Source organism: Sminthopsis crassicaudata, chromosome 2, assembly GCF_048593235.1.
Source record: "Sminthopsis crassicaudata isolate SCR6 chromosome 2, ASM4859323v1, whole genome shotgun sequence".
Lineage (NCBI taxonomy): Eukaryota > Metazoa > Chordata > Mammalia > Dasyuromorphia > Dasyuridae > Sminthopsis > Sminthopsis crassicaudata.
In genome coordinates, this window is record NC_133618.1 from 109,809,783 (window position 1) to 109,881,871 (window position 72,089).

The 72,089-nt window shown below is 38.2% G+C and overlaps 1 long non-coding RNA gene across 1 annotated transcript; it reads right to left on the reverse strand.

The window, feature by feature from the left end:
- Window positions 1-20,249: 20,249 nt before the first annotated feature.
- Window positions 20,250-58,671, reverse strand: LOC141553248 (uncharacterized). The gene is made up of 3 exons (XR_012485346.1): window positions 58,617-58,671; window positions 20,960-21,172; window positions 20,250-20,467 (listed from the first exon to the last, which is right to left on the reverse strand). It is a non-coding gene; the product is annotated as an uncharacterized LOC141553248 (long non-coding RNA).
- Window positions 58,672-72,089: the final 13,418 nt, after the last annotated feature.

Consider the following 72,089-nt stretch of genomic DNA (forward strand, 5'->3'; position numbering starts at 1 on the left):
CTAGGGTTACAAACACTTGTACAAAGGTACAAGTCTTTGCCTTCAGGAAATCAGCGATTTAATGGGAAATGTATTACATAAAGGAGAGATGAAAATAGGATTTCAGGTATGTGGTGGGTATAATACAGAATGACTAAAACGTAACAGAAGGACCTAGTTCCAAGCAATGTAAGAGTTAAGTGTTCCTTCCTGCTCAGACCTGGGGGAGATCCAGGAACTGGAAAGGAAGGATTGGGGGGAGAGAGGAGGAGAGCAGGAAGTGAGAGACACATAAATCATATGCTATTTCCCTCTATATCTTGCTAATAGAATCACTTTAAAATGGAAGGAAAGTTAGACAAAATATTTTGAAGATCTCTAACTGCAGTATCTACTCCTACTGACTGAATTTGCTTCATCTGGAAGTACCTGTTTAGTATGCAATTTCTCATTGGTGTGTTTCTTTAAGAATGCAGAGTCAGTCACTAGCAGAAAAAAGACATTCATGGAGCAAACTCCATAGAGCTTGTCTCGAAACATCCTCCTGACTCATTCACATCAGAGGAATCCTTTTAGATACCGTTTTGCTGCTCCCCACAGTTACTCTCATCAAAAAAAGTATTTCTCCAACACCCACCTGTGCATCCCATTCAACTGAGCACAGGACAAAACAAGCAAACAAAGAACTTACAACTTGAAAAGCCCACACTCTAAAAATCTGATCTTCCCCACCAAGTCCTAAATATATCCTGATCCTACTTGCAAGCAGGTGCAAGAGAGGGCTGAAGACACCAGCACCATCACTGAATCCCAAATCTGTGTGAAATCTCTTCCACATGCACCCAGGACAAATTACACTTAATCTCTCCAAGATACTGGATTGTATTAGGAACTCCAAAAGGGTAAAGATCAAAATCAGGAAATTCTTCTGTCTCAGGTTAGAATCTCTTCTATTGAAATTACAGATCCTTCTGTAATTTTGTGATATCAGTGGCACTAGAAACCACAAGTGGTAATATAAACATGCTAAAAAAAATGCTAAGAAGCATTTGAATCCAGATTTCTAGAGATGAGCCAAAGTTAGAATTATCTATAGTTCCATTGAAGTCTTCTTATTAAATTTTCAATCTTCAAAGAAGAGTGGAAGGGGAAAGGATGCAGAAAGTATACCTATGAATCTTTATAGAAGGGAGATAGGTCCAAAGAAGACCACTTGGTAACAATTGGGAAGGAGAAAAGCAAGCTTTCTTATTGTTTGCTCTAAGACCAATGCACTGTGGGGTAGCCCCTCTGAAAACTCAGGAAACACAGATAGATTTATTGCTGGCATTATTGTGTGAATCAAGTGCCCACTAATGCATCTTTCCTGTAAATAGAAAAATAGTGAATGCTGTGAAGGGGAGAGTTCCCCAAAGAGAATTGCAAAAGCTCATCGACTCATTTACATTTTTTGGCGAGAGGGGTTGGGGGCGCCACACTATAGGGGACCTAACTCTCAGGAAGAGAACCTGTGCAAGATTTTGCTGAAAATTCAGCTCTGTGGCCACCCAATTAGGGAGGGCAGATCCCTTGGTGCATTTTTAATCCTGTGGTGTTTGTTTTAGAGTGAGGGGTCCCTGAGAGCAAAGATAGGAAGGGAGGCCCTTTTTATTTATTATATTACAATTACAGTCTACAGCTCCTACCAACTGGAGCCCATGAGGCACAGCATTTAAGAACATGCAGAGAACGGCAGGAAATCTACTTAAGAATCAAATTGCAAAAGCATTGAAAGACTTTTGCTGAATGGGAAGGGTAAAAAGATTGAGTTGCCCATTGCTGCACACACACACACACACACACACACACACACACACACACACACACACACACACACAATTATTGGCAAACTAATTTGAATGATCCCCTGTTACCTAATGAATGTTGTAGAGAAAAGCTGAGTGATGTAATGGCAAGAAGAGATGGGACTAGAAATTAGAAGACCCTGGCTTCTAGTTGCAGATTTGGATATGACAGTAGGGAAAAGAAGCACTTTTCCAAGACTTTGCTTCCTTCTGCAGCTGGTACTGTGTTGGATTTAGAATTGGGAGGGTCTTTAAATCCCATTTTCTTCAGCCACTTAGTAGCTGTGTGATCATCAGAAAATCAACTAATCTCTCTGAGGTTACAGAGAGGTTTTCTCATCCATAAAATAAGAATTACTGCCCAAGAGTCTTAAATGAGAAAATGACTGAAAAATGCTCAGCAAACTCTAAAAGTGATCTATCAGTCCTACCTCTGTGACTCTGGACCAAGTCAATCATCTTATTACCTCAGTTTCCTCATCAATAAAGCCAGCATCAACCGCAAAGGTTTATTGTGAGGATCAAATGAAATAATATATGTAAGGCATTTTGTATATTTTAAAGCAATATATAGTGTATATATATGTGTGTGCATTTAGACATAAATATGTGTGCATATGTGTTTGTATATATACATGCATACACATGTATACAGGTATACTTATGTAGGTATACAATTGTATATATAAACATGTATGTGTATGTGTATGGGGATGTGTATTATATGAGGATGTGTATTGTGTTCATGACTCTTCATGACTTCATGAAAACTCCATGGAATTTTCTTTTTTTTTTCTTTTTGCTGAGGCAATTGGGGTTAAGTGACTTGCCCAGGGTCACACAGCTGGGAAGTGTTAAATGTCTGAGATCAAATTTGAATTCAGATCCTCTTGACTTCAGGGCTGGTGTTCCATGCACTGCACCATCTAGCTGCCCCTCTTTTTTTATTATTATTAAAGCTTTTTATTTTCAAAACATATGCACAGATAATTCTTCAACATTGACCCTTGCATAGTTTTTGTGTTCCAAATTTTCCCCTCCTTCAGGGAAATTTCACCTCCTCACTTAGATGGCAAGTAATCCATTATATATTATACATGTTAAAATATATGTTAAATCCAATATATATATAAACATATTTGTACAATTCTCTTGCTGCACAAGAAAAATCAAATCAAAAAGGAAAGAAAATGAATAAGAAAACAAAATGCAAGCAAAAAGCAACAAAAAGAGAGAAAATGTTATGTTATGACGCACAATCAGTTCCCACAGTCCTCTCTCTCTGGGTACAGATGTCTCTTTTCATCCTGAGATCATTGAAACTGACCTCAATCACCTCATTGTTGGAAAGAGCCACATCCATCAGAATATATCCTCATATAGTATTGTTGAAGTGTATAATGATCTCCTGGTTCTTTTCCTTTCACTTAGCATCAGTTCTTGTAAGTCTCTCATGGAATTTTCTTAGCAAAGATACTGGAATGTCTGTCATTTCCTACTCCAGTATTAAAACAGATAATTGATCTTAAGTCACACAACTAGGAAGTATCTGAGGCTGGATTTGAATTCATGTTTTCCTGACTCCAAGTCAAGCATTCAATTCGCTGTACCACTTAGCTGCCCCCATATAGATATAGATATACAAGCTATTATTAGATCAGCTATTATTACATTTCCACTCACAGGTACTAATTCTAACAAGCCAAGTCTCTGTAGACTTGCAACAGAATTGAGTCATGGGGCTTTTTCTAATAGCTGCTTTCTCCCTTAGGTGTAATCCCAAAGGACAGGGAACCCTGGTGACCACTGAGAACTCTGGCATGGATGAACCTTATTTGCTTGAAGTGGAGAGCTACTCAGCAGTAGTATCTAAGGGCCTAGAACCATAGATAGGTTTAACTTAGCTTCCTTCATTGAACTTGTCCCATCTTAGCTTTGCATCCATTCCCCAGGAGATTGGTTCTTCTTGTTTCCTCTCTCTTTACCATTTGGAGATTAGGAATTTGAAGCAGGAATCCTAATCCATTTACATCGTGGAAATAACACTAACTGTGTTGTCAAGATCCTAGATTTCATTTCTCAGATCTGTCATTGATTATTGGGCTTTCTGGACCCCAATTTACTCACATGTAAAATGAGAAAAAAAATTTTAAAAAGTGACTCAGATACTTTCCAACTCAAAACATGTTACTCCTCCACATGAAGAGACAAGGCACAGAATGCCAGAAGATATCTGGCTTCATTTGCTGCCTGTGAATCCTATTGTGTAATCGTGGGCAAGTCACTTAACCTTTGGGCAACTAACTCCCAACTAGCTGATGAAATCATTGATCCTGGTATCGTGGAAAGAAAACAGTTGGGAATGAGAGTATTTGAGTCACCTCCTTTTGCTTTTGCCTCCTTTTTGTATCATCAGCACTTAACACAGTGCCTGGTATATAGGAGGTATTTAAGAAATGCCAATGGAGCGACTGATTTTCTTAACTTCATACTTGTATGACCTTGGGTCTTAGTTTTTCCTACTCTGTAATTTTAAGGGGGAGCATTGACTAGATGATCCTTATAACTTAAGCAATCATCCCCCACCTTCTTACAATGGCAACCACCTAAACGTTGCCCCTTGGTCTTGTCTTTGCACCCATGCCTACTAAGTACTTTCCCTGGTTTTATCCACTGGTCCCCCTAGCACTCAAGCATGTGAAGGTGTTGTTGCTTCACTCTGCTGGCTCTTTCTGGGGAAGCCAGCCTTTGCATGTGAGACTAAAAGTGTCTGGTACAAACTAGATGGGGAGTGGAAGGGTATATTTTCATCTCTAGGCAGGAGGATTTACATGTCCAACTCCCCAAGCACTGAGTCAAGAGGATACTCAGGGGAATTTGCAAGGGATGTTAGCAAAAGCAAGACAAAGGCACAGTTGTAGGAGTCTCAGACACAAGCATACAGAAACAAAGATCAGTTATCCATTGACTATACCTTTTTTTTTTTTTAAACTGGTTTTGCAAAAGAGATAAGAGCAAATGATTTTTCAATTGCTGACTTAATTTTCCTGTATTTTCCAGCTTCACCAAAGGGGACCTTTTTTTGCATTCTTTGCCCTGTTGTCTGCTTTTCCAGGAGATTTTTTTTTTCATTTTAACTCTCTATGCCAATGTTCTCCATGCCTGACCAGTTCCAGATGAGACCCTGTTTTTAGCAGAATGAAACATTTGAAAAAAAAAAAAAAAAACTTTAATGAACCGAACATGTTAATTTGAAAAGTCTCCTCTGTGGAAAGAGTGAGACTTGGAGAGAGAAGGAAATGACACACCGTTTGCAGACTGGCAGGAGGCTGGTTTCTCTCAAGCTTTTGAAACAGAGGAGATGGAGAATGGACTGAAAGTCAGATTTGAAATCCAGAATGGACTCTCTACCCAGATGCCTGAGTGAAAACAGAAATTCTGGGTTTCCCCAATTTTTTTCCCTTTTATATTAGAAGAGGAGATACATCTGGGCCCTCCTTACTCCCTACCTCTCCTCCCCTTCCCCATCAGCATATCAGCAGCCCATCAGTTCCCGGGGCAACTTACACACACTATGTCAAATTCCAGGGAACAACTCCAATTTCTTGAGCACTTTTGGAGGCTTACCGAGATCACTTCTCCCCACTACCACTTAGTAATACCCAGGGAAAGGGCAATGGTGCAGACCACCACTTGAAGTGCTTTGGGGGACCACACCATGCCACGCCACACGTGGAGCCTGGGCAGGGAGGAAACAGACCAGCAAGCCAGGCTATGCTGAGGGGCCAGAGCCAGTTCTGTTGCAATGGCAAACACCATTCTGGGGACTGCTCCATCTTTACCCCTCTGCCTCCTCAGCCTTAACCCCTTGATGAAGACCCTCTCATCTGCCGTACCCCCCCCACTCCACCTCCACCCCCTTACTCCCACCAAAAAAAAAAAAAAAAGAGAAAAAAGTCTCTTCTAACTGAAAGCAAATCCCAGCCAAGTTCTCCTCGTATGTTGGGCCCAGAGCCAGGAAATGTGTAAATTTTCGTGAGCTCTGGCTATTTTGCCAGAAGTCTGCAATGTGTCTGGACACGAACTGTCGTTCCCTTTTGTGGGGCCAGGCCTGGGCAACCAGGAAGTTCTGAAGGGAGGCCCAGGGATAGAGGCCAGCCTGGGAGGCTGCCCAGCAGGGAGGGACAAGGGTCTTTGGATGATTTTTTTTTTTTTTTCTCTAAACAGATCCTGTAACTTGTTGGCCTCTAAAAGAAAAAAAAAAAAATATGTCAGGGGCAGGGGAGGAGAGAGACTTTTTAATCTTTCAAAGACCAAAGGTTTTAATCATTTGCTGATAACTTGGTCCTGACCTCCCCCCCCACTCCCCCACACCATCCCCAGCCCCAATTCTCCCATCCCCGCCTTTTCTCTCCCTCCTCCCCTTCACTTCCCCAGCCATCATGTTGGAAATTAAATCAGCATGTTGTTTGGAGCACATGCACACACACGCATGCCTCCCAAGCTCATAACCCATGGTATTTATTTCTGGGAGACTTGGCTGGGCTGGAGAAGAGAGAAGGGGAGTCTTGAACACTTGGGTGTTTTTGTTTTTGTTTTGTTTTTAAAGAATGAATAAAGAAAGGGAAGTCTATCCAATAGAAAGAAAAATCATTAGTCAGTATGCCAGGCCTTCCAGGCTGATGTGATTTTCAAGTCCTTGCATTCTTGGTAGAAGTACTATGTATTGGGAGTTTATTTTGTTTTTAATAATTACTGATATCTTTTGGTTTTATATCATCTTCCTTTCCGAATCCATCCCTCCATCCCATCCAACAAATTACCTTCTAAACAAAAGTTGAAAAATGGGAGGACAATGCAATTCAATAAAACCAATGAATGTATCAATTATATCTAAAGATATATAATATTTCACATCCATTGTCATCTACCTCTGCAAAGAAGGGAGAGGTACGTTTTCTTAATTTTTCTCTAAGATCAAACTTAGCCATTATATAATTACACAGGAATCTGTTTCTAGTTTGTGTTTTGTTTGTTTAACAACAACAAAAAATCCCAAAAAGAAAAAGAAAAAACATTCCCACTGAGACAGCTGACTGTGGAGTCAGGAAGTCCTGCATTCAAATCCCATCTCAGACATCTACTAGTTCTGCGAACATAGGCAAGACATTTAATCTCCATCTGCCTCAGTATCCTCAACTGCAAAATGGGGGAAATAATAGTATCTACCTTGCGGAGTTGATATGAGAATCAAATGAAAAAATATTTGTAAAAAAAAGCAGTTAAAACAGTACCTGGCATACAGTAATTATTATACAAATGCTTTTCCCTTTTCCCCACTGGTAAGGATGCTGCTGCTCAGTTGGGGAGCCTTGTCTGAAATACTAAAAATTTTGAAACTCCACAATACTGTAACCCTGGGTAAATTTTACTGCTTAGTAAAAAGACTTGTGGTCCCTCTCTTAATTCTGTAGTTTTCATTTCATTCCTCATTGAATTGAGCAATAAACTTTAATGTGGAGGTTGCAATTATTTGGGGGCCATGTGTGACTCTCTTAACAAGCTTGTAAGCCTATGCACAAAAGCAAAGCCAAAGAGAAGGGCATGTTGTCCAAGTGGTGAAAAAAATGTGACTTCTCTTACACCCATCAGTCCTTAACCCATCCCTATCAAAGCCCAAGAATACCAGACAGACATGTTTAACTATGTTCATGAGCTGAACTTATCAAAAGACTTTGTAAGGTTTTATTGTTTGGGTTTTTTTTTTTTAATTAAGGCTGAAATACAAAGGTGTAAAGAGTAGAGTGATAGAAGGTGATGAAGGAAAACAAGTGAAGGGAAAAAGAGTCAAATGACCAAAAGATAAAGGAAGAATGGAGGTAATAACGAGGGAAAGAAGGAAGGAAAGAAAAAAGAGGGGGAAGGAAGGGAGGAAATGAGGAATGAAGAAAGGAAGGAAAGAAGGAAGGGAGGAAGGGAGGGGAGGAGGGAGGGAATAATAGAGAAAAGGAGGGAAAGAGGAAAGAAGGAAAAGAAGGAAAGAAAGAAAGACAGGAAGGAAGGAAGGAAGGAAGGAAGGAAGGAAGGAAGGAAGGAAGGAAGGAAGGAAGGAAGGAAGGAAGGAAGGAAGGAAGGAAGGAAGGAAGGAAGGAAGGAAGGAAGGAAGGAAGGAAGGAAGGGAGGGAGGGAGGGAAGGAGGGAGGGAGGGAGGGAGGGAGGGAGGGAGGGAAGAAGGAAGGAGGCAGGGAGAGGGAAAGGAAATGCCTACTCTTCAGGAATTTATAGTCAAATAAGAGTTATTTAAGGTAGGGAGTTCAGGATGGGCAGATAGAGAGATAGTCAATGGCTAGATGGGATATGAAACTGAATCATGATCTAATATATATCATCAAAGGTAAATAAAATGAGCCAAGTAGGCTAGCTTTCACAGGCTCTGTTACCAATCAGCTGAATTAGGACCTAAGGAGTTCCAAAGATGAGTGAATTAATTTCCTCAGTTCTGGAGAATGCATTCAGGAAGACCATGGCATAGAGGTCTAGGTCTTAGATCTAGGATGAAGGATCCTGTTTAGTTAGGGACAAATAGGTTAGTTAATGACAACAGGAAGATAATGAAATGACCTTGGTTTGTACTCAATTATCCTAGCCACCACTTTAAATAATAGATTATTTTCTAGGACCTAATCTGTTAAAATAACTATTGAATTGTCCTAATTTGTAATTTCCAGAAATGTAACTGGGAATTTTTTTTTTGCACCTTGGGCAAATATAAACTACTTCCCTTCACTCCTCAGCAAAACCTGCCCAGCCATCAATGTCTTTCCTGAAGACATGCTTCAATTTTTCCATTTGGAGTTAAAGTCACAGATGTATAGTCTTAGTCCTCACTGATGATTTCATCTGGTGCCAGGACCTCCCAGTATAGAAACTGGCTTTACCGATGAAGATAGCTAATACATCTATAGTTTATATTCTTAAGAGCATAAGTCTAAGTATATATTAAGACTATTAAAATACACAAATTAACTACAAAGGACATATGAACGAAGATGGCATCTGTATCCAGATAAAGAACAGATAGCTGTATAAAATGGTTTAAAAAAAAATATATATATATATACACACACATATATATGTGTATATATATATATATGTATGTATATATACATACACATATACTCATTTGTTCTAATGGTAACCATTTTAGGGGAGAAGAGAAGGGAAGGGGAAAAAAGTTTCTTGATAACTTTATATATATATGTGTGTGTGTATATGTGTGGATATGGATATATATACATATTTAAAAGGAATAGCAAATTATACATTACTAGATTTGCAGTTTCACATATAATAATTTTTTTCTACTCATATTATGGAAATATTTGTTTTATTAAATTATGAATAAAATAAAGAAAAAAAGTTTTAAAAGTTGTTCAGGGGCTAAATGACTTGCCATTAGTCACATGGCTAATATCTTTTACAGGTAGTACTTGAACTTGTCTTCATGACCTCAGGGCTATTCCTCTATGCTGTCTCTCATGCACCCAATAGTTCTGGTCCTGAAAAAGGAAAAGAAATCTGAATTTATATAAATTAATTCATTATCAGTGCACTGAGGAGGTAGTGATTTAAATAATCCAGTAGTAAAAACCTTTCATAAAGTGAATAATAAAAATTTTATAGTAAGTTCATATTGCCATTGAATATATTGAATTTTTTTAAAGTGAGGAACACATAGAATAGAGGTTTGGTTTGGTTTATTTGTTTGTTGTTCATCTTTACTAGGGAAATTCCTGACAGCCACTTACCTTCTAGCTAAGACGAACAGAAATAAACTAAGAGAGGCTTTAGAGGAAAGGGGAAAGAAAAAAAGGTAGAAAATAGAGAAGAGAAAAGAAGAAGGGGGAAGAGTAAGAGGGAAGGAAGAGATGAGTAAGTAATGAATGAATGAATAAAAAAGTACAAAAGTCTTTAAGAAAGATTATGAGATTATGAGAAAAGACCCTAAGATTTAACTGCAAAGAATTAACTGCAAATAATCAATAATGAAGAATAGATAATAGTGCCCGATAGATCTATGACCAAAGTAATAAAGCGAGAAAATATTAATTCAGAATTGCATAAAGATAAAGGAACAGGATGAGGAAGTAGGAGACAGGGGATACTATTGTGAGTTGAATTAAAAACCTAAGAAGTTAATCAAATGTGGTTACATATGCTCACTGGGAAAAGGGGAAGGTAAAAGATGGCTGACTTTCTAAGTCTTTTAGAGAAAAAAAATTCTACCTTGCTCTACAGTAAATCATTCTGCATTATAACTATGCAACTGTGACATTGCTAATATATTATGGTCTAGGTCAGGGGCATCAAGGTGGCAAACCTGGCAAATGTAGAGTAGAAACAGATTAAAATATAACTGGAAAAGGTTTACCAAAATTAAAAAATATATATAACACAACATATATAATGTTAATACATGGTTTTCTCAGTCAATCTGCAGCTGCAGACATCCATTTCTATTTAAGTTTTATATAACTGACCAGATCATTTGAATGTTTTAAATTTTCACCAATTACAATCTATACCAATCTTTGAGAATTTCTCTGACTAAAATATTCATGATTTTATAACACTAAAATTCCCTCTTTCCTGACAAAGTCATTGAGAACTCAGGATCATCTTCATGCCTTTATGACATACTTTCAAGATTTTTTTAAAGACAGTTCTGAGATAAAGATGAATTTGAAAAGAACCTATCAGAAACTAATTCAGTTTTTCATGATTAGATCAATGATAATAGCTCATATTGATAGAGCTCTTTATAACAATGAAGTAGTGTTATTACTACTCATATTTTACAGATAAGAAAAACAAGACTCAAAAAAAAAAATAGGTGACTGCGCAAAGCTACTAACGTGGCAGAGACAGGGTTTGAAACCAAGATTAATGATTCTCAGGTCAATATTCTTTTTTGTGATATCACAATGTCTATCTATTGGTATATGTCTGAATGCTTTGAGGCCACATACACACTCAATAAAATGGCCAGCTCAATCATAAGCGCATTTTTTTTATAAGAAAGAAAAAAACATTACAAAGACATTTAGAAGAAACCAGGTTTTTTGTTTTTGTTTTTGTTTTTGTTTTTGTTTTTGTTTTTTAATCTTTAGGTAATTCTGCCTCTTCAAAACCAACTGCAGCAGTAGAATTCAGTTTCATTAGAAATTATATTTTTGTCAGCCCTCATGCTTTTTGTTTTGTTTTATTTTCTCTTGCTTTCAATTAAAGTATTTTTTCCCTCCTGTAAATTCTTTGGGGATTTGAAACCCACTTCAAGAAGGAAAAAAAAAAAAAAATGAAATCCATCTTATGGTATTAGTCACTGAGATTCAGTATGAAGAAGCCCAGTTATAAACTGAAATCAACTCTGTCTTGAAAAAAAAGGGGGGGGGCACTAACAAACTGCTTTGAATTTTAAGAACTAGAAATAATGCTGGCAAACTAGTTTCCCTTTCTTAAAATGCAATAAAAAGCTCCAAATTGACTCCCAGTGGTTACATCCAAATAAAGAACACAGCCCAAGACTTCGGGCAAAGGCAAGGATGTTCCACAGGAGAAAAACACTTAGCTTTGAAGAAATAAAAAATATGAGCTGGAAATAAAATTAAAATCACAGGAGGACTGATTTGGTATGCACCAGACCTCTTACATTTCACCAGTGAATAAAACCAATGTGTAGGGAGGGAAAGAGGGACTAAGAAGGGACCAGAATAAGTAGTGGAGGTCTGACTTGATATTAAAAGAAATAGGGATATAGGGTAGGAAAGTCCATATTGTGTATGTGTCTGCCCCCCAAAGCAGGATGGTTTCATATTAAATAATTCTCCTTGATCTCAGTCATCATTTCCCATACTCTTAAGATAGTCAACTTCTCAGGATTCTTTGTTTTAATTTGGAGTGAACGTTGTCACAAAGATCATGCGTCACCGACACTCACTAGTGTCTCCACTTGGAGAGATTGCAGTACAAAGGAGCAGGTGTAAAAAAGGCAGGTAGGGGGAAAACAGCAATCATGTCCCTTACAGGCTCAAACTTCCATAAAATGGGGAGGCAGTGACCCAAGGGAACCAAAACTTCACACGTTCTTGGCAAAACTCCTCTGGAGCTCACAAAGATATTAGCACTTTGTCAGACCTGGGCAAATGCTCCCACTGATGACTTGTTCCGGAATATGGAATTCTTTGAGAAGAGGCCAGCCCCACAGATCCTGACTTTAGCCAACAGATGCTCCTTCCATTCACCACCACCCCCTGATGTTTGCCCCTTCTAAGGCATCTCAATGGGGTAGTTTAAAATTAAGGTCCTGACCTGAACTATGTCTGGAATTTCTTTCCAGAAGTTTTACCTCTGCAGGACGGAGCTGGGCCTCTGAGGTCCCTTCCAGTGCTAAAACTAGGAATGACCTTACCATCATTAGATTCCTATTTCAGACAGAAAGCAAGAAAAACCAAGAGTGAATTCCTGTTGGTTATATTTTTAAACGGTAAGGGGGTGGGGGCAGTGAATAAAGACAGAAAATGGGCAGGCACATGTCTATCACACACACACACACACACACACACACACACACACACACACACACACACACAAACACAAACACATACATACACCCCTAGAGGCAGAAAAGGAAAGGTTACCCCACCATCAGAGCCAGAATTAGCACATGCCCAGGACTCAAAAAGCATCTTCCAGTTGCTATCATAGGATTGTTACAGAGTAAGAGTAACTTGTTACAAATGAAAATCAAACAATTTCCCATCTCCCATAGCCTCACTCTAGTATTGCTGTTCTTACTTTATTAAAAAAAATAAAAAAATAAAGAGACAAAATTCTCTCCCACTTTCCTCTGCTCCATGTAGAACTTCTATATTCCTCCCTCATCTCTGGACATTCCTTGTTCATATGCATGTTTTACAAAATGATCAATAAAGAAATATATGATAATTATGCTTTCCACCTTAATAACTCATAACATAATTGTATGGTAGGAATTAGGTGGAAAAGGACGGTAACTTTCCCACAAAATGGGAATGAATTAGATGAAGCAGTTAGAAGGTGAAACTGCACATCTAAAATAAATGAAACATACATGTGATAAAACTGGGGCTGAGTTGTGTGATCCTCCTTTTCCCTGCCCCTAGAACTTCCTCCACTCAAGAGTTTGAATACAAAATTATACTCCAAAAGTATTCTCAAGAAAAAAAGAGTTACTTGTTCAAATGTTTAAGTGGTATTATATGTATAATAAGAGCTGTCTCTCCCACATATAGTGAAGGACTACAGTTATATAGCTCAAAAGGAGATAGAATAGACCTGTCTAGCCTCATGTCCAAGGAAAACTTATTTCCTGCCAGGAGGGGGAAACAGTAAGTTACAGAAGCTTAGCCACCCAGCTTTCTTCAGAGAGAGGGGCTAATGAGTTAGAATTATATTTTATCTCCTCCCTTAAATATTAGTAGTCTAGAAAATGGGGTTTAATCAAACTTCTGAAAGCTGGTTCATTAATTAAGGGGAGCAGAACACCAAGCTTTATAGCCAAGGCTTGATTGCCTTCTCACCAAATACTAGTTCCTCAATGAACAGATACAATAGGTAGCCAAGAAATCCTTTCATGCAAGTCTCTAGAAAAACAGAAGCCAAAGAAGATATGCATAGAAGAATACATACCAGACTATACAGAGTGAAGAAGCTCTCTCATTGAAACAGAGGGAGAAACAGAGGGAGAGTGGAAGAAAGAGAAGGAGAGGGAAAGACAGATGGACACAGACGTAAAGATACAGAGAGACAGAGACAGAGAGAAACAGAGAGACAGAGACAGAGACAGACCTAGATCTTACCTAAAGGGAAATCCCTCAGAGTTTCTAGGATAGAAAGTTGGGGATAGAGAAATAAGAGTTACCAGTTCTTCTCATACTGGCTTTTTTCAGTTTTCCTTCAACTGTCTGAAGTCCAGAGAGTTGCCATCTTTCATCATCTATTTTAAAAATGTAAGCCAGAAATACCTCAGCCCAATGGGACTGAAGAAATTGAAGGTCAAAGAGCTTCTAGGGCTTGAAGTGATCATTGCAAGTGAAGAAGCCCTTGCTGCTATCTCTCCTGCCCTCAAGAACTCCCATCCATTACATAGGGTCAAGGCATTGATTTCCATTGAGGAGAGTCCCATACCAATGGTGTTTGGAACTCAGATTACTTGTGTAATGACAAAAAGCTCAGAGCAACTTAAACACCCAAGAATAAGAAAATTATTGAAATAATGTCATTAATACAATGGCATGTTATAAAACAATTAAGACTGACAAATTTCAAGAATACAAAGAAATATGCAGACTTTAGTGAAATAATAGAAAGGGGAGAAGCAGAACTAGAAGAATAGTGTTGATATTAAGACCATTTAAGACAAAAGTTCTTCCTCTAGAGTCCAAGGACAACCAAGGAGTCCATGAATAGATTTCAAAGGTCCAGAACTGGGCAGGGGAGAATTACATTTTTATTTTCATTAACTTCTAACTAGAATTTGGTGTTTTCTTCAATAATTTAAATACATCATTTTGAAAGGGGTTCATAGGCTTCATCATATTGCCAAATAGGTTCATGTCACCAAAAAAAAAAAAAAAAAAAAGATAATTTGTGATCTGAGAGGAAAAGCTAATGATAATGCATGGGCAAGGAGACCTGATGAGGAATTAAAGGGAGTGAATGAAAAGTTGTTATGAAACATCATACACTTAAATTAATGTGAATATAAACAATTACTGAGCAAAGTTTAGTTGACTTTATCAATTATTTTTGTTATCATTTGTTTCTTTGTCTTTGTGTTCATTGTATTTGGCATATAGTAAATACCTATTAAATACTTTTAAATGAATTGAATAATGAACCAGTAAGTAGCACTGTCTTCCTATAGGAGAGATTATACATTAAGAAAAATTACCTATACTCACAGAAGCTCTATTTCAAGTGTTTCTTCACATATCTTCTCTTTACTAATAATCACATCTCAGCGCACCTAAATGGACAAACTCAGCAGTTGTCATAGCCTACTTTGTTTATCTTTCACATTATCTATTAAGTCATTTCCTCTCTGTTGGACACAACCAGGGCAGAGGCAAAAAGGACACTGTTGTCCCTTCTAATGAAAAGAAATAAAGAAAAATAATCTTGGACCTTTCTTTTACTAGCAAATGTCCTGCCTGCTTCCATCATGGCTTGCTCCTACCTCTTGGATCATTTTCAAAGAGGCTTTCATTTATGTGCCATCAATATGATAGGCCTGGTGGGTTAATGACCTCTTTCCTTTTTTCAACTCATTATGGATTCTCTATCTCCTTTTCGTTCAGAGTTTCTGTTGATAATAATAATCAACATTCTCTCTTGGTAAGAGAAACATTTTGAGATAATGTAATCTACTCTATTCATAACCTCTCAATAGCACAAATTCAACTAGGAGAATGCTTAGCCAGGGAAAGGCACAGAAGAAAGCCAAGTCCAGAAGATTGGTTCTCTAGCTCCAACTTCCCCCTTATGACTTTATCCAAGTCACTTAATTGCTTTTTCCCCAATTTGAAAAATCAAGACACCACTAGGTAATCTGTTGGCCAGCCATACCATATGAAGATGAATAAGAGATCAGAATACACTTTTCAACCATATAATTAAATAACGATATGGCAATGCTTAATAATAATGGCTCTTGTTTATTCCAAGAATACCTCATTCTTTTCTCACCTCTCAGGCTCTGGGCTTGGTTTCTATCTTTGGAGAACACAGTGGACAATTTTACAACCCCAATATGAGGGAAAGGACAAATAATCACCTTTTAGACTAATCATATCTTATGAATTTGTTGAATGTAGCTCTTTTAGGAGAATTTGACCTAAATTATAACTAATTATAAATACACAAAGTTATTTATTTTATATGCTGTTTTTAATTAAGTTTTTTGTTTGTTTGCTTTTAGCTGAGGCAGTTGGGATCAAGTGACTTGCCCAGGATCACGGAACTAGGAAGTGTTAAGTGTCTGAGGCCAGATTTAAACTCAGGTCCTCCTCACTTCAGGAGTTCTATCCATTTCACCACCCTTTATATGCCCTTTTTAACCATCTTCTCTCCTCTTTCTGGAAAATCTCATCATTCACCAGTGGAATTATTATGACTGCTTCAGTTCAGTATCTCTTTGGATTCCTTTGGAGTTTGCTATCCCAACTAATACAAATTTGTTTGTCTTTAATTTGATATCTCTAACTCCTATCTGAGAGCAAGTGAAATTCTATAAAAGACCAAACTGCTGATTAGGAAAACCTAGGTTCTATTCACACCTTTCCCACATACTTTCCTGGTAACAATGAATTCCAAGCAATTCTCTAAATAACCAAATTTCAAGATGGTGGCTGAATGGTATTGGGAGGAGTTTCCTTAGATTTCCCTACTTGCACATAATCATACAATACACACACACACAAAGACAAGATCCTTCCTTTTAACTTAAATAGGTTAAAGTGACTTAAAAGGTTAAAAGTCACTTCCCTTGGCTCTAGGACCCTAATATCACTCCTATGATGCTTTTTTGCTGCATTCTTGACTTCTGACTTTGTTTCCTTCTATTTCTTTTTCATTGCCATAAAAGACTTCAGGATCACTACAACCAAACTGTATTCTCTACTTCTGTCAACGTCACAAACTCTAGCATGGTAGAGTTGAAGAAACCCTAGATTTAGAATTAGAAGGTCTGAGTTCAAATTCTAGCTGACCCCTTACTAGTCATAGAATGTGTATGGACCATGTCATGTAACTTTACTGAGCCTTAATAACCTCATTTATATAGTGAGAATTTAGAGTAGATGTCTTCCCTCCATTCTGTGATTCAAATATTGCCAACTCATTCATTCCAGAAAACAGATGGGCTATCAAAATATTATACATCAAAATGAGACACCTCAATTATCTGTCATCATTTTAGACCTCAGTGTTTTAAATTGTGGATCATGACCCCATGTGGAATTTCTTAACTGAATGTGGGGATCATGAAATTAGGATTTATTATCAGTAAATGTTAGATCTGTATATCTATTTTATATATCTAGATATGGAGGGTCACATAAAGATTTCTCAGGCAAAAAGGAGTTGCAGGTGGAAAAAGTTTAAGGAGTCATCCCTTAGACAACTGAGCTTAAAAAAAAAAAGACTTAAAAAATAAAAAATAATAATCGTTAAAAACAAAACATGCATGTTCCCAGAAGTTTTCTTCTGGCATTCTGGTTCATCTTAATGCCTTTATTTTTATTCCTAAGAGTTGAGAGATCAAATATACCTTTCAATTACTTCCATTTAAAATGTCTACTTACTCCTCTCCTCTCTAATTTCTTCCCTTTGTTAGTTTATAGATAACACTGCATATCATTCTATCATCCTGTCTAGAAAGGATATGATACACAAATAGAGTATTAGTTTTATGCATCTGGCGGTTATGATCACTAGTCCCCCCCAAAATAATTTGTAGATAAACATATATGTATATATTTATACATCCATACAAACATATTTAAATTAGCCTTTGATAGCAGCCTATAAAAATGAAACAGATGTTTGAAAATATTGTTTTTTATTCCGCTTTTTCTCTCCTCTGTGACCTCTAATCAAATGTCCCTAGGTATTTTTTATCCTTCAAGACTAAGCCATTCATTCATGGAACTTATGCTATCAGAATGTTCATTACACTTTTCTAGACCCTCCACATTTCCTAAGGATCTTCAGGGTGGCTAGCAGATCCCCGACCACCACCATGAGACACTTCTTCTAGAAGCTCAGAGGTTATGTCATCATGGGCTATCTTTGTATGCTAGTCAAGAGTTTGGGTCTTCCCCACAAGGCTGCGCACAGAGAGACTAATCAGTCAGTGTTGCTCTAGTAGGCCGAACTTTGCTCCCCATCTTTTGTGGAGTATAAAAATGATTAATTGCTTACATAGAAATTGATCTAACCACTGTTTTATGAAAAATGCAGGATTTCCATATCTTTAAGAAGGCTGCACAGAGAAGTTTGAATTTAGGGAACAAAGTAATTGAATTCCTCTGTCTTTCCTGGCATTTTAAGATACTGATTAATGTAGAGGCCTAGGTGGTGAAGAGACCTAAGGAAATCAATAATAATATTAACCCTTATGAAAAGGTTTACTGTAGGAGAGAAGTGCAACTAAGGGTCTCTAAAATGGAAAGGGGATATCCAAGACCCTCACTTACCAGTGTCCATATTCTATTCTCCAGATACACCCATCTAGTCTGTCTGTTTCTATTTCTGTGTCTGTCTGTCTCCTCTGTCTTTCTGTCTCTCTCTCCTCTTTCTCCCTCCCTTCTCTCCTCTTCTCTCCTCTCCTCTCCTCTCCTCTCCTCTCCTCTCCTCTCCTCTCCTCTCCTCTCCTCTCCTCTCCTCTTCTCTTCTCTTCTCTTCTCTTCTCTTCTCTTCTCTTCTCCTTCTCTGTCTCTATCTCTATGTTTCTATCTATCTATGTTTCTGTCTCTGTCTATGTTTCTGTCTCTGTCTATGTTTCTCCTCTCTCTCTCTCTCTCTCTCTCTCTCTCTCTCTCTCTCTCTCTCTCTCTCTCTCTCTCTCTCTCTCTCTCTCTCTCTTCTTTTTCTCTGCCTCTCTTCCTCTTCCTTTCTCCCATGTCCTTTAACCCTCACCCTGAGGCCCAAGTATCCTTTGGTCCCTGGAAGTCAAATACCTAACAGATCCATGGAACAGTTGGGAGTGGGGGTTACATAAGCCACCACAGTCCTGCCCAGGGTATGAATGGTTATATTGAAGGGAGGGAGCACCTCCTCCTCCCTCAGCTCACCCCCTCAAGAACACCCTGCTTTGTCTCCCAAAGAAGAACGCCCCTTGTCTGTCTCTTTGGCCGCAGTTGGTCAGGAAGGATTAACCTCTCCCATCCCCCTCCCCAGTCCCAGCTCCCCCCCCCCCCCCTTCCAACAGTCCCTTTTGGGTTGATGTGCCTGACAAGAGTGCCACAAGCGATGATGTCACAAAGAGAGGGGCGCAGTGTGTCCTGCTAGACCATCTTTCACTCCAGTGGACTCGCCTTCACAGACAAATTGATTTGCAAAGGTTCAGGCTGGCAGGCCAGCCTGCTTTGCATACAGAACGCTCCCTTGTGACACAATAAGTAGTAGCCAGGCTAACAGAGGAACCCAGCAGGAACTGGCCGGTTCAAAGTCCAGGCTCCACACCCCCTCACCCCAGTCTGGTTTGAAAGGTCACTGTGTGTCTGGGAAAAGAGTCTCAGGATACAATCCTTTATTAAAGGTCACTATTTTTCAACGGCACTTAACACACACTTACACACAAATTGAGACTGAAAAAAAAAAAAAAACCTGGGGGCTGCCTTCCATTGTACATTGTGCTGGCAAGATTTATGTCTTGTGGTCACCAGCAATAAACACACACCGCTTCAGTATTAAAGTTCACATTAATCCACAGATTCTCCCCCAACCCCCCCCCCCCCTTTATATCAGCCTCTGTCTTTGCAAGGCAAACAGTGGCAAGCCAAGACTTTCCTTAATCTTAATCTCTTTTGTTTTTGCTCCTCCATCGCCTACCCTCCTTGTGAGAGACTTTGGCTGGTGTGATGGGAGACATAACTCGATATTTGCTGATAAGAGTTTTCTCTTTACCCTGTATCAGTGAGTACTGATGGATTCCATCCCCTCCCAACCTATACTTCCAAACACTCTTACTACCTGTGTGATGATGATGGTGATGATGATGATGATGATGAGTTTAAAAAGTTATTGTTTTAAATGATATCTGTGGAAATAGAAACAGCAGCCCCCAGACACTTGTCTTAAGACTATTCAGAAGTGTCTGTCCCAGACCCTCAGTTTCTGTTGTATATTTTACTTGGGCAAATAAATCTAATACAAACAAAAAATCGGAATTGTGTTTCCCCCAGTAACAGACAGTCCAAGTCTGGATCCAAAAGAATGTTAACAATAGCAATCTCTGCATCTGGAACAAAAGAGATTATCCAAGAAGATGGCCCAGAGTTGTTAGATTAATTTACTCAAGAACTGCAAAAGAAAATATTTAGGGGAAATTCTGTGAATTTCAAATAGGCAAAATATATAACGTTGAGGATTTCCACTCTGCTGTGTAACACATTTTTGTAAAGCGTTTGCCAATGATAGATTTCTAAGCTATCAAAAGCACATTAATTTTTCTGATTAAAACAGCTGTGAAAATATACAAGTATAACTGTGAAAAATCCAGGGCTTATTGTAATACTTTAAACAAAACAAGGATGAAAGATCTTTAAATACTGACTTGCCAAAAGTAAAATATTTAACACCACGAGAACTAATTCTACCCGTGTTTCTAATATTTTGCCATAAATACTTTAATCCTCTTGTCCATCCAGTTTGCACCTCATCTGGATTTGACTTGTTAAAGGTTAGTTCCTTTGTAATGTCTTCAGCACCTCTCCATGGTTATTGATTGTGCTCTCATTAAAACGGCAAGATCATAAACCAGAAGCAGAATGGCAGACGAGGGAGGAGGCCAAGGAGGAATATCCCCTCACTCCTGAGGTGTTCTGAAAAGCAACAAGAAGGTAAAGGGGAAATGAAAATATTCAACAGAAGTGAAACTCCGAGGCTGGGGAGCATCTCTGAGGTGTGGGGGGGTTGTTTTCAGGTTTTTATTTGTTTGTTTGTAGAAAAGCTTGAAGTCACTTTTAAGCTCCTCCTTACCCCTATTTTGGGCTGAGGGACATTACACATGTGTGCTTGTGGAGTGCAAGCAGGCATGAGCAGGGATGAAGAGTATTATATACATGTATAAGCACATACCTGCTTGCACCCCATGAGCAATAGGTCCACATATATGTGATATCTCGCAGCCCTGTATGTATCTGCTCACTTCCCATGAGCAATAGGTGTATACGTATGTGATATCTCACCTGCTTGCGCCCCAGGAGCAATAGGAACATTTGCACATACACGCTTATGTCCCATAAGCAAAAGGTGTACGTGTGTGTATGTGTATATATATATATTTATGTGAAATCTCATAGCCCCATACATACCTGCTTATACCCATGTGCACATGTGTGTGACATCTCACTGCCCTGAATCCACACACAGAAGGCTACATATTATCTTCATTATTTGGAAAAGGAATTCCTTTTGGTGGACTGTCTGCTTCATCTTGTCTCTCCTTCTCTCTCTCACCCCTGATTTCAGCTTGGCTGATAATGACTTCCCCAGCTTCTTGCCCCCTTCATTCTCTAATCTGTTGTCTAGAAAGAAGTGATGGTTTGAATAAAGTCATTATGTAATGGAAAGATACTGGGGGGGGAGGAGAACAGACCCTCATGTTTGGACAAAGCAAGTCCAGGAAAATCACTCCAAATTTCTTCCCCAGAATTCTGAAAACAGTATTAAAATTGGGGGGGGGGGGAATGTTAAAAAAAGAAAAAAAAGAAAAAAAAAACCCAACACCCTGCCTTTTCTGCCTTTTCTCCACCTTTGCTGTAGGCTGTGAATACAATCAGGATTGGGAAGGAAGCCAGCACTGACCCTCTGCTGGTTCAGTTTCAAATAAGAGTTCTGGGATTTGAGGGCCAGGGGTCAGACAGTAAGAGAGCCAAATACTACCCATTACAAATATACAGCCCAGATACCGCTTTCTCCTCTCTCCTGAGGCAGCCGTTCTCCTTAACACTAACACGAATGTCCCTCAAAGCTGTTAGGAGAGGGAGCTGGAGTCACACTGTAAACATAAGTGCCTGGAATCCAAACTTTAAGCCCCCAAAGTGTTGAAAGTTGACTCTCTAATACGGGAAACATGTGTGGCTCAGCAAAGGGGTCTCGTCAGCCTCAGCAAATGAGGCTTTTAGGACTGCAGGGAATGAAGAGCTAGGATTCCAAAAGGGGTTGGCAATGTCTGGCTAGGAGATTTTCCTCCCTTCTTCCCTTCTCTCATCTCCTCCTTGCTCCTCCCCTTCTCTTCCCCAACCTTTATTTTATGCTCTTGACTCTCTCCCTGGAAGTTTCCACCTGTCCCCTTCTCTCTAGCCAGGTGATTTATTCCCTTTCCCCTTGAGGGCCACTAAAGTGATGTACGTCAGAGTAACACCTAAATAGGAGGGCACAGCTCAGCAACTGGCAGCTCTCTCCTGCTGCTGAACCTAGCAGTTCACTTGCTCTCCTCCTGGGCAATCATTTCAGCTTGATGCTGGCCAAATTTCATTTGCATTCAAACTTATGAATGGAAATACATGGCTCCCTCCATGCACAAATGTTTCAGCTATCCAAAAATGTATGTAGGAGGGGGTAGAGAGAAAACATTGAAGAGAATCACAAACTAGGCCCATCATTCTGTCTTCAAAAACTTATTTTGCCCTTTGTAAAATTTCACTGGATTCTAGAAGAATTCTCCCAATAATGCAATATGAGACTGACACTTGTTTTAATTATCTTTGCATCCTTCCCCGAGTGCCTAATTTAGTGCTTTGCATATATCATATACAACAAATAATAATAGATTTAATGACTATTTAATGTTCAATATTAGTAGTGTCCACTATTATTAATGCAAATATTTAATGGACTAGATGGCTGCTGAAATTCCTTTCAAGACTAGGCCTATGATACCATGACTAAATAACAGAGTGAATGAGTGAATGAATAGAACTATTTCCTTCCTTTATACCATTCTCCACTGCCTGGAATATGGCTCTCTTCATTTTCCTTTCCTACTAGAGATTGTTATCCTTCTTCTATTGACTTGGATCTTAACATCAAGGCCATGCTCAAATTTCTCTTTCTATATAGACTGGATCCTCAGTTCCAATTCAGTGATCACTTTGGTTCTATTCCAGGAAATCTGATGTAAGTTTATCTGTCTCACGCCATTGGCTCCTAGTTGGATAACTTTCTGAACACACACACACACACACACACACACACACACACACACACACACACACACACCCCACCAAGTTTTGGAAAAAGTTGCAACTCTCTGTGATCAGCTTCAATCATTCAATCAATCAACAAGCATTTTTATTAAGTATCTACTTCATGCCAGGAACCATACTAAGTAACAGGAATACAAAAACAGAAACCTAACAGGAACTTATGCTCTATGATAGGGAAGCAACATGTATCTATTGAAGAAAATGCAAGATACATTGGAAGTAGATTCAAGGTTATTTTAGAGGTAGAAAGGAGACAGTAGCAGCTGGAGGGATAGAGAAAAGTTTCAGATAGAATTTCAGTCTTAAATTGAACTATGAAAAAAATTGAGGAAGGAGGGAATTTATTTCAGGCGTGGGGGTCAGCCCTTCTAAAAGCGTCTTTCATGAGGAAAAGCAAATAGGTTAATTTGGCTGGTCTATAGAGTTTATAGAGTGAATTTGGGGGTCTATAGAGTGAAGAGGCTGGAGTCAGATTGTAAAGAGCTTTAAATGCCAAACCAAAGGTTTATGCTTTATCCTAGATGCATAAGGGAGCCCTTGGAACATCTGGAGCAGGGGAATGGTCATTGTCAATCTAATGATTTAGGAGTATCATTCTGGCAGCTGTATTGACAGTGGACATCAAGGTAGCTAAACTGGTTGTCTAGCTCCGAAACAGAAACCTCACAGATGCATCCTTTATACCTTCACAGTGAGAAGTAGAGAAATAAATTTGAATTACTCATTGTGTTTGAGATTTGGAGGCTACAAGTTATATCTTAAAGATTCCTCTATCCTAGAACTATTAAGGTCCAGAGTGACCTTGATGATCCCAATATCCTGTATGTATGTGTCTTTAAATTATGCCAAAGGAAAAACTCATTCAATCATCATTTGGTTTTAGAGATGAGTCAGTTGTTCAAGAGTCCTTAGGGAAGACTGTTGTGGGTGTATGCACTTACAGATACTTGCTATACCTGTCAGAATCCAAGTATATGGTGCAAGGGTGCCTTTCCACTTTCCAGTGGTTGAAAGAAATAACCCAAGGTTAGGTGGGGTGAAGGTCAAGAAGATCTTTCTACATATTTGGTCCTTTCCAAACCTTGTCCCTCCAGGGGACAGTACAAACCTGTCCAGGTGTTTGTGTGCTGGGTATGGGGGTTATGTGCTCTTTTCCCCCTCCCTGCATGTTACCCATTTCCCTCACCTACTTAGCTGGCAGGGTCACGCACCTGAGCTCTGTTACAATCGTAATTACAATGGTTTTGACAGCCTTATGACTAGAGTTCGGAAAGCAGCTGTCACAGAAATTACCAAGTTTTGCAAACAGCTAGCCTTGGAGGTGACACAAGCCTGGGATTGGAGGAGTTAACAGAGATGAGTGGGGTGTTATGCAAAGCACCAAATCCCTAAACTCCCGCACAGATCTTTGATGGTAGTGATCAATAGATTCTCAGACCACACTGACATAACCTTGTCATTCCTCAGCAAGGGTACAGTGGCTAAAAAGGCACAGGAAGGTGGGGAGGGGAGGAGAGAGTTGGGAACAGAAGAAGAGAGAGCACAAGGGAGGGGATAAAGCTATCATATGCCCTCCCATCTCTTTCTCTCCCCCTTCTCCCCAATGCCCCTTTTGCCACCCCCACCCCCTCTCCAACAAGCATCACGCAGCAAGTGACCGGTAATGGTGCCTTGGCCTTGGACAGCTTTTAAAATCCTTCAGCTGAAGCAGCTCAGCTCCAATTGCCAGCAAAGCTTGAGCACCCTTGAGACCCTGGTACAGATAATCATCATCCACTCAGTGACAAGAAACAGAGCGCTGCTTCGGTACCAAGGAGACAGAATGTGGCAGGGCACCAAGGTGCCATCTTAAACCAATCCCAGCAGCAGCAGCAGCCACAGCAGCCACAGCAGCAGCAGCAGCAGCAGCAGCCAGCAAACAAGGATGTGTATGTGTGAGGTGGGGAGTTAGGGTGGTTTTTCCCCCTTCCCCCTTCTCTTTGAGTATCCTCTCCCCATAGGGATGCTGTTAACATGGTTTTCACTACCTAGTGCCTGCTGGACCAAATTGAACCACACAGCAAATACTGTTATAAAAGAAAATTACATTAATTTGTGTAAAAGTGTAATCAAAAGGTGGTTGGGTTATTTTTCTTGCTTTCAGAGAAATGCAGGTTTGGATTGGTGATTCTATAAAACAGCGCTGGCTACTTCTCTCCTTCCTCCTAGTACTGGAGTTCTCTAGAGCTTTTCCTACCATGTGACAGCATTATGGTTAATGGCATTACATTACGTATATAATACCCAGTGGATACTACAGCTGTCTGGGACAGTCCTGAGACTGGGGTGCTGATGGGTATTTATATGCCGCCTGAAATGTGAGAGAGAGACTGTCTGGAAATAAAAGGAGAGCCACCCACATACACATACACACACACACACACACACACACACACACACACACACACACACAATCCAAAGCCACAGCCTTCTGGAACAGCAACAGTAAATTTCCAGATCCCCCAGAGTTGTACATTCCCTCGGTCCACCTCAGGCAGTTTGTTAACATTTTCCAGCTATGGAGATTCCTAGCAGATTGAGAGCAGTCTAAACAAGGAATTCCCACCTTTCTTGAGTATCTTTTTTAAAATGCCCTATAAACAGCTTTTCCCACAATCACCACTACCACACCCCAGTTGTTGGTGTGTATGCAATTTTTAAAATTTCCATTGTCAACTTTTCTTCAAGTGCCTCAAGCTAGAGTCACTCCCCAGAGAGAAATAACTCCATATGGAATTTGTCCTTTACTTGCCAAAAAAGTTCAGATCAAGGTCTTCAAATAGCCAGTGCCTAGCTCTGTACAAAGGCAGATCAATTTTATTATTACACAAAGTCATCCAAAGTAGACTTCAGGCCACCCAGTAGTTTGCACAAAGGGGGAAAAAAAGAAGATACTGTTCAATTCACAACTTAAAGTAGTCAGAGGTGGGTACTGATAAAAAGTTTCGTTACCTCCAAGGGAATAAATGAACCTCAGGCATTGACCAGTTATTAAAAAGGTCACAATACTGAAAAGGCACCAGGGAGAAGGGAAGATGTTTGCCCTGAAAGTAGTGAAACATTGGCCAGGAACTAAAGAATGGGTTTAGAATCCCAGAGTGGTGGAATAAAGCAAGCTAAATATTTTCTAAAGCTATTTACAGGGCTGACCACCTATACAGTGGACTGGCCACCTATGAGGTATAATTTCAAGAAGACTGAGGAAAGGCATCCCACTAGAGGTTGGACTAGGGATAAGCAAGGTAAGCAAGCACCCAGAGCTCACACAACTAAAGACACTTTTTTGATCATGCTTTCTATGAATAAACATATTTTAATGCCAGAAAATTCTACTCTCTGTGATGCATAAGCTATTTATTTTATGATAAGCCAAGTCATGTGATACAGTGAAGGTTCTAACCCGCCAGTGGTTAGCAATACAAAGAAGATGCAATTTTCAAATGCACAGCTGCATGATTTTTAAAATCTTCCTTAAGATATATAGCCTTGTCTCAGCTCTGACCCTACTGACAACCCCCACCTCAAAAAAAAAAAAAAAAAAAAAAAAAACTCCCTTGCTTACTCATTGATGATTGCTTTTCTAAAGAATAAAATCTTTTTATTCCATTATGGGAGGTAAAAATAAATTCACACTTAAATTCTTGAAGAATCTCTCACTTTGTCTAGTATGTAGAACTCCTGGTATTAGAACTCCCTCCATTTTACAAATCTGAAAGTTGTATGGAATTACTTGAGGCATCTGAAACTTGTGATTTTTTCCACAGTCACATTGCTGGAATTTTTCAGGGGTAAGATTTGAATTTGGATCTTCTTGATGCTAAATTCAGGTGCTTATCTACTATTCCATTAAAGCATCAATGACTGATATGACTTTTTTTCTTTCTTTTTTTTTTTTTTTTTTTTTTTAACCATTGTAGACACTTTCCTTAAACATCTGTGGGATTTAGCTAACATAAGTACTAAGATTCCCCCATCTTACTAATGACAAAACTAAAGATCAAAGAAGATGAGTATGATAAAGCTAAGATGTACCAGCCAAGACTTGAACCTGTCTGTCTCTTGACTAAATTTCAAGCATGGAAAGTCTAAAGTATCCTTTTCACATTGTCTCTTAAATCCTCTTCCGAAAGCAGAGTTTAGCTGATAGAGAATATAAAAAGTACTCTAGTTACTTGGAAGAGAAAGGAAGAAAGGACACAGAAATCAAAAATTAAGATCATCTTATATCCCAAAGAGATATTAAAGAAGGGAAAGGGACCTGTATGTGCAAGAATGTTTGTGGCAGCCCTCTTTGTAGTGGCCAGAAACTGGAAACTGAGTAGATGCCCATCAATCAGAGAATGGCTGAATAAATTATGGTATATGAATGTTATGGAATATTATTGTTCTGTAAGAAATGATCAACAGGATGATTTCAGAAAGGCCTGGAGAGACTCACATGAACTGATGCTGAGTGAAATGAGTAGGACCAGGAGATCATTATATACTTCAACAACAATACTATATAATGATCAATTTTGATGGACATGGCCCTCTGCAACAATGAGATGAACCAAATCAGTTCCAATTGAGCAGTAATGAATTGAACCAGCTACACCCAGCGAAAAGAACTCTGGGAGACGACTATGAACCACTACATAGAATTCCCAATACCCCTATTTTTGTCCGCCTGCATTTTTTATTTCCTTCACAGGCTAATTAATTGTACAGTATTTCAAAGTCTGATTCTTTTTGTACAGTAAAATAACTGTTTGGACATGTATACATATATTGTATTTAATTTATACTTTAACATATGTAACATGTATTAGTCAATCTACCATCTGGGGGAGGGGGAAAGGGGAAGGAGGGGAAAATTTGGAACAAAAGGCTTGGCAATTGTCAGTGCTGTAAAATTACCCATGCGTATATCTTGTAAATAAAAAGTTATATATTAAAAAAAAAGTTAGTATCATCAATGGAAAACTTTGCCTCCTTTCAAAATTTTCATCTCTTGCTTTGTCCACTTAGGTCTTCTTATTCAACTATCCAGAGTTAAACTTTCTGAATTAGAGTGTACCATCCAGTCTATTCAGGAAGGAGTGATGAGGAGCTAGCAAACATCTTCCTCCATTCAACTAACCATAGTAATGAACTGAGAAGTAGGTCTTAGCTGGTAAAATTCAAGTTTTAGAAGCAGCAATGCTTAGATTTCTTGAGAAATCTGCCAAAGTATAACCTCACACTTAATGTGCCCATATTTACCACAAGTCTCCAAGGCCTGTCAAATAGCTGGAGTAAATATAAGCACTTCCATCAGTATTCAACACCCCTTTAACCCTTTGGGTTGTCTCCTCTTCGATTTTGAGGGATCAGTCTTTCCCATAGTTGAAGCACAGTCTTTCCATCTAGAAAATATTCTTTTATGGAAACCTCTTCACCCTTATCCTGCATAGCACTCAAAAGGGCAGCAGATACCTTCCCCCAAAACAGACAGACAGACAGACTCACACACACACACACACACACACACACACACACACACACACACACACAATCTTCTTCCTATTGGCCAAAACCATCCCATATTCAAGGGCTTCTGATGCTCCAAGGCAGAAGTTCTATGTAGAGGTGAGTCATCCTATCAGTGGTATCCAGCTCCTAGAGAAGTGAGACTAGTGACCCAGAGATCTTTGTGCTATTTAGAGCTTGGACACTGAGTCATTGCAGTAGACAAATCATGATCCTCTTTCTGGCCTTGGTTTGCTTCACTAAATTCCAGCATTATTTTGTATCCCAGAAAAACTTACTAGATACAAGCAAACTAAATTCTCCTTCTTTAACCCATAATAGTTGGAGATATCAATGTCATCCTTCCCCTTAATAAAAATGAAAACATCTCCCCCCCTCAAACATTTCACCAGGTTAAAATATCATTAAGGAAAAAATAAAGATCTCTATAATGTAGGGGAAGAAAGAAAGAAGTAAAGAAAGAGAAAGAAAAAAAAGAAAGAGAGAAAGGAAGGAAGGAAGGAAGGAAGGAAGGAAGGAAGGAAGGAAGGAAGGAAGGAAGGAAGGAAGGAAGGAAGGAAGGAAGGAAGGAAGGAAGGAAGGAAGGAAGGAAGGAAGGAAGGAAGGAAGGAAGGAAGGAAGGAAGGAAGGAAGGAAGGAAGGAAGGAAGGAAGGAAGGAAGGAAGGAAGGAAGGAAGGAAGGAAGGAAGGAAGGAAGGAAGGAAGGAAGGAAGGAAGGAAGGAAGGAAAAGGAAGGAAAAGGAAGGAAGGAAGGAGGAAAGAAAAGAGATAAAGACAGAGGAAGAGAGGGAAAGAGGGAGTGAGAGAAGGAAGAAGGGAAAAAAAGAAAGGAAGGAAAGAAGGAAGGAAGACAAGAAAAGAGAGAGAAAGAAAAGAGAAAAACAAGTCCCTAATTCATTGGCCTGGAAACTTGACTATCCCACAGATGCCCCTTTCCAAATAACTAAATAAAAAGAGGTCAGGTCTGGCTCTGCAGCCTGCACTCTGTTTGTGGTCTTGCCCAGGGTTACTAAAATAAAAGATCATCCAAGGAGTTGAAAGAACCCCAGGTGCTCTGTGTGTACACACTGCCCAAGGGTGCTGAAACAAGGCTCCAAATGGAATCCGGGGCGTGACTGCTGTGTGTGATATTGGAGTGTGGCTTGCCCAGGGTGCTGAACACCACACAGATGGATTGGGTGCTGAGTGGGTATTCAGTGAATCTAGCAGGGGAGGAAGGCACAGAAGGAGAGAAGGAGAAAGGGGGGGGGAGAGAATGATATGGAGACAAAGGGACATAGAGAGGACAAAGGACTTTCCCTTATCCTTTTTTTCATCTTTAGTGGTCCCAAGAATTGAAAAATAAGACAAAAATGAATAAACCATGGTCAGTGAGGATGAGCTAAGCAATAGATGATGTGATGGGAAACTTTTTTTTTCTTTGAAAAGAGAGAAAGCTGAGGATGTCTTCCCTCTGTCCAATTTTTAAATTGCCTGCAGGGAGATGAAAAAATGCAGTGAAAAAAGAAAACTACAATGAGGGGGAAGAGGAGGGAGGAACCATACTGCTAGGGAAAGTTTCTTTGAATCAAATTGTGATTTACAAATCTGATTTTTACTTGCTTTTTTTTTTTTCTTTTCCCCCTCTTTCCCAATTTATTCTCTCAAACTTAAAAAAAAACAAATCAAACTAGAGAGAGCTCAGTTAAAAGTGGCAAATTTTGTCTGAGTTAGGAGAGCAGACTGGAAAGCTGATGATGTATGAAAGGATTTCTTTTTAGAGAGAGACCACATTGACTGTTTTGTTATTGTTATCTTAAATTTTCTTTTCTTTCAGAGCTAGGGAATTTTTACTTCTGTGGAAATGGAAAGCTCATCCAGAAGTTCTTGAAGCTCCTCTGAAATGGGAGTTTCACCTTTCGCTTTGGCTTTCCACCTCATATGATTATTTATTTTCATCCTACTCTTTACTAATGGCCACAACTGCCTCTATCTGGTCTTAACATAAGTCCTACCTTTTCCAAAGCAGAGCTAGAATCAGTTCCTCCTTTACTGTAAACCCTCAACCTCGTCCTAGTACCCACCTCAAGGGAGCCAGTGTCTCTCAAACCTGCCACATTGCATATGAGCCAATGAGAGGCCATTTATTAGTTGCAAATGTTCAAATTAACACTTACTCATGTCTTTGTGTCTGCAGGGAAAACCAAGACTAAGTACTAATTACAGCTTTTTAAGGTGAAAATAAACGAGAATGTGGCATGCAGAGCTCTCAGCACAGGGCAAGCCCACCTTAAATCCCCAGTCTAAGTTTGTCAGAGAATGAGTCACAGAAGGCTAGAGAGTGGTTTGCTGCTCCCAAAGTAGTTAGTTAACTGGTACTGTAAGAATCTGATGGAAGAAATAAGGTTTCTGTCTACCAGAGTAGCAACTAGGGTAGTGCAAACAGAGCTTTGCCCTAGGGCTCTGAAATTTAGAGGAGCAAGATAACACTTAATTTATTTGATAGAACAGGAAGAAATAAGCTTATTAACTACCAATAATAATTACTTAAAACAAACTATATGGTGGCAACTCCCCCAGGAATCATGACTCAGATGAATTCTTCTCCAGCCTGGTTCTATTATATTCCCTTGTTTTTAGCATTGACAATCTCCTTAGCAATAGCCTTATAGTATCCTCAGGTTTCTGATACCAGCTTTATTCCTAGCTGAACTAAGGGTTCTTTTTATGTATCTTGTCCCACATATAACCATTTATAGTTATGGCTCTATGGTCCAAGTGTACTAGGTCATTGCTTTCCAGATAACAGGAAGTAATGATACATTACTTGTCCTTGAATTTCCTTCATTAATTTTGGATGATTAGAGTGAAGGTGGTAGTAACTATGGTGAAAAAAAAAAAACAAAGAAAATGAATTGTAGATAAATGTGAATGTTTGCATATACTGTATTGTCACAATATTTCAATAAAATCAACTTGTTCACTATTTACTGGACCATTTCAAGCAGCTCTGCTTATGTTTCCCCCACCCCACTTCCGCCTGGAATGCTCTCCTTGTCTTCAATTAAGATGTTAAACCATCAAGACTCTCTCTATTAAGGTTTTATCTCCTCCAGGAAGCCTTTTCTGATCACTAAAGTCTATAGGAACCTCCTTTGTGTCTGAAACCCCCTTCTATAGTATTCATTTCCCCTGTTCTGGATTTTCCTGTTCTGTCTCTTGCTGCTTCATTATATGCATCTTATCTCCTAACTAGGATGTAAGGGCAGTGGAAGGGGTCTTCAAGGTTCTCTGTTAAGTCCCTTTGTCTTCTCTATACATATGTTCTCTCAATTACCTCTTTAGTTCAAGTGGGCTTAATTATTACCATTACCCTTTTGAGTCAGAGTTATACCTAACTTTACCTTTCTCCTGGGCTTCAGTACTGTATATTGGACTGCCTATTGGACATTTCACACTAGGTGTTCCAGGAACATCTCAAACTCAACATGTCCAAAATTGAACTCTTTAAACTCAAACAGTCCCCTTTCCAAACTTCCCTATCCCTATCAAAGTCATCACCATCCTTCTAATCTGCCAGGTTCACATTATTCAGTTGTGGGAGACAAACTCTTTGTGACCCCATTTGGAGTTTTCTTGGTATAGATACTAGAGTGGTTTGCCATTTCCTTCTCCAGCTCATTTTATAGATGAGGAAAGTGAGGCAAATGAGATTAAGTGAATTGCCCACAGCTAGTAAGTATCTGAGGCCATATTTGAATTCAGGTTTTCCTGATTCTAGGCTTGGCACTCTATCCACTGCACCACCCAGATACTCTAGCATTATTCTCAATTCCTCATTCTCTCTCATATATTTGATCAAATTTTTCCATTTCTTTCTCCACAATAGATATAAATTCTCTCAGATACAAATTCTCACTTTTCACACAGCTACCACCTTAGTTTACCAACTGGATGACTGCAACAGCCTCTTTATTAGCCTCCTGTCTCAAATTTCTCCCCACTCTCCTCCAGAGTTGCCAAAGACATTATCATTAAAAGTATATTTATTTGACCAAGCCAACCTCTTATTCAATCAACTCCAGTTCCTCCCTATTGCTTCTAGGATCAAACATAAAATCTTTTGTTTAGCTTTTATTTTTTTAATTAAAGCTTTTTATTTTAAATATATATACATGGATAATTTTCAACATTCACCCCTAAAAAACCCTGTGTTCTAATTTTTTCCCTTCCTTCCCTCTACCCCCTCCCCCAGTTGGCAAGTGATCCAACATATGTTAAACATGTGCAATTCCTCTAAACATATTTCCACAAATATCTTGCTGCACAAGAAAAATCAAATCAAAAAAGGGAGGGGGGATGAGAAAGAAAAGAAAATGCAAGCAAAAAAAACCAAAAAGAGTGAAAATGCTATCTTGTGATCCACATTCAATCCCCAAAGTTCTCCTCTGAGTGTAGATGACTCTCTTCATCACAAGATCATCGGAACTGGTCTGAATCCTCTCATCCATCCAAATTGATCATTGTATAGTTTTGTTACTGTGTATAATGATCTCCTGCTTCTGCTCATTTCCCTTAGCATCAGTTCATGTAAGTCTCTCCAGGCCTTTCTGAAATTATCCTCCTGATTTTTTCATGAGAACAATAATATTCCATAACATTCATATTCAGCCAATCTCCAACTGATGGGCATTTACTCAGTTTCCAGTTTCTTGCTACTACAAAAAGGGCTGCCACAGTGTTTAGCTTTTAGAACCCTTTATAACCTGAAGACAACCCATCTTTTTAGTTTCCTTACTCCCCATCCTGGGAAGTACAACATGGTATATGCTGTGCTAGAGTTAACATGGCCTAGTAATAAAAACATGATGCTGAAAGCAAGAAAGTAGAGTTCTAGTTTTGTCCTTTCTACTATCTGGCTGAGTGACCTTAAGCAATTAATTTCACCAGTTTAATAGAGTTATAATATGTACTTACTACTGCAATACTGCATTAGGAAGACAAAAATGAAAATTATGTCAGTCCTCAAGAAACTTACACTCTGTTGAAGAAATGTAAGTATACAGACAAATTAATATATAATGCACAGAGCTAGCAAATTATGAAGACCTTCAAGGAACAAGTGGTCCCTGGACTGAGCCTTGAAAGAAGAAAATTATATCGAAAGGTAGAAATGAGAAAAAAGTGTTTTCCAGGAATGTGAACAGTAAGTGCCAAAGCAAAGTGATATAAGGTCAAGTGTTAAGGAGTCTCATTTGATGGGAATATAAAGTCTGTGAAGGAAAATAGAATTAAATAAGGTTGGAAAGGTAAAGAAGGGACAAGGGACAAGTAATCTGCAACTTGTCCTAGAGGCAGTTGATGTTCTCCAGAAGGACCAAAGACATCAGGAGGGTGATGTCATGACTTGCAAGTAAATTGGATTTAAATCAGACAGAGCTGTGCAAAGTCACCAGCTTCACTCTCTCCTCCAAAGCCATTGGAATCCAGTGGCAAGATATAAGTCAGGATGACCGAAGATGGCCCCGATAAAGTGAAAGACCCTGGCCTTTTTAAGTTAAGGTCTCTCTCTGGTCTGCATTTGTCTGAGGCAGAGCCCATTCAGTGATTAAAGGCTAGGTAAGAATGGAGGCAAAAGATGGCCTAATTATCTTAGAGGCAATAGGAAGCTGCAGGAAGTGAGGGACAAGGTCGGGGAAAGTCATTTCTCAGTGCCCCAGGAATCTTATCTATCAAGGGGAATAATACAGGGTGCCCTGCCTAGTTGAAAGCATTGTTGTGATAATGGATTTGAAAGTATTTTGAAGTCTGTAATGTTCCTGAGGATAAATAAGGTCAGTAGAATTGAGAGTACTTTGTGCCCTTTGGAGGGGAAGGGGAAATAATCCAAGGGACCGTTGTGATTATTGCAAATTGAATTTTGATCTTCATGGTTATACTGTAGTGACTTCCCTTAGACTTCTAATCAGTCAAATCACTTCCTTAGCCTGAGCCATTTCCATATGCACACACTTCCCCTGTTTTTATCCTACAATGCAATATGATCACCCACCTCAGCCCTAGAAGGCCCACACGTGCTTTAAGTTTATAGAATATTTTGTTGTTCTTCCAGTCCCTGAGTGAATGTCTCCCTTCTTCCTCTCCTGTCATTTTATATCCCAGAGTTGACATATGGTTGAACTGATATCCTCCCTCCATTTCCTTTCTCGTTACTAAATGTCCAGCAGTATTGCATAAAAGAACCCCATGGAAAGGTCAAGCCAAGTTACAAGTTTGAGGTCTGGGATTACATCAAATCCTTAACGTTTATCTGCCCTCCCCGGCAGTCAAATACTTCCCAATTCAGGCCCAAGTCACATGGAGAAAAAAACGGAATTGTCTTAGGCTCAACTGTGGCCTCTCATTGTCTCCATTTTTCTCACTTCATTCTCAGGGCATGCCCTCCCAAACCCAGTTATGCTGGGTCACGGAGAGCTGGCCCTTTTGGAGGGAGGCAGATGTCAACCTTGCAAAGCTCCTTCAGGCCCTGAATGTGGCAGTGAGTCTGACTGAAGATGACTCCTTAGGAGAACAGAAGAACAGAGGACCAATAAATAAGGAAGCTGTGGGCTATAGAAAACCAGTGTCCCTCTCTCCTGCATCCCTCTGCATCCCTGGGGCAGCATGGTGTGTATGTTCTAAGGGAGAATTATTGTTCACTTGAAACTTCTTTTATAGAGTTAATAACATTGACCTGCCTCCAGTCAGTTTTTAATTTAATTTGACTGGTAATATTTGTGATGATTTCTAAGCCTTTGTTTTGTTGGTTTTTTTTTAAATTTTTGTAAGAGATAAAATTTTGTTACCTTTGAAATTTTATAAATTTGAAATAAACAATCAATTTGGTTTTATTCTGAAGTTTTTATATGATGCTGAATTTGTAGTGAAAGGATCTGGTTTCAAATCCTCTCTCTCCTCCTTATAATCTTTGTGACCTTAGGCAACCCATTCTATCCCTTGGATTCTTGGTTTTCTCATCTATAAAGTGGAGTGGATGGTCTTTCCTTTTCACCTCTAAATCTGTGCTCTTGTGATTACAGTCTTGAGGCAAGTAAAATTCTTGGTGTTCTTGGCAATATATGATGGCTCTCTTTTATCACAAAATAGTAAGAGCTCATGATGTGAGTGTTCTCTTCTTCATTTACACAACAAGCATTTATTAGGTCTCCAATATGTACTATACTACTCATTGGGCTAGGCTTTGGGAATGCAGATCCAAAAATTGAATCAGTGATACAGTTGATAAGACTGCTGGGCCTGGAGTTAGGAAGACCTGAAATTAAATCCTGTCTTAGACTCTTCCTGCTAAATTTCTTTTTTTAGTTCGCTAACCTCAGTGGTAGCTCTCACTATGTTAAACAATGGTCTGATTTGGCATGTAAAAGTCTCAGACTTACTAATTATGTGATACTGGGCAAATCACAAAATCTCTGTCTTGCCTCAGTTTTCTCACCTGTAAAATGGAGATATTAATAGCAGTTGCTTCCCAGGGTTCTTGTGAGGACCAAATGAGATATTTGTATGGTCCTTTGTTATAGTAGGTATTTATTTAATAAATGTGTGTTTCTTTTCTTCATTTCTAGTCCTTAGAAGAACTTAATTTTATTGGAGGGAAATAGCATTTACACATAGAAATAAAATTTAAATATAATCAAGGAAAATACAGAGTAATTTCCTGTGGAAGGTATTATTAAGGGATATAAAGGATGGAATCAGGGAAAGCTTCCTGTAAGAGAGAGTACATGAGCTAAACTTTTATGGAAGCTAGGTTTTCTGAGAAGAAAAGAGGAGAAGGTAGCTCTGGAGTCATAGGATAGTGCCTTGAATTTTATCTACTCCATTCTATCCTCCCAACCCCAGGCAAATAATTAAAGCTCTCTGTGTTCTATTTTCTTCATCAGGAAAATAAGATGGCTGGAATAGATCCTGGGCAATGATGGGAGATGCAGTGTTGTATAACTGGGGAAGAGCAGGTGGGCCCAGTTGACTGGAAGAAAGGGTACAAAGTAACAAGAAAGATTTTCTCCTTACTTAACAATAGCAGAGTGTCCAATGGGAGGAAGAGAAGAGAAGAATTTGGAGTTTGGGAAGGAGGACACTTAGAAAACAGAAGTGAGAGAGAAAGAGAACTACAATGTGGGCATTCAAGGGAAGCCAGTGGGAGCCAGAAAATAGGTTATTGATTTGGGGGTTTGAGGGGCATTGCTCATTCAGCAGGCCAGGCAGAATAAGAAAAGGACGGCTCTCCTTCCAGAGCAAAGGGTTTCCAAGTTCTCAGAAGTCTCCTTCACCAAATTCTGTGACTTCTGATTCAGAGTTTGCTGTTCTTTTTTGGCTTTGTTTTTGCACTCTGCTTTCAGTATACAACTGGAATGTGGCTATTTAACCCTGACAGCTTTCCCCAGGGAGCAATTAAAGTCTTTAAGATCTTACCTACGTTTCACCAGAAGCCTTCTCATTAAATAGAGAGTTACTTGCAATGTTCCCGGGGCCTAAAACATTAAGATTTAAAGGAAACAATTGACTGCTTTTTTTCCATGCCAAATCAGACCGTTGTTTAACATGGTGAGAGCTACCACTGAGGTTAGCGAACTAGAAAAAGGGGGTTATATGTTGCTGAAGAAAAGAAACTTAGCAGGAAGAGCACAGTCATGACTATGCGTGGTAAACTGTGCTTGCATTTAGACCTGGCCCAAGGGCCAAACAAAAGAATCTGTCCTCTCCAAAAATCCTGCTCTGTAGGAGCTCTGTGACCAAAAGCTCAACTCTTCCTTTTGTCTCTTTAACTGTCCCCATTTTGCATGGAATCTCTCCAAGGAGTCAAGACAGAGCTTACGGGAAGCCTTAAACTAAGAGGCTCAATGGATTTGAAAAGAGATTCTACCCAAATGTACACAATGATACACAGTCACACACCTGACTACATAAAGGGTGTGTGTATCCATACCTATCCCGGACCACAGCTCTAAGTATCACAGGGCTTGTCATCCCTGACTCCTTTGTCTCTAGTAGATCAGTGGGAAGGAAACCACCTACAGGACCCAAGTTCTGATTATGGTTTTACCACTTAACTAGCTCTATGATCTGAGGCAAATCTGTAAAATGAGGTGTTTGACTAAATGATCTCTAAAATAACCTTCCAGCTTAAAATCTATGATGCTATATCTTTCTTACCCAAATGTCCAAAGCTCCTGTTATAGCTATTTTATCTTAAACCTGTTTTCAGGAAAGGAGCCAATAAACTCATTCATGAAAATTTGAGTTGGAGGAGGAGAGAGTATTTTTGACATTAGGATGTACATCTTTACATTAGGAGCTCAAGCCATTTACAAATCTCAACTATATGGAGCATTAGATAGAGTGCTGCTCCTGAAGTCAAAGGACCTGAATTCAAGTCCAGCCTCAAATATTTAAGACTTCCTAGATGTGTGACCCTGGGCACTTCACTTAACCTGAATTGTCCCCCCAAAAAAAATTAATTTAAAAATTTTAAGTAATAAAATAACTTTCTTCAATTAAAAAAATAAAATAAGCACCTCAGTTTTGACCTAGTAGATAAATCCTAAAGGGTTTCCTCAGAACTCAGAGAAGTTAACTTATTCGCCCATGTTTAAAGAGCTAGTTTCAAAGGTAGAATTTTAACACAGGTCTTCCTGACTCCAAGCCCAGCACTCTTATCCATTATGCCATCTAATCCAAGTGCCTCTTTACAGAGAGGTATAAATGAGAATAACTCAGTATGGTATTTTACCCAAAAGTTGCCTCTTAAAGTATGAATGACAATATTTCAAAATTTCTGAATTGTTTGCAAATTGTTTTTGTTTTTGTTTTCTTTGACTGATTTGTGATTTCCTTGGTACAGGGAATTTCCAGTGAAGAAATTCTCTCTAACATTGCACATTGGCCATTGCTGCTCAGCATCTTATGGTTTTAAAGCGCTCTCTGGGACATTGAAAGTATTGCTAAGCTCTTATGCCTCAGAGATGAGACTTGAACTCAGGTCTTCCTTCTAAGAAGCCAGTTCTCTATCCCTCCTGCTGATACCTCTCACTTACATTTTAATAAGGCAAAATCACTAGCCCCTCCCCTCCTTTTGGGATTTAATAGTGAAATTTCATATGGTTTGGAGAGTTTGGCTTGTTTGCTTTCTTGCTTTACAAAAGTGACCTCCCCACTAGTACTCCAGTGACACAAGCCAGCAGTAACCTGCTCAGCATACTGGTCTTGGTTGTATGTCTACGTACATTGCAGCATAGTTACATTGCAGCAGCTAACACATCACTTGATCAGAAGATAACTCAGCTTGACCATGCATCTTATTACTAAGACAAGGATACATGTGCAAAGAAAGCTAAGAATGTGTCTGATTCACTCAGTTTCTTTGTTGAAATCCTACTCTTAGAAAAAGTGAGGCAGGTGACCTTGAACAACCCTCCTTCACTGAATCCAATCTACCTGCACGTTATAGTATCACTTCCCTGATAACATGGTCCTCTTTGAGAAGGAAGGACAAACAACATCAATTTCCTAAAGACCTGCCATCCCAGATCCTCTCTCTAGAGCTGAGTAACAATGATGATACAAGTTTTATTTAATTTTTATATTCACAGTTTGCCATTTCCATCAGTCCTTTAGTCTTATTAAGTCTGACTGGGTCTGCAAAGTTCATAAAGTTAGCTCATATGAGCTTGAGTAAAAAATTCAGACTGAACATCTAACAACTCCAATCTCCTCCTTCATCCAACAGTGGTGACAGAACAACCTCCCAATAATCTGTGTTCCTTGCAAGAAACAATGGCAGGAATAATCTTAACCCCATCATGCTTTGACCTTGGCATTGCTGACTCTGTTGGAGCAGTTGTGACTTCCTGATTCTGTTTGACTTCAGGGAAGGTTAATAACAACATTGAAATGACATTCCTTAGACATTTACCTAAAGACAAAGGACACAGGTAAAGGATGCTAGCCAACCTGGACTTAAACAAGTTCAGTCTATGTGATTTGCAACTTGGATAATTCACTTCCAGAAAAATGAACTATGAAAATAGAACTATAGAATTGAGGAAGGGACTTAAAAGAACTTTTGGTCTAACTACATTCCGTTACAGATACAAACAACAAGGCCCGAGAAATTAAATAGTTCATCTATAATCCCATAGGCAGGGGCAGAGTCTTATGTAGATTTTAGGACAACATCCAAAGAAAAAACTATGAAGTCTGAATGCAGATAGAAGCATACTATTTTCATTTATTTGTTGTTTTTTCTTATCTCATGGTTTTTCCCTTTTGTTCTGATTTTTTTTCACAACATGACTAATGTAGAAATATGTTTAATATGACTATATATGTGTAACCTATTTCAGATTGATTGCCATCTTAGGGTGGGGGAGAGGAAGAAAGGGGGGTTGGAAATCAAAATATTATAAAAGTCAATGTTGAAACAATACTATATGATGATCAATTCTGATGGATGTGGACATTTTCAACAATGAGATGAACCAAATCAGTTCCAATAGAGCAGTAATGAACTGAACCAGCTACACCCAGCAAAAGAACTCTGAGAGATGACTATGAACCACTACATAGAATTCCCAATCCCTCTAATTTTGTCTGCCTGCAGTTTGGATTTCCTTCACAGGCTAATTGTACACTATTTCAAAGTCCGATTCTTTTTGACAGCAAAACAACTGTTTGGTCATGTATACATATATTGTATTTAATTTAAACTTTAACATATTGAACATGTATTGGTCAACCTGCCATCTGGAGAGGGGGAAGAAGGGGAAAAATTAGAACAAAAGGTTTGGCAATTGTCAATGTTGTAAAATTACCCATGCATATATCTGGTAAATAAAAACTATTAAAAAAAAAAAAGTAAATGTTGAAAACTATTAAAAAATTTTGGTGTTTTTTTTTTTTTTTTTAAAGAACTCAGGACAATCATTGAATTTTTATACCAATTCACATCATAATCCTTTCCTGCTTCCCTTAATTAATTCTAGTCTTCTCTAATCTCCTTGTGTTTCTGATGACCTTCAAGGGATCATAATGCTTAGATTTGGAAGAGAACTTAGAAAAAAAAACCTAATTTATTCTCTTTCCCATTCCTCCATTTTATAGCTGAGGAAACTTGGCTAAGGTCACACAGCTACTGAGTATAAGAACTGGGACTAGAACCCATGTTCTCTGTCTTCAGATTCCATGTGTTACATTTCCATGTCAACATTTTACTCACAGTCCTCTTCCAGCTTCTAAATATAACCACATTTTATAGCTCTTTTGGTGATTAGTATTGGGCACATTCAAAATTATAACTAAGATGATTTTCACCTGGGAAAGAGTCAGTTTAATAATATGGGGTCTGGGGATGGGGGTTGTAGTTATAGTGGTACTAAGAGAATAGGTGGCTTCTTCCCTTGCCCAACTTCTTACAATCCACTATCCCACTCTCTTGTCCTCAAGAGGACATAGAAGAAGATTACAAGGCACAGGCATGGTAGTTCTATTTCCATTATGCTGAGAAAGTATGCCCTTCCCACCAAGATCAGTGCCTGGGGCAAAGCCCTAGATGTCCCACCCTAGTTTTAACTCTAGGGATACCAGCTAGGAACTCTGAGTGCTTGATCATCTTCACCAAAGCACCAAAGCATCCCCCTGTAGCTTACTCAAGGTGACACAACACATCTAATAGAAGATTTGGCTAGTAATGATGTGACACTTTTACTTCCCGAAACACTTTCCAGTCTGCAATCTTCACACATCCTCATTATATCCCTGGGAGATGAGATAGAGCAAGTTTCAGCTTCATTTTGTAGATTGGGAAACTGAAACATATTCAAGTATAGGACTTTGCTCAGGCCAAATAATTAGGGAAGTCAGTTCACCTCTCACTTAGCTGTTATGCAAAATCAGTGTCTGGATCAGTTGACCTTTGACAAGTAGGCAAGCAATGAACATTTCTTAAATGTTTCTTCTTATTTTGTGCCAGACCCTAAACTAAGGACTAGGGACACAAAAAGAAGAAGAAACCTGTCCTCAAGAAGCTTTTTTATTATAATGAAGGAAGTTGATATTAAAAAAAAGAAGCTGAAGAAAGGAAGTTTGTGGTGAAGACTTGAAAGTACTCAAAGGGACCTAGTGGCCTGGTAGAACAGGTCAGAGACACAGAAATATAGCCAGGTATGATGGCCACCTCTTAGATAATCTGAGGGGAATCAGTAGGGCCTCCTAGTCCTCAAAACTCTCCCCAGTCAGTCTATCAAATTCTCCTCCCAGAAATTAATTGCTTTGAGTTTTAAATCAATCCACCATTCTTTATTTACATTATCTCAATAAAGACAATAAACTATTTTCTACTAATTGTTTATATGGACACTTCTAAGCATAATGGCACATATTTACATAGAGTTTGTCAATTTATAAAGTACTTCTTTTATACATCTTGCCTTTGAGGTAGATAGTAAAAGGACTATTATTCCCATTTTATAGAAAAAGACTTTGGAAGGGATCTAGGCAAAATGAGGGAATTTTGCTGAGGAAGAAATTAAAGTCCAGAAGATGAAAATACTTGAGCTATTCCTTTCTCACAACATGGTCCTAAAGAAATATAGGGAGAGTCTATCCAGCAAGTACCCTCTTTATGATACTTATTTTATTTCCCAAATAGCTTAATTTTTAAAGTTTTTTTTTAATAATAGGAAAGAACAATACAAGCTGTAGAGTCCTGCTTTTGTAAATCAAGTACCACCATGTCTGCTCCAGCTTCTCCATCAGCAAAGCTGCCAAAGCAGTGGAAAAGCCAAAGTGTAATTAGTTAATAGCAGAGCTCCTCTGTTAATGGAAAGGGCATTTCAAACTTACTTATGCAAACGTGATACCATAGGCTTTGTCAAAAACTGTCGATAGGATACTACAGCATAAAGTCATAGGTCACTTGTCAAGTGCCAGTGTGACTTATCTTTACATAAACACTGAGGAAATTAAAAAAAAAAAAAAAAAGATGCTCTATGGACAATGGATTAAGTCAAGGTGCTTAGAGGAGAAGCTTGTATTGGGAACTCTATTTATGCTCACCAAAAATAGAAGCTTGTGTTTCTGTTCAGAGCCATTTGATAAACTGCACAGTCCTCAATTTGTGATCAAGAAGCTCTTTGTCATAATAAGGTTGGTAACGTTAACAGCTTAACAAATAATTGACACAGAGAAGGTGCTACCAGATTTTTCCATATATGGAGATGAAGGCCATGTGCTCCCTTGCTCCAGCCTCCACCACTGACTCAGAGCTCTGGCCCTTACCCTGGGACTACAGGCTTCTAATGCAAGAACATTCTCTCTTCTTCTTTAACTCAGAATTAATAAGTTACTTCCTAGCTATCTCTATAATATCACATATACTGTAGCTTCCATTCACACCCAGAACTCTAGCTCATACCCTGGAACTATAGTCTTTCTTTCCTGCCTTGCTAGAATCAAACCCACCATACCATTTCCTAATCATCTCTATACATTGACATCTTATTGCAGTCTTTACCTTTGGTCTAGAACTCAAATTTCTATACCTGTAACCCTGAGCTTCTGAATGGGGAATATTTACCCATTCCCAGAATACAACTTCCCAGAAACCTTCACACTATTGTATGATAATCTGCCTCTTCTCCCTTGCCAGCTTTGAGAGAAGTAATCAAATCAGTACTACCATTTCAAGAAAGAACATGTGATCCAATTTCTTTTCTAAAAGAAAGTCATCTTGGCCATCATTCATTTTTAGGTGTGGTTTTCTCCTTTTAAAATGTAAGCTCCTTGAGGACAGGGACTATTTTCATTTTTTTTTTAATTTCTATACAATGCCTAGAACTGCATAAGCATTTAATAAATAATTTTTCATTAATTCATATTTATTGAACACCTGTTGTCATTCATCCTCCATTTTTGAAGACAGTGAATTGGATTTAAGCCAGGCAAAGTTGCACAAAAGTCTCACTTTCTTTTTTTCCCAGAGGCAATTAGGATTAAGTAACTTGCCTAAGGTCACACACCTAGGAAGTGTTAAGTGTCTTAAATCACATTTGAACTCAGGCCTTTCTGACTTTAGGGCTGGTGCTCTATCCACTGAACTACCTAGCTGCCCCAGCCTTAACTCTTTCTTCCAGAGACATTGGCATCCAGTGTCAGGACAAAAGTGAACAATTGGTGATGGCCTGGGATGTAATGGATGATAATGTCTGAACAAGCTCTAAGTATTTCACAAGTATCTCCTTCAGCCTTCGTGGCTATTGGAACAAGTTGTTCTCATCCATATATTTCACAGGAGGAAGAATTCACATGTTTAGAATAGACATCCCCCTGATTCACTAGCGGGTTTGTAGGCCATCACTTAGTTTCAGCCTAGTTTAGTCCATCTGGAGAGACAATTTTTTTGAGATACAACCAGGAGCTACAGCTTCTTGAAGCCATAGGTGAGAGTTGAATGACAGGTAGACACCAAAATGTAGATGAGCAATCCTGAAAATGCTCAGCAAGTCTTCCTACTTATAATGCTAGTCTTCCCTATTCACCCCATGGCAATGGAGTGGAGAGAAGACAAAATGAGGAAAATGTAATCCTTGCCCTCAAGGAGATAATAATCTAGTTATACTTATTACACAAGACACATATAAATAGTTACAGTATAAGATAAAATTGATAAATACGGACTGCTTCACAGTTTAAAAGAATCAAAAAATTCAAACTGTTGAAGGAAATCAACTTTGAAGGAATTCTACAGTGGAGACATTTTTAAAATCAGTGATTTAGAGAAATGTATAGATGACAGCCTTTACAAATTCTCAACGGATGCTAATCTAGGAGGAATGACTAACATGCTAGATGAAAAAGTTAGTATATAAAAAGAATCTGATGGACAGCGGTCAGCAAATTAGAATCCACAGGCCAATGCTTGTTTTCCTGTGACCTGTAAGTTAGGCATATTTTAAAAATAAAGATTTGTCACATTCTAAAATTTAAAAACAATTCTTAGTTCTTGCCATATAAAAACATAAAGCTGACTGGATTGGAGCCCTCAGGCTGTAGATTTCAATCCCTTGGGCTAGAATATTATGCTAAATCAATTGTGTAATATGCTAGCCAAAAAAGTAATGTGTTTTGTGGCTTCATTAAGAGATACATAGCTTCTAAAGTAAGAAGATAATCTATAGAGTGTACATTGACCTTGACAGACCACATTTGAAGTATCCAGTTCACTTCTGGGTGCCACAGTTTGGGAAAGATATTAATAAGCTGGAGAGAATCCAGAGGAAGACAACAAGGACATTGAATTGTGTTTAATTCATTAAGATTGATTTTGATCAGTTGAAGAAGTCTGGGATATTTAGCCTGGTGAAGAGAAGTCCCAAGGGAATAGGATAACTGTCCTCAAATAGTTGAAGGACTATCTTGTTGAAGAGGGATTACATTTGTTCTGTTTGTCCCCAGAGGGGCAAAATTATGAAGGAGCAACAGGTCAAAATCATTCCAGTCATCCAACTCTTTTGGACTTTGGCAAAGATACTAGAGTGGTTTGCCATTTCTTTCTTTAGCTCATTTTACAGATAGAGAAACTGAGGCAAACAGGATGAAATGATTTGCCCAGGGTCACATATCTGATAAGTATCTAAAGCCAAATTTTAACTTATTTCTAACTCTGTGCCATTCATTGCACCACAAAGCTACCTTTTAACAACAATGGATAATAATGTTTAAAAGGCCAATTTAGGCTTGCTGATGAGAAAAAAATTCCTATCTCCCAAGGTCTCTTAAGAAGTTTAGAATTGATTGTATGAAATGGGAGACATTGGCACAAGACTGCCCGGTATGGTGTGCCCTCATCAGAGAAGGTGCTGTTTTTGTGAGCAAAGCAGAATTGAATTAGCTCAGAAGAAACATGAGATGCACAGTTAGAGAAGCCATCTCAAATGGTTTAAGTACTATTTTTACTCTACCTATACTCTACCTGTGGCAGAGCATTCTGAACTCATATTGGTCTGATCAACCATAGTTGGACACACTAAGTTGACTTTTTGATGCCATTTTGATCCTCTTCAAGAACACAGGACAATTAAAAAGTGAAATAGGCTACTCAGAGAAGCATTGGTTCTCTTTACTTGTAGATCTTCAACTAGTGACTGGAGGCCTTCTTGTTGGTTGGGCTGTAATAGAAGTTCCCTTCGGCATGAGTTAGACCAGATGGCTGCTAAAAATCCCTTCAAACTGTAAAATTCTATGAGAAGAGAAGGCTTTATAGAGAAAGTTGTATTTGAGCTGAAATTTTAAGGGTAGATAGATTATCAGCAGGTAGAGATCACCCCTGAAAGGAGCAAGAACCAATGTGCAAAATTCTGTTCAAGAAATGCTGAATTAACACAATTTTAGTGTATTGCATAAAAAAGTATAAAACAGAAGCATAGAACATAATTCAGTCTTATTTATAAAGAAGGAAATTGAAATCCAAAGAGATTATTGAGAGATAAGGGCATGAAATATTAGATTAAGGAGAATGGATCAAATTTGTTAGACATAAGGGAATCCATCTTATTTTTGCCTCACTCTTCACTCTTTCCTCCTTCTTCCCATACCTAGCATACTATCACACATATAGTAGGTATCTAATAAATTTTGGATAGGAGAACAATTCTATCAAAAGAAGAGGGCCTTCGACTCTTCCCTCTCCTTCCTCTCTTGTATCCAGGAAACTAAGTTCTTATTGATTCCATTTCACAAAGTCTCTCACATCTAACTCTGTCTTCTAATGCCACTCTTATAGCCCAAAATCAAATCTTCCTTCTTTTCTGCATGAACTATTAAGACAGATGAAAGAGGGAGAGAAAGAAAGAGGGAAGGATGATGAGAGAGAGAGAGAGAAAGAGAAAGAGAAAGACAGAGACAGAGAGACAGAGAAAGAGAACAGAGAACAAGAGATTGAGACAAAGAGAGAGAGCCAGAGAGACACAGCTAGAATCAGAGACAGAAAAATAGAGACAGAAACAGAAGGGGGGATAGATAAAGCATTTATTAAGTGCTTATTGTGTGCCAGACACTGTGCAAAGCATATAAGCATAAAAGCAATTGAATATATCAAGGAACTTACATTCATAAAGGAAAGTCAGAGAGGTGCTAATAAAGTGAAGAAGTCCAAAGAGTAGAAATGTGAGTGAAGTGAAGCATGACTGAAGATTCTCCTGAAATAGTAGTAGAAGTAGGCAGTTAACTAATCAAGAGAGCAAGATCTGAGAGCAGAGGATCCCTTAGGATGGGAAAGTGGTTAGAGATGAGGAGGAGGTGAAGAAGTTTTTGGCTTGAGAGGTTTGGAGTCAAGAGAGCCTCGTAACAGATCATCCTTCCTTTATTCTCTCTCCATTAAAACTTATCCTTAATAATGCCCACAGATAAATCTTTTTTTTTTTAACATATATTATTCCTCCACTAAAATATCTTCAATGGCCCTCTGTTACAGATAGATTACAATACTAGTTCCTTTGCTAGCTATTTAAGGTTTGTTCAACATCAGGAACCAGTCTCTGATTCCAGATTTATTTCATAGAAATCCCTTCAAAGTATCCCAAGTTCTAGCCAAATTGGACTATTCTAATGTCCTAATACACATTGAACTCTCCTCTTTCTGTGCCTTTATTTGATATTGTTCCTATACCTGGAATCCATTCCAACTCCTTTCCCAATGACTGAATATCTCCTATCTTTTAAAGCCAATTCAAAGGTTACCTCCTCCATTATCTGATCTCCCTTATTGACATCTGCCACTTCACATTTCAACTCTCCAGTCTACATTTATGAATCATAGTTACATGTATTTAGGTCTTAAATCCCTACTAGACTATAAGCCCCATGAGGCTAGAGTTCACTTCTTATCAACCATAGCATCTAACACAGTGCTCTGCAGACAGTAGGTCCTCACTAACTTTATGATAAATCAAGGAAGTGAAATGCCCTAATTCTGGAACAATAAATTCTAAAAGCAAGTCAGATGGCAATTTCAAAAATACTAGAAAACAGGGGTGGGGGCAGATAGCTAAATAGTGAGACAGAAAGGTTTCCAAGAACAAATTGAACTCATTTCACAACTTAACCAATGACACACTTCAGCAAGAAGTCTAGACATTCATTAGATTGCATATAAAAGCCAGGAAAATTCCCAAGTTTGGATTGCATGAAGGTTGTATGCATTAATTAGCAAGGTTTGACCGATGATCTGATCTCTGCCTGCATCATCTAATAGTGAATGAGTTTTTTTGATTCAATGATTTAACAAATATTGATTAAGCAGCGACTATGTAGAAGACACTTTTCTAGGTTCTTTTGAATACAAAAAAAAAAAAACCACAAACAAACTAAAAAACAGTTTTTCACCTCAGGGAGTTTATATTCTACTCTTTTATAGAGAGAGTGCTGGTACCTCATAATGCACAGGCTCACAGTCCCAGTGAAAGTCAGCAGTAACCTTTTGAATAGTTCCTAGAGACAATAAGGGATTTTTCAAAACTCTGACCCAAAATGAGTATTAGAGAGATGTATTCCTATTTCCACAATGACTTAGAGGACTTCCTTCTGCCCTGAAAAGCCAGTCTGATTAGCTTAATCTTCATGAGAGATCCTGAAATTATTTTTTTCTGCTGTACAATAATTTATGGAAATAATTTCCCTTTCAACCTTGCTGCACAATATGACAAATGATCCCGGTCTGTTGCTTATACATCTGTGACCAGCCCGAAGACATTTTCCTAGAGTCTAATTGGACTCCCCCCCCCCCCCCGACCCTTTTTTTTGGTACCAATGTCTAGGCTGGGTTAATAAAACTCAGATTTGACAGAGAAGGTGACATTCACCTCCATTCTCTGATCTGACCTGACACCATTTACATTATCTTTAAAATTTTAAATAAATTCAGACTCTGGAATTAGCTGGTTTGTCCCCATACCGTTCATTCTCTCTCTGCCTTTCCAAACTTGTTTCTTCCTAGTCCTTACTACACTTTTCATTCCAACCAGCAGATCTTACTATCCCCCAAAGTTACCATATTTATTAATGCACCATATCTTTGTTCATGTTCTTTCTCTGTCTGTGTGTGTCTAAATTCCTCTCTGAATGTCTGTCTCTGTCTCTTTCTGTCTCTTTCCATCTCTCTGCCTCTCTCTCTCTCAGTGCCTTTGTCTCTGTCTCGGTCTCTATCTGTGTGTCTCCCTGTCTCTCTGTCCCTATCTGTCTATCTGTTTCTTTCTCTCTCTTTCTGTCTCTCTCTTTCTTTTCCCTCACCCTTATCTTCTCCTTTCCTTCTCCAATCTTACCCATTTTTCAAACCTCAGTTCAAGCCTCTTTTTTCTAAAACCTTCCATAATGTTTCACTTAGAAAAGTAATAAGTTCCCCATTCACTGCACGTATTCAAGCAGAGGCAGAACATTCATCAGGAATGCTACACAGAAAGTTCCTGCTTTGGGGTAAACCAGAAAAACTAGATGAGTTCTAAGGTCCCTTTAAGTTCTAATACCCTAAAATTCTATGACTCACTATTCTAAACCTTGGTACCCTCTTCCTCCTCTAAACTTTTAAGTCAAGATTGTTGAATTCAAAATTTTGTCATTTTTATTCCTTGACCCTTATCTTCCTCTGTAGATTATCCTTAAGGGTAAGAGCTATTTCATGCACTTATTTTGCATTCCTCAGAGTGCCCAGCAAGGTATTGGATAGAGTGTTCAAAGTAATGTAATTAAGTAATCATAAAAACCATAAAACTTAAGCAATCCAGTACAAAAAGAAGTCAAGAGGACAAAGCTTCTTCTGATGACTTCAAATGGACATTTTATAAACTTCTTTCATGGAGGAGAAAAATAAACCCATTTTCTTGACATGGCTAATATTCCTAACCACAAAGTCCTAAGTTCTTAGTTGTGGAATGTGGTAGAAAGAACCCTAGGTTTCATTTTCTTTTCTGCCTCTAGAGCCTCTTAAAGATGTAAAATATATAAACCTAAAGTCCCCAACTACTAACATCCTAAGAGTTGACAACCTTTGAAAAATCTCAGTCTATTAATTCAATATGAGCTAAAAAAAAATCCTGTGTTTGGTTGACTGACTATCACTTTGCATCTTTTGAGAACAACAGGGTGGACATTGTACACTGAGTATATAGCTTTCAACTTGGACCCCACCTATGGTCTCTAAACCATGTGATTCATGTGCAGAAGCTAATATTCTCACTTCCTGAGGTACATTTTTAGAAAATTCAAAGGTTCTATATGAAATTTCAATATACAGATTAACCATGAATCAATGAATGATTTCCTCCTAAATACACACATTAACATTTTAAGCTATGGAGTGATATACAGTTATAAGGATTCCCATGATGTCCCATTCAGTGGTATACTAGAAGGGATGTTGGGGTCATTAGACTATCTCTTCATTGTACAGATAAGGAAACAGGGACACAAAATTATACTGCATGTATGGCACATTTCTAGATATGTCTTCTTGACTTAAAGACAAAATATCTATTTTCTAACACTGGCTCAGTCACCAACTAGCTATATAACTTTGGATGAGTCATTTAACTTTTGGGTCTCAGTTTTTTCCTCTGAAAAATGAGGGGAATCAAGTAGATTACCTTTTAAAAGGCTGTTTTGCTGTGGGTATTTTTTTTAATCTAAAAATTCGATGATTTCATCTAAATTATATCTCCAGCTTTTTTCCTTGCTTTCTCTCTTCCCCATCTATATCTCTATCTCCCCCTTTCATCTCTCTCTGTCTCTCTGTTTTCTCTCTCTCTGTCTGTCTTTCTTATTATCTCTCACTCTGTCTCTTTCTCTTGTCTTGATTCTCTGTGAATGAGTGAGAATAAGAGACAGAGAAGCTTCTATGAAAATGCATGTTCTTGCAATAGGATTTGCCCTATCCCACACATAGTTATATATGCCATGACCAAAAGTCCCAAGCCTAAGTTAGCTTATGATCTTTGTTGCAGGCATTAAAAAAAAATTACATGTGAGCATCTAAGAACAAAGATTCCCTCCCCTTTAGGATGGGCAGGTCAGGAGGTACCAAGGAAACGATCAACCTGAAGCAAGATTTAGAGTTTCCTCTCAAGCTGCAAGAGGCCTCAGAAAGGGGCTGCCCAGTTGTCCAGACTCATGTCCCCAGAGGATTTAAAAAGACACATCTGGTTTTCTTTGTGGCCAGGCTACTCCTCCTCCACATCGCTATAAACCAAGGCCCCTTTCTTACTTGCTCTCCTTGAACAGGTGGCACCAGAATGGGGAACTGTGCCCCTCTGAAGAGATTCTATTGGGGGAATTCCTCTTTATGAAAACTTCAAAATGTTTACCACTCCCTTGCTTTCTTTTCTTTAGAATTACATAATCAGAACTATAGAGCAGGAAAAAATCTTAGAGGTCACTTAGGTTGTATGGTAGAAAGAGTGCTAGACCTGGAGTCAGGAAAATTCATCTTCTTGAATTCAAATCTGGCTTCAGACACTTATGAGGTATGTGATCCTGGGCAAGTCACTTCATCTAGTCTACCTCAGTCTCCTCATCTGTAAAGATGAACTGGAGAAGGAAAAGACAAACTACTGGAATGTCTTTATCAAAAAATCATAAATGAGGTCAATGAGTCAGACACAACTGAAAAACAATTAAATAGCAACAAATACAACCCACTCATTTTACAAATGAGGAAATGGAGCTTCAAAAGAAGTAAAATAATTTGCCTTAGATCATATAGTATAGTGAGTTAGTGAAATTTGAAAAAAAAATTAATTTTAAAAGACAAAAACAGACTTTAAGTTCATGAGCATAGGGCATTTCCAATGAGGAACTATCCTTTACCAATGAAGATTGGTATCTTCTCTGGCAACTTGAAGGCTTAGGGGCTTTAAGAGTTTGGTTGACTTGACTAAGGTCACATAATTAGGAAGTACTAGAGAAAATATTTGAACCCAAATCATCCTGATTTCAAGTCTAGGGACTTAGCCTTTATATCATTTTGATAGCAACTGAGGCAAAGATCACTGAATGGGTGTTAACCCAGTTAAACTTAGCTTAAAAAGGCCTGGGTTTCCCATTTCACCCAGCGCCATCTCCAGTCCCAATCTATATATGGCCACTAGTCCCAGATAGCTCTGGAGGGGAAAGTGAGGCAGGTGACCCTGCTCAGCCCTCTCTCATTTAAATCAAATTCACTTCCAAGTCATGACATCACCTCCCTGATGTCATGCACAACACCCTTTAAAAAATGATATTCTATAAGGCACAGTTTTGGAGTTACATACGTTATGATTTTGATGAAATCATAAACTTTTTGAGTGGAGAAAGTGCCTTCCACTTAGTTTGTTTGTGTCTTTCTTAGCATCAACCACAGGCTTAAATACTTAAGGGATGCTTAAATATTTGTGGGTCTATTAAATGGTTTGCTTCTTGCTGGAGAAATGCAGGAGCCCAACAGGATGGGGTCTTAAGTGTTCACTTCCCCTGGGCCGACAACTTCTCTTCCCTTGTGTGAACATCCGTGTGACAGTTAGACTGAGAGATGAGGAAATAAAAGTCAAGCTGAAGCTTCCAGCAAATCCAGACAAGATCGCCCCAGGGCCCCTCACTTTGGAAGGCCATTTGCTGCTGCAGGGACCAGTCAGTCAAAGCTTCTCTGTGACTGGGAGGTGAAAGGAGAAGGAAGCCGTCAGGCAGGTGGTGGCAAGAGCATGTCAAGTCTGACTCTTGCCCCTTCCTCTTCACCACAGAGGGCAAAGCAGGCAGTCTCCAACCCACTTCCACACTTGTAACCACCATCTCCCACCACTTTGGCCTCCAACCGCTGCTCTGGAGGTTCATTTTAACCAACTCATACCTGAATATAGTAATCTTGGGGAGGGGCTTCCCCATCCTATGTGATTTACTCTAGGTTCTGCATTAATTCAGAAAAATTCGACAATTATTTATTTATTTATTATTGTTGAGCGACTTGCCCAGCAGGATCACACAGCTAGTTAAGTGTTAAATGTCTGGATCAGGATTTGAATTCAGGTCCTCCTGACTCCTCCAGAAGTGGTATTCTAGTCATTGTGCCATCTAGCTTTCCCAACAATTATTTATGAAGAATGTAGTGAGATGTAGGTGCTGGGGATATAAAAACAAAAATAAAAATAAAAAATCCTGGCTTCAAGGAACTTGTTTTCTACTAGGGAGATATAGATTGAGGAATGCAGTGGATGAGAAAGTTTTGTGGATCATTCACCTAAGAATAGGCCATAAATCTTAGAAAGAAGAGAAAATCATAATGTGTGGTGTTGAATATTCAACAATATTCGACATCATCTACCATCTGCTACGTATAGTCAACCCCATCACAAAGAACTTGCCTCTCCTTCCTACTTCCAATAGAAATTAGAGCCAGAGATATATATCTCTTCCATATATATGTATGAGAAAGAGGAACAGAGAAATGGGGAAAATCCAGATATTAGGGGGATGGTAGCAATAAAAGTCAACAGTAGACTTCATGGAAGTCTGTCTTTCTTAAGAGATCTTAAACTTTCTAGAGCATCCAGGCCAATAATTTGAAATTTTCTCCCCATGATCTATCTCATGAAGATTGAAAAATCTTGGGGTGAAAATACTTTCTTACATGAAACAACAGCAGGTCCAAGCAGCACCAGCTTCCCCAACCCAACCTCATTGGGGCCTAGTCAGGGTCTGGAGAAAGCACCTCAACAAAAGTTAAGAGTCTCCTAGTGACATTAACTCAGCCACATTCCACATATGTAATATTCCTGAATAGTGGTTAAGCTTGTAAATCCATTATTTATGATGCAGAATTATACAGTCTGGGCGACGCAATGTGGATATGTTAACATTACTGTAAGAATCTTAACTTTTGCATTTGCTTGCTTTGGGAGGTACAAATTTATAACTTCAGTAATGCATTACCATACATTACTTTAGTTCAAAATGGTGGGCTATATTTAAATATAGAATTCCCCCTACCTGATTACCATGAGCAAATTAAAAACAGCTCAATCATTTGCATCTATGTGTCACTCTGAGTTATTTACCGCAGGCATCGCTTCCCTATTGTAACATTTGAATCAGACTGTAATTGTATTTGTGAAACAAAAATACAGTGAAGCCATTTTCTTACAGAACAGAAAGTTCTAGATATGCACCTGCATTCCTTGCTTTGTGAGAGAGAGAGAGAGAGAAAAGAGACAGAAAGAGAAACAGAGAGGTAGAGAAAGACAGAGAGACAGAGACAAAGAAAGAGATATAGAGAGAGAGACAGGAGAGAGAAAGAGACAGATACACACAGAGACGAGAGACAAAGAGAGAGAGAAACAAAGAGTCAGAAAGACAAAGAGAGACAGAAACAAAGACAGAGACAGAGAGAAAGAGAGAGAAGGAAGATAGGAAGTGGGGAAGGGGAGGGAGGGATGAAGAGAGGAAAGGAGAGAGGGAGAGATGGAGAAAGAGAAGAATAAAGGAGGCATATTCCAATATATAGGCTTTAAATGCAGATTGTGGTTCAGATAAAGAGGGAGGAGGAAGGGTTGATAGTAAGGGGTTGTTCTGATTTGTTGTGTGCCAAAATAAAGTCATTTCCTTTCTGGCCAAAATTTCCTCATCCCTGAATTCAACTCAATAAAAAAATATATATTTATTTATTAAATGACTACTATATACCAGGCACTATACTAAACTTTGGGGATACAGAAGATTGTCCCTGTCCTCAAGGAGATTGAATTTTAATAGGATTGTAAAACAGTCCTTGAAACAGCAATACTTGGGACAATTTAGGTACAAGGGATGATTTAGAACATTAACTCATGAAAGAGATTCTAGCAAATACACTTCATTTCCTTTCTTGAATAGGATTAATCTGAAAAGAAAACTTACTCTTGATTTCCCCTTCCCTCTTCCCCCTAAAAGATTCCAATCTTGGAACAGAAGATTGTAGAATCTTGAGTGGAATTTTTTTTTTAAATGATCCAAGATTTCTGATTTGTCCAGATGTCTGAGTTGTCCAGATCCTGAATAAATTGGAATGGTATTCCATTAGATAAAATACACTCAATTCCTTACAAGCATAATAAACCTTGAAATGGTCTATAATTGTATAAGATAATGGGCTACACATGATTTAGAGAATGCTACCCTATCTCAATAATAATAATAATAATAATAATAATAACACTGATACAGCAACCTGTTTCAAAGGAAAAGAAAGAATTAACTTCCCAATTTACTTCCCAAATAACCAAGCCATACTCAAAAAGAACAAAAGGATCAAAAACATTTGGCAAGGGAAAGAAATTATCAGTAAATCTGGGGATAGGGGAAGATAAACTAAAGAAATACTCATATCTTGACTGTATTGTGCTTGTAATATACAAATATTCAGTTTGGACAATGGGGGAATCCCACTCCTCATTCCCTGGCCCTCTTTGCTTTATGGGTTCTTGTGGGTCCCTCCCCTCAAACTATAACTGTCTCAATTCATTTCTTAGTGTCTGGTTTCTAATGTGGTTTCTATGACCTTTCTATGATGTGTGTGTATAGATATATGTGAGTCTGTTTTTTCTTAGAGTTTTGTAACTGTAATCATTCTTTTTTTACTCTGAGGAATGTAAATGAATCAATATTGCCTGCTATAGGCTATATGCATACATACAAACATTTACATGTAGTTATATTCATAGTTAGCCCTTTCTCCTCTCATTAGGATCTTTTTGTATTAAAAAATTTACTCTTCCTCCCCTTATAGGTCTGAGTTATCACTCATATGTAGAACTATGGAGAAAGGTAGGAGAGAGGGGAGCAAGCTAGAAACATCTTTCTAAAGGTTTATTCTAAAACAACATCCCAGGACTATCCTTTGAATACTTTTGAAAGTTTCATGCCTAAACTCAGATTATTATTCTGTAAGTATTAATTATATCTTGCTTTCACTCCTAAAATCAACCAAAGTCTCCCCTTCTTTTCCCAATAATAACTCCATAGGTAAGGGCTAATCTGGATCCAAATGAGCTCACAGCAAGTGGTATTGTGAAGAAGACACTCCATATTCCCCTTATTAGCTAACCTTGAGAAAAACATTTCAATATCATATTCTCATTCTTCTCAACTACTGAGTGTATTCTTAAAGATCCCAAAGCTTCAATATGTAAAAAGTATCAGATAATACCTTCTCTCCAGCAATCTCCACTCCAGGGGTCCCTAAAAGAGGGAGAATCTCTAATACATATCCAAAGAAGTGCCATACCACCAGAGTCTCAACTCAGCACTCTAGCCTTCCTAAAACTTCAGTTAGCTGGACAGAACACCCTTTAATAAATCTTTATGTAAATATAAATTTTGTACATGGGCTTCCTGCTTCTTCATCCTACCTCCTACAGATATTCAGTTAGCAAATAATCACTCACTTGAAGAGACCTTTGTCACCAGAAGCAGGAACTCACTCAAAGAGCCTTCAGCTGCAGGGAGTGACAGAGACTTTCCTCAGGAGTACATCCCACTGTCTGATCCTAATAAGAATATTCCACAAAGTTTCCACCAAAAGGCTAAAGTGGGTATTGTGATCATTCAATCACAGGTCAGGGACCCATGTGACACTAGGCTTTGAATTCAGGTCATCCACAGCTACAAACCCTTCAAAAAGTGTCCAGGGATAATTGTTTTGGAATCTCAGCTAAATCTTAACACTATTCATACAATTTATAACCCTTCAAAGTTATGTGGACAGTTTGACATGTGATACACAAACACATACAAATCTGTGAAGTCCCTAACATTTCCTGATTTTAAAATGTGTCCATTATTTTCAATATCAGGAAACTAAATAATAATTAAATAGCCAGCTCATTGTTTACCTATGATGGGATCTCTCCCAGGCTAACAGTCCATGGGCTAATAGTGTAGACAAAGGCAATTAAGCACCTTCTGTCCACATTGAATTCCTGATCAGCCTCTTAAAAGTAGCCTTCATCTCACCTTATTCTTCTATGTTTTCTTAACCTTCAACCTTGCTAATATCCAGACCTGGACCACTCCCATGATCTGCTTTGTCCATTCCTGCTGTGCTCCCAGATCATAGAGCATCATTTGGGAAAGATGCAGAAGCAAGTAAGACTGACCTGTTAAAAATAGATGGTCTCCAGTTTCCTCTAGGTCTTTGATTCTATTTGGCAAATAGAGGCCATCTGGCTTGAATTCCTAAATTAACTTTGTTCTCTAATCCATGCATTCATCTCTACATCCATCTTTCCCTCCATTCCATATACCCATTTGTCTCCCTTAAAGAATTTTTCTCTTCTTATGGCCTCATCTTCTAGCTAAGATAAGATGGTCTTATAATAGTTTTTTTGTGTAATGGCAGTCTGGTGAATCTTATGGGCCCTTTGTCAGAATAACATTCTTAGATGCATGAGATAAAATACATAGCAGCACAAAGTAAATCAAATTGTTACATGTATGTGTGTGTATATACAAATATTATACAAAGTATATATGATTTATAATTATGTATATAAAATAGTCACACCTATATGTGTATAATGTTACATTTATACATATATGGTCATATATTTATAAAAATTATAGATATCTTATGTGTATAGGTATGTCTACACGCAAGCAAATAGTCACCTAGTTAAACATATAAATGGGAAAATATGTAGCTATTTGGTATATGTGTTTATGTATATATATGCACACATATACATATATAACTATTTGGAAATGCATTATGCATGTACATATATATGTATGTGTATGTGTGTCTATATGTTATATATATATATATATATATATGTAACTAGCATTCTTTTCAATATTGTGTATTTTATTTTATGCATTTAAAAATGTTATTCTAAGAAAGGTTCTTAAGTTTCACCAAAATGCTAAAGAGGTCTGTTCTACAAAAAAGCTAAGAATCACTGACCTAAAAGATGGTGATGGAAAGATAGACAAATAGACAGACAGATTAGACAGATAGATATATACACATATACAGACAGATATATGTTGTTTACATGAATGTATTTTAAAGTTCATGAACCTCAGAGCTTTGTGAACCCATGTTAGAAGGAAAGGCACAATGAGAAATAAGGTATTGGACTTGGAATAAGAAAGAGCTGGGTTCAAATACCAATTCAAATGCATAGTACTTCTCTGAATCTAGGTAAGTCATGCAGTCATCTAAGCCTCAGTTTCCTTACCAACAAAATGGGGATAATAATAGCACCCTGTCCTCGACTCCACACACACACACACACACACACACACACACACACACACACACACTCTATATTGGAGTCTTATACAGATCAAATGAAATAATCGAAGCTTTTTGCAACTTAAAAACATTTCATAAACATCAATTATTATCATCAACATCAATCTTATACATAGGTAGAGACAGTATCCATCTCCCCATATTGTTATGTCAGTGTCTTTGAGAAAATCCTATGTTTAAAAAAGTCTCCCTTCCCAAAGCCATCTAAATGATGCCTAAAATTCTGGTGCAAGAATTGCAGATTTCTAGGAGGAATCCCTTTATGAGAGTTAACCTAAAAGTTTTACCAACCATTTGCTTTGTTGTAAATATAAGGTCTTCAAGAAGGTTCTTACAAGGAAGTAGAAAGGAAGTGAACTCAGAATGAATGTAAGGAGAAAAGGAAAATATTGCAAGGAGAATAATAAAAAGAAATGAAGATAAACCATCTACTTTACAATTCCATCTGGGGCATTTTCTCTTCTGTTATTTCTTAGTCTTGTCTTCTCATCCAAGTCCCCATTCCCCTTTCCCATCATCTGTTGTCCATCCTTTTGGTTGAGATTGAGGTGATAGCAAGATGTTGTGACGTGCTCTCCTGGCAGTTACAATTACTAGTCTGTCCTAGACCCACCAGAGTACCTTTGACCACTGTCCTTTGCAGTGTGAACTCTACCCTGCTCGCCTCCTCTGAGGCCTTCAAAGGTCTCTGGCCACAATCTCTTGAATCTATAGCTTAATAACTGGTAGTGCACTCAAGAACAGCCATGCGTAATCTTAAAAGCCTTTATTATAGCTACTCACATAATGCCCTGACTGATGCCCTGACTTGTTGGTTCCCGAGTGAACATCTGGTCAGAAGACCCACGTGTTCACTACCAAAATCCTTACCTCTTTCGGCTACCCATCTTGGCTTGGCCACCCAGTCTAGGGAGCCAGGGTGAAGAGCACCAGGTTAAAGAGAGCGACTGCTGCCTGCAGTGGGCTTATAAAGGGCCTGTGAGGTCACACACACAGCCAATCAGCGAGAGAGTCACCCATTATGAAGCTATCTCAAAATGGACAGGATCCCACCTACAAGGCAGTCCTAATATCCACAGAAATTACTCCTGGGCCTCAATCTCCCAATGCACTGTGGCGCCGCCCATTTAAAGGGCTCTTACAAGATGTTACATCAAAAGTCAACATCACCTTTACTCTTTAACCATGGTCCTCCTGATTCTAAGTCCAGTACTGCAGTTATGGTATCATCTTGGCTACCTTTTGCCTGAGAAGGGGAATGGGGTATTATGAGTGAAGAAGATAAGTTGTGACTGTACCTCAGAGTATATGTGAGGAGTAATATATAAGATTCTTAAAGTAAAAAGAGGCCAGGTTGTGGAGAATTTTAAATTTCAGATTGTGTTTATAGTTGATCCTGAAGGTAATAGGAAATGGCTCAGATTTACTGGGTAGATGAGTAACATGATCAAGACCCGAGTTTTAGGGAAATTACTTTGACATCTCAGCAAAGATTGAATGGTGGTAGTAAGGAGAGAATTAAGGCAGGAAGACCAGATAATAACCTTCAGGGTGAGAGTCAAATCATATCTTCTCCTTAGAAAATTTTATCATTTGTTCAAATAATTTTGCTTCCTGTCCCTCATTATTACTGGCCCACTCCCCAGCTTGGACTTCTAGTTGCTGAACTCTATTCAAGAAATTATCCTTTAAAAGTCACTATTCAAGTTTTTCTATTGAGGCAGTTAGGTTGCTCACTAACTCAGAATGCTAAGTCTGGCATTAGAAAAATGTGAATCAAATCCAGCCTCAGATACTTTCAAGCTGTGTCTCTTAACCTCTGTCTACCTCAACTTCTTTATTTTTAAAATGGGAATAATAGCAGCACCTATCTAGAAGGGTTGTTGTGAGAGGTAAATGAGATAAGATTTGTAAAATGCTTAGCACATAGCAGACATTATTGTTTCCTTTTCCCAGAGCCATTTTGTAGACTGGAGGTCTCCACAGAATGTTAAGGTTGGAAAGGATTTCAGAGATCAACATGATATTTGCCAGGGAGCAGAACTTACTACCTCCTCAGCAACACTTGCTATATTCCTGGAGAGCTCTTATTCTTAGAAAGCTTTTGATTAAGCAGTATCAAACCTAAAACTATATTGTAAAGCAGTAATCATCAAAACCATTTGGTAATGGTTAAGCAATAGTGTGGATCAGCGCAATAGATTAGATACACACAGCACAATAATCAAAATTTATAGTAATCTGGTATTTGATAAATTCCCCAAACACTAGCTTCTGGAATAAGAACTCACTATTTGACAAAAATTGCTGGGAAAACTGAAAAACAATATGTCAGAAACTTGGCATAGATCTACTTCTCACCTCCCATACAAAAATAAGATCAAAATGGGTACATGATTTGGGCACAAAGGATGGTACCATAAACAAATTTGGAGAGCAACGAATAATTTACTTATCAGATCTTTGGAGAAAGGAGAAATTTATGACCAAAGAAGAACAAGAGAACTATTATGGCAAAATGGACAACTTTGATTACATTAAATTTAAAAAGTTTTGCACAAACAAAACCAACAGAAACAAGATTAAAAGGGAAGTACAAAGCTAGGGAAAAATCTTTACAACTAATATTTTTGATAAAGGTTTTATTTCTAAAATATACAAAGAACTGTGTCAAATTTATAAGAAAACAAGTTATACCCCAAATGATAACTGGTCAAAGCATATGAACAGACACTTTTCAGATGACAAAATTAAAGCCATCAATAGTCATGTGAAAAAATGCTCTAAATCAGTATTGATTAGAGAAATGCAAATTAAAACACCTTCAAAGCACCACCTCACACTTTTCAGATTGGCTAAGATAATAGGAAAAGATAAAAAATATTGGAGGGGATGTGGAAAACTGGGACACTAATGCATTGTTTGTGGAGTTGTGAAATGATCCAACCATTCTTGAGAACAATCTGGAACTATACCCAAAGGGCTATAAAATTGTGCATAGCGTTTGACCAGCAGTGCTATTACTGGGTCTGAATCCCAAAGAAATAATAAAAGAAGAAAAAGGACACATGTGCAAAAATTTTTGTAGCAACTCTTTTTTGTGGTAACAAAAAATTGGAAACTGAGTAGGTGCCCATCAATTGAGGACTGGCTTATTAATAAGCTATAGTATATGAAATAATGAAATATCATTGTTCTATAAAATATTATGAATAAACTGATTTTAGAAAGACCTGAGAAGATTTACACAAACTGATGCTGAGTGAAATAAGCAGAACCAGAAATGAATTGTACACAAAAATAGCAAGAATGTGCAATGATCACCTATGAAAAATTTGTTTCTTCTCAGTGGCTCAGTGAAGCAATCCCAATACCCTTTGGACAGAAAATGCCATCTGTATTCAGAAAAAGAACTATGGAGATTGAATATAAATCAAAACATGCTTATGTTCATTCCCTTTTTCTGTTTTTTTCCTCTCCTGTAGTTTTCTCCTTTTGTTCTGATTTTTCTCTCCCAACATGATTCATAAAGCAATGTGTATTAAAAACAAATTAATTAATTTTTAAAATAAAAGGACATTTTTGCTTATTTGGAGCCTAAAGCTGCCTGTCTGTAACATTTCCTTTCTACATATGTACCCACCATCCTTCACTCTGCCCTTTGAGTCTAAGAGTGAACAAATCCAATCTTTTTTATTACAGGACAAAGCTTCAGATACTTAATTGCCAACTGCTCATGCTGGCTCTCCCACTTCACCTCTTAAAGGCATACTTTTCACATATGTAAAGTAAGACAATGTGGTACAGTTGTAACAATAATATTATTGTTATAATTAGAGATCACATTAGTAATTATGTACTACTTTCAAGTTTACAAGTACATTTTATATATATATATATATATATATATATATATATATATATATATATATATATATATATATATATATATATATATATATATATATATATACACACACACACACACATATATATATATATCATCTCACTTGCATATCATTTATAACTTTATGACAAAGATATTATTATTGTCCTTATTTTTACAGATGCAGAAACTGAGGCTAGTAAATGCCAAGTGACTTACTCAGATTCTCAGCTCACATTTGAGAGGAGATTTGAACCCAGATTATCTTGAATCCTAATCCAACACTCTCTTCACTTCAGCAAGCAACCTCCCATTCTTATTAGAATACTCATTTTTGGAGTCAGGGAACATGGTTCCAAATCCAACATCTGATACTTGACAGCTATGTGATGTTGAGCATGTCACTCTTTCCCCATTCACTCAACTGTATTTTTTCTCCCACAAAATATTATTCCCAATTACAATGCAACCAGCTATCTAGAATCATATTCTAGAATCACCTTTGTTTGACAAACTCCCCTTCTAACATTCCATATCCAATTAGTCAACCAGGCTTTTTTTCTTTATATCGGGTCCATTCTTAGTCCACAGTCACCACCCTAGTCTTCATCACCTCATGTCTGAACTGCTTCCATAATTTCTTGCCTGGTCATTCTAATATTTTGTGCTCTGCAGTTTACCCAGCATGCTCTTGTTAAACCAATCTTCAAATCACAGAATGCTAGAAACATATAAGTCCTCAGAAATCATTGAACCCAATTCCTTCATTTTAAAGATAAGGACACAGCACTCCAGAAAGCACAAATGATTTTTGTCCAGGGTCACCCCACTGGTGAGGGTCAGAACTATATCAGGCAGGAATCTAGCTCTGGACTCCCAGACTGATGCTCCCCTTTGTTATTCTCATCATGTCCTTGACTCCATCCAAAACTGTTCTTGTCTCTGTTTCCTACCATATATGAATTCTTCTGTATAGCTTTAAAGCCACAACAGATTTTACGTCTCCCTATCAACCTACTCTCACTACATTCTTATCAATCTTTTCTATGACAAAAACCAAAAAGACCATGCTCATTCCCAGCTCTATGCATCTTCCATGATCCTACTGTGACCTTATCTCATGTTTTGCCTGATAGAATCTGGCCTGTTTTTAAGGACCAGAGGAAGTCTCATTGCTTTCTCCTTTGATTCATCTACTTTTAATGGCTCTCCCCCTCCTCTGTCTAGTTATTGTATTCAGAATTGGTTCCCACACACTTCAGCCCTTCAGCACACAACATCAACATCATGTGCAATGGGATAAAGTTTTGTCTTATCTTCTTAAGACTAGAAGTTCCTTCAGGGATTGGACTGTGACTTATAACTCTGTGAACCTTAAAGCGCATTCAGCATAGTGATGAGTTCCTAGTTGGCACTCAATAAAGGCATATTGATTGGAAGATTCAGTCCAATTAAAGTACATGAATGATACAATGTAATCAGCCTAGATCAGGGCCATGAGGCATTAAAAATTATTAACTAAAAAGTCATTTTTTTTGCCATTAAAAATTAATTCTGACTCTAACTCAATCTCAGTAACTAAGAACAAATAAGCAAACAAACAAAATCAGATCTTATCATCAAATTTGAAGACCTTCAATGAGTGGAAATGGAAAGCACTACCTCCTTTGGCAACTTCTTTCACAGTTAGAATGAACTTTTAATTATTAAAATGCTTTTCTTACCCAAACCCTAAAGCTGTCTCTCTGTAACTTCCACCCACTGTCCCTACTCTGCCCTTTGAGGCCAAGCTTAACAAATCTAATCTCTCTGTCATAAGACAATACTTTAGGTAATTGAAGATAGTTATCATTTTGGCTCACCCACTTATGCTATTTCCTTAAGACACACTTTCTACATATGTAAAATAAGACAATTGGCATAAGTAATAACAATAATAAAAGCTATTATTCATATTTCCCTTTCAGGTTTGCAAGCTTGGTACATATTATCTCATTTGATCTTCATTTAAAACCCTATGACAGAGGAGTTACTATTATCCCATTTTTACAGATAAATAAACTGAGGCTGGTAAATGCTAAGTAATTTACTCAAGATCACACATTCACATTTGGGATGGAATTTGAACTCAGCTCCTCTTGACTTGAAATCCAACATTTTCTCCATCCCTACCTCCCAAAAAGTCTCCATTCTTAACAGAATACTCAATTCAGAGTCAGGAGAACATGGTTCCAAATCTTCTCTCTGATTTTTTTTGTTTAGTCGCTTCAGCCATATCTGATTATTTGTGACCCCTTTGAAGGTTTTCTTGGTAAAGACATTGGAATAGTTGGGTGTTTCCTTTTCCACCTCATTTTACAGATGAGAAAATTGAGGCAAATAAGATTAAGTGACTTGCCCAGGATCACACAGCCAGTAAATGTCTAAGGTCAGATTTAAATTCAGTTCTTCTTGAGTCCAGGCCCAATGTGCCACCAATTTCCTCTTTAAAAAAAAAAAAAAAAGACTTCTTTAGAAGATGGAAAGGATTTCTGGATCCTGCAAGTATAAAGAGTTATTATTTACCTTTCCCACATATAAATCCTATGTCACTGCCATTGTACTCTAAATTTGATTTCACTCTTCCCTTGGGTACTGTATATTTGTGGGAAAGTGTACTCCCAAATTTATGGGAGTAATGTTTTATAACTACTATTCTTGCTATTTGAAAAAAACATGCCTTTGGTAAGAGCTAATTAGACCTAATGGATAATTGTTAATAAGAGACACACTGAAAGAGTCTCATGCACTAAAGAAATAGGAATTACCCTTAAAATTCAAGATAATAGCTATCTTGTAGGGTACTCAACCAATAAGTGTGAGAGTGAGTTAGGGATGTTAAAAGGGATGGGAGGCTGATAACACTAGGAAGAATCAAAATAAAGTTCATTTCATTGGTGTGTGGTATTCACAATGTCCTTTTACCTAGATAAAACACACCTGCCTGGTTTTATCTCCATAAGCTCCTTATACTTTACTCATTACTTATTAAAATCCTTTCCCTTTTTTGAGGTCCCACGGAAATTCTTCCTCTGTGGAGCTTCCACATCCCACAGTGATATCTCTCTCTCTCTCTCTCTCTCTCTCTCTCTCTCTCTCTCTCTCTCTCTCTCTCTCTCTCTCTCTCTCTCTGTCTCTCTCTCTCTCTCTCTCTCTCTCTCTCTCTCTCTCTCTCTCTGTCTCTCTCTGTCTCTCTCTGTCTCTCTGTCTCTCTCTCTTTCTCTCTCTGTCTCTGTCTCTCTCTCTCTTTCTCTCCCTTTCTCTCTCTGTCTCTGTCTCTCTCTCTCTGTCTCTCTGTCTCTCTCTCTTTCTCTCCCTTTCTCTCTCTGTCTCTCTCTCTCTCTTTCTCTCTCTCTCTGTCTCTCTCTCTCTCTCTCTCTTTCTCTCTTTCTCTCTCTCTCTCTGTCTCTCTCTCTGTCTCTCTCTCTCTCTCTCTTTCTCTCTCTCTCTTACTTAAGTTCATGGTATTTACTCATGTGCTGTATTGTGTCATATCTTTGACATTGATGGAATTTATCCATAAGATCATAGAAGGGACTTCAAAGATGATTCAACCTCCTCATGTTATACATGAAGAAACTGAGGACCCAAGAGGTAAAGTTCTTTGCACAAAGTCACATAAGTAGTAAACATTAGAGGCAATATTTGAATACAGTTCTTTTGAGTCCAAGACCAATATGCTTTCCTCTGTATCCCAATGCTTTCCCTACTATTACCAACCTTTTGTTTCCCACATATTTATTAATGCCATTTCTCCCCAATGAGATTGTAAACTCCTTTAAAGTAGTGAATATTATTTTTTGAATCCTCCTCCTCAACACTGGGTTAGAATATTACCTTGTACAATAGGCCCCCAATAAGTACATTCTTATTTGATCATCTTAAAATAGCAGCTTAACATCTGTCTCTCTCAGTCTAAGGGCCAATCCCCATGGCATAGAGGAATATTCTGAAAGAGAAATTTAATTCCACAACTCAGATGCATTGCGGACTTCAAACCAGATTATAGAGAACACAAGAGTGCTGGGTGGTGTGTGTCCTCATGTAGCTCCCCTTTGCATTGCAAAAGACATTCTTGCACCAGGGAAAAATTCAGGTAAAAGTCAAAGGAAGGGAACAATGACATTAGAGAGAAAAGTGAAACTGAAAGGGGAAGTTTGACACTCCCCAAAAAAGATTCTAGCCCTTACCTCCTTGGCAGTTGAGAAGAAAGTGCTTCTAGAAAAGAAACACCATGGTTAACAGGATTCTGAGATAGGAGTTTGGGAGCAATTATTCCTTGTGAGAGCACAAGTTTTTCAAGGACTATGAGGTGAAGTATAGGGACAGTAATTGCAATGGCACTATAATATTCTCTCTTAGGGAAGAACATGCTCTCCTGAAGTTTGCAAATCCCCATTCACTCTGTATTACTTACAGCTTTTAGTTACCATTATACATAAAAACCAAAAATCTAAACTCCTTCGGCCTAGAATTCAAGATCCTCCACTCTTCACTTCAATGTGAACTCAAACTATGTTTCCAACATTATTAGCCGCCATTCTTTAATGTGGACTCTCTATCTTCCCCTTTCTATAGTCAAATTCTGTCCATATTTAGATCCAACTCAAGTCATACCTTTTCTTGGAACTTTCCCTTACCACTCCAAACTACAGTGGTTTTCCCCATCAGTGTTCCAGTTTTGGAGAGGTTGTATTGCATAAAGTATTGGGAGCTAAGGAGACATAAGGCTTGAATAATTCTTCCTCCTGATATCTCCTGACTATGTGAGTCAATCAATTCCTCAGTATCTAAAACAAATATCTAACACCATAAATCAGAGTAAGGGATGGTTGGCAACACATACTCAGAATCCCCTACCCCAAAAGTTTCACACTCAAATAGAAACTGAATCCACTAAACTCTATATAAAGATCTTTACAGATCTTTACATATTGACTTAGAAAACTACATATTAAGACTATATTCTTTTATATGGCTATTTATTTTGTAAAATATTTCCCAATTACATTTTAATTTGATTTAATTGCACCAATGCCTTAAATCAATGATATTCCATGTCTAGGCCTAAATGCAGATTATTCCCAAAATTTTATTATACTTTTTGAAAGCTGCATACTCCAGACAAAGATATGGAGAGATAATCACCTGAAGGAAGAAGCACCTTCAAGAAGCATAACCCTAGTGATAAATCAAGTTGTAGAGAAGAAGAGACCTGGAAACTTGATATGATAATTCTAAATTTTAAAATTTCACTAAGGCTTTTGGGATGCTTTGTATTTAGGACTAGGCCTAGGATTTCTTGGTGTGATGTATTACTAACAATAAAACACATTCTGCTAACAAAGATCATCATGTGTTCTTCAACTTATACAGTTCTTGAAAGCTGCTTAGGGTACTGAAGAAAGGCTCACAGCCTACGGACATATGCTTTAATATTTTAAGCTTTATAGCTTAAAACTACATTTAGACTTTTGGAACATATAGCTATATATCTATATCTATATTATCTACCTCTCCAACTAAATTACACTGAGGCCAGAAATCTAATATATGCCCCTTTGTGAACAGCTAGAGTGTTGGGGCTAGAGTTAAGAAGAATTATTTTCCTAAGTTCAAATCTGGCCTCAGACACTTACTAGATTACTATTATCCTGGGCAAGTCACTTAATCCTATGTGCCTCAGTTTCCTCATCTATAAAATGAGCTAGAGAAGGAAATGACAAACCGTTCCAGTATCTTTTCCAGGAAAATACTCAAAAGGGGTCATAAAGAGTTAAACACAACTGAAAAGCAACTAAACAACAACAATCACCCCTTAGAACCTTGCTCATTCAATTTGGAATTATGCTCAAAAGGTTATCAAACTGCGCATACCCTCTGATCGAACAGTGTTACTACTGGGCTTATATCCCAAAGAGATCTTAAAGAAGGGAAAGGGACCTGTATGTGCCAAAATGTTTGTGGCAGCCCTTTTTGTAGTGGCTAGAAACTGGAAAATGATTGGATGCCTATTAATTGGAGAATGGTTGGGTAAATTGAATGTTATGGAATATTATTGTTCTGTAAGAAATGACCAGCAGGATGAATACAGAGAGGCTTGGAGAGACTTACATGAACTGATGCTGAGTGAAAGGAGCAGAACCAGGAGATCATTATACACTTCAACAACAATATTGTATGAGGATCAGTTCTGATGGAAGTGGATTTCTTTGACAAAGAGAAGATCCAACTCAGTTCCAATTGATCAATGATGGACAGAATCAGCTACATCCAGAGAAGAACACTGGGAAATGAATGTAGACTACTTGAATTTTTGTCTTTCTTCCCAGGTTATTTTTACCTTCTGAATCCTATTTTTTCTTATGCAACAAGAGAACTGTACAGATATGCACACATATATTGCATCTAAGATATACTTTAATATGTTTAACAGGCATGAGACTGCCTGCCATCTAGGGGAGGGGGTAGAGGGAAGGAAGGGAAAAGTTGGAACAGAAGTGAGTGCAAGGGACAATGTTGCAAAAATTACCCATTCATATGTTTTATCAATTAAAAAGTTATAGTAAAATTAAAAAAAAAAAAAGAACCTTGCTCATTCATAATAGGTTATCAAGAGCTTGGAAATTGGAGGGGGGGATCTTCCAAAGAAACATAAGCAGAAATACAATTTAGTAACTAGTGGCAGCATTGCTAATTTATCAGAACATCATTTACATCAAGTTATTTTCATTTTTTTCTCTCTGGGCAAAAAAAAAAAGAAAAAAAGAAAAAGAAAAACTTGGGGATCTAGTTCTAACCTGACGAGAAGTGCTCTCCTAAACTCTCTTAATTCCCCCTGTAGTTTGAATCAAATTGGAGACAGAAGAGTCATGAGGATATTCAGCTGATTTTCATCAGGGTAAAGGCTAGACAGGAGCTATGTAAATGACCATCCTAAGAAACTAGAAAAGCAGACAATGCAGCAGATGCCAGAAGTTCATTTAAATATTAGGCTCAGAGAAGGGAATTAGTTTGGTCAAGCTGCTAAAATGAACAGGCAGGAAGGGAAATGCCCTGGAGAAGTGCTGAGTGTTTCATCTTGAATCCATTTGTTGAGTAAACACATTTATTTACAAACTTCTTGTACTCCAACTTATTCCTAGAATCACTGTTTGCACAAACTCAAGCTGACTTAAGTAGAATTTTTAAATGACCAGAAATGCCCCCCAGATTAATTTGAACATCCTTCAATCCCTTATTTAAATTTTTTAAAAGGACCTAATCCAATGGAAAGTTTACAAAATATTTTAATTTCATCTTGGAAATAGTTACAGCATGCTGGCAAACTAAGGCACTTAGAGCCTCCAGCCTGAACATGGCTGTGACGACCGTCCAGACTGCAACTGTTTATGAGATGCAAACGCAAACATACCCAACACTTCTTTGGGAAAACCTTCCATCCTCACTGACACTTACTGCTGACTTCACAGATGGGACCAGTGCTGAGATTTCAAACATACACAGGAGACACACACACACACACACACACACACACACACACACACACACACACACACTCCCCCTTAGGACACAAGCTACCCAGAAAAGTTGAATGAATGTATTTCCAGACACATCCCAGCTTAGGGGTCCATTTTACCATTACCTACAGATATTGAGCAAGCACAAGACCAGTAGCAAACTACATGCTTTTCTAGTTACTTCAGAAGTACTGAAGCTAGCCAAGCTAATTCCCCTGGAACAGTTCATGCCTCTAAGGATTATGAACTGTTCTTTGCTCTTTTGTATCCACTGCTTCTTGTGTCCAATAGAAAGAGACAGGAAAACCACATCATGGCAACAAAATATCCCACAAGATGAAGTATGGCATAAACTGACAAACTGGGCTAGAAACTGGACAGTAAAGGCTGTGGAAAGAGACTTCCTTCATTGGTTAATTGTGGAAACTATCAGTCATTTTTATTAAATACCTCTTTCATCACATCTTGAGCATTTGAACTCTTACAAGCCTTGTGGCCAATAGACTTCACAAGTTCAGGAAGCCCCCTCCACCTTTACAAGACCTTTTAGGAATAGCCTCATCTAGTCCCTATATAAGTAGTTGATTACAGCCCCACGCCAGGTAGATGGAACACCCCATTCAATTTCCCACAAAATGTAGCTTGAGAATAAAAACACATATTGTATGTTGGTTTACATTTCCTGCACAAGCCCGGGAATGGCAGGGAAGAAGGCATTAAAGAGACTATTTCCCAAGCATTGCACTACATTTTAACATCAGCACTCTTGTTGACCTTAAAAAAAGAGCTATTCTGTTGGATAAAATTTCATATAATTCTTTGAAAACGTTCCTGTGCAATCCCATTTAAATTTCCTGAATCAATATGGCTTAACACAAATCTGTTCAATGACCACAATCCATATTGCAGGGGAAGGGAAAAAGGAGAGATGAACATTTTTCCAGCAAATGGGAAATTTGGTTATGTTGAAGGTATCAGAAGCAAAAAGGAGTCTCAAGTCTACAATCAACTGAGAGAGCATTGCTCTATCCCTAGAATGCTATCTTCTCTTAACCTTCTTCCTTTTATTAACCATCAGGCCATAAATTTGGGGTCATATGAAAGCACAGAAGAGAGGGCTTTCTGAAGGATTCTGAAGAATCACAGATTTACAGTATGTTAGAGAAAAAAAGGACCTTAGAGATATCAAAGCTAGTCCCTCACTTTCCAGAGAAGGTATCCAAGCTTAGTACATAAAATGTTTACACATATTATTCTCCCCTTCTTCTTCCCTCCTCCCCCAAAATAGGCTGCAAACCATCCAGAGCTTACTTAGGGAAGGTCAACTTGACTAAGCAAGAAACCTGAATTGGATTGTTTTTCCATATCATTTTAAGAAATCATTTTCAAGTAGATAGAATAATTGGTTAAGGATTCTTTACAATTAGCACACTCATTTCTTTCTTTCTGCCTGGTCCTATGATTTCAGTAGTATGAGAAATTTCCAGCAGTTTGGCACCTCCTCTGAAATTTATAGTTTTAGAGAATTCCCTGGGAACTCTTCCCAGTTCCTGGGAACTGAGAGATTATGTGATTTTTCTAAGGGTCACACAGCCAGTTGGTACAAGAGTCATTGATCCCAAAACTGAAGTTCTCTATCCATTATCCTAGAACTAGAAAATAGTTGGTTGACTCTCAAATAAAAAAACAGTCTTGTTTACCCTACTAATTTGTTTTGCAAATAAGAGGTAGAAGACTAAGGTCATCAAGTTCATAGTATGTCATACAACACTTTTTGATATTCCTTCCATCTCTTCCCCTGACCATTCCTTTGTATCATATTCCCAAAGCAACTATCTTTTGTTGTTTGAATTTTGCCTGTTCTCCTAGCCCTAGTATTCCTTTGGCGGCAATGATGTGAAGAGGGCAAAAGTTGGCTAAGTGGTAGTTGGGTAAATAAGAGACTCATTCATGCCCTGAATAGCCATCCCTAAATGACTAATAACCAGAGGTAACCACCCTTAAAACCTCACACTCATTTCTGACTCTCTTTCTCTTCCCAGACACCTACATTCATCAGTAGCCAAATCCTACTCACTCTAACTCTTGCTGTCTCTTTCTCATCTGTCCTCTCCTATTAATGTCTCTTGTGCTCACTTTAATTTAGTTTCTCACCTAAATAGCTACAATAATCTTCTAACTCTTCTCTCCTACCCCAAGATTCCTACACCAGATTCATCTTCTTAATGAATATCTTTAATCTTGTCCTTCCTCGGAATTTGTGACCAAAGGAGAACTAGAGATCATTATTGATCACAAAATAGAAAATTTTGATTGCATTAAATTAAAATGCTTTTGTACAAACAAAATTAATGCAAACAAGATTAGAAGGGAAGTAACAAATTGGGAAAACATTTTTACAGTGAAAAGCTCTGATAAAGGCCTCATCTCCAAAATATACAGAGAATTAACTTTAATTTATAAGAAGTCAAGCCATTCTCCAATTGATAAATGGTCAAAGGATATGAAAAGACAATTTTCAGATGATGAAATTGAAACTATTTCCACTCATGTGAAAGAGTGTTGCAAATCACTATTGATCAGAGAAATGCAAATTAAGACAACTCTGAGATATCACCACACACCTGTCAGATTGGCTAAAATGACAGGAAAAAATAATGATGAATGTTGGAGGGGCTGTGGGGAAACTGGGACACTGATGCATTGTTGGTAGAGTTATGAAAGAATCCAACGATTCTGGAGAGCAATCTGGAATTATGCCCAAAAAGTTATCAAACTGTGCATACCCTTTGATCCAGCAGTGCTACTTATATCCCAAGGAACTACTAAAGAAGGGAAAGGGACCTGTAAGTACCAAAATGTTTGTGGCAGCCCTTTTTGTAGTGGCTAGAAACTGGA